This window comes from Oncorhynchus nerka, linkage group LG4, assembly GCF_034236695.1.
Source record: "Oncorhynchus nerka isolate Pitt River linkage group LG4, Oner_Uvic_2.0, whole genome shotgun sequence".
Taxonomy (NCBI): domain Eukaryota; kingdom Metazoa; phylum Chordata; class Actinopteri; order Salmoniformes; family Salmonidae; genus Oncorhynchus; species Oncorhynchus nerka.
Genome location: NC_088399.1, coordinates 63,191,674 through 63,263,762, shown reverse-complemented (window position 1 = coordinate 63,263,762; position 72,089 = coordinate 63,191,674). Strand labels below are relative to the sequence as shown.

General features: G+C 47.9%; 1 protein-coding gene across 1 annotated transcript; it reads left to right on the top strand.

Annotated features, from left to right (window-relative positions):
- Positions 1–34,307: 34,307 nt before the first annotated feature.
- LOC115124944 (sodium/potassium-transporting ATPase subunit alpha-3-like) lies at positions 34,308–65,853 on the top strand. Its single transcript, XM_065017735.1, has 22 exons — positions 34,308–34,465; positions 34,771–34,854; positions 47,897–48,043; positions 48,748–48,807; positions 48,951–49,154; positions 50,047–50,160; positions 51,196–51,330; positions 51,664–51,781; positions 53,253–53,521; positions 54,965–55,163; positions 55,591–55,835; positions 56,189–56,381; positions 56,641–56,953; positions 59,883–60,033; positions 60,394–60,562; positions 61,056–61,210; positions 62,909–63,032; positions 63,166–63,311; positions 63,615–63,745; positions 63,921–64,022; positions 64,257–64,348; positions 64,794–65,853. Exons 2-22 carry the CDS (start codon positions 34,849–34,851, stop codon positions 64,820–64,822), a joined length of 3,102 nt encoding a protein of 1,033 aa, XP_064873807.1. The 5' UTR covers positions 34,308–34,465; positions 34,771–34,848; the 3' UTR covers positions 64,823–65,853.
- The last annotated feature ends 6,236 nt before the right edge of the window (positions 65,854–72,089 follow it).

The following is a 72,089-nucleotide window of genomic DNA, read 5'->3' as shown; positions in this document are numbered from 1 at the left end:
TTTCAGATCTTTATTTTTAATACATTTGCAAAAATGTATAAAAACCTGGTTTTGGTTTTGTCATTAAGGGATATTGTATGTAGATTGATAAGGGGAAAAAACGATTTAATCCATTTTAGAATAAGGATGTAACGTAACAAAATGTGGAAAAAGTCCAGGGGTCTGAATATTTTACAAATGCATTGTAGATGGGGGAAACTGTTGAAAACATGCCTGACTTCTTCTATCTTGGAAGCAACATCAGCACTGACGAGGGACTGACAAGGATGTCGAGCTACAGTACACCTCATCGACGCTCGACATGCCTTCAGGAAGCTCCGCCCCAAATGTGGGTCTCATCACAGATCTCCATAAACACCAAGAACCACATCTGCAACACAAACGTAAAATCTGTTCTTCTCTATGGCTGTAAAACATGGAAAACCACACAATCCCTTATCAATAAAGTAGTCTTTATCGAAAACTCCCCGCAATACACTGTGAGGATATGGTGGCCAAACAAAATATACAACCACAACCTGTAGAAGAAGAAATACATCAACAGGAGGCCATCCGCAATGTAATCAGGAGAAGGAAATGGACTGGACATACACATCAAACATACGACTACAACCCATATGGAAAAAGAAAGCAGGGATGGCCAAAACCAACTGGAGATGATCCACTCTTCAAGAACTGAATAAAGTAGGGATCTCCTGGCAAGAGGCAAAAAGCCCTTGCTCAGGTAAGAGTGAGGTTGAGGGTCATGGTGGACGTCCTATGCTCCCAACGGTGCCAAGAGGTTTATGTCAAGTCAGTCAGTCGATCCAATCCGTCAGCTTGCATGGAGTCAACCCGGCATTGCACTCAGTCCCAACGACCTGATTGGCTCGTGCAACGGGTGTGGGGTGCGGGATTACGTGGTGCACACACACACACACACACACACACACACACACGTTCATGTGAATTATTGAACTAATACAGAAACTCTTCCCAAAAGTGATTCACAGTACTTCTCATGCTCCGCCAGAACCAGTGTGTCATGGCTAGATGGCTGGTTGGGTGCGGGTGAGCGAGCGAGCGAGAGCAAGTCAACCTGAAGAAAGTGGAAGAGCGAGGGTGGAGAGGAGAGTAGAGAGTGATGGGGAAAGAGAGTAGCAATGAGAGATTGAGAGTTTAGGGAGGGTGATGGAGAGAGAGAGATGTGGAGAAAGAGAGAGTAGAGAGAGAGAGATTATTGGTGAAAGAGGGGGAAAGAAAGAGAAAGAGAGAATGGAATCACACCATATTGTGGTCACCACTGCTGGCAGCTCAATCCATTATGTATGAGATCTCCCTATTGGTAGTGATGGGCCACTCCAGTATGGATTGCGTGACCTCTTTAAAGGCACAGTGAAACACTATCCGTTCCCTCCCCCCACACACAAAGCTACAAACAAAGTACAACTACAGGGGTTAAATGTGGAAGACACAATTGAATGCGTTCAGTTGTGCAACTGACTAGCTATCCCCGTTCACTTTCCCTAAAAGCAATATAATATACTTAATATATAGTACATGTACTGCTTAATATATTAGCCCAGGGCCAGGTTTCTACTTATCTTATGACAAAGCAAGGAAAGAATGCGGTGTTGTTAAATGCGGAAGTCTGGCACCCTAGTGGCTGAATTAGATGACATCATCGAGATAGAACGTCGATGATGTCATATTTTGATCTAGAGCTCAAAGACCCAGGTTATGAATGATATCCGTTTTTGGGGTATCCTCTGTCATTTGCGTAGAAAGATTCCTGCTAATTGTGTGCTCCCCAAAATGCCATGTGTCAACGCCTGATGGCCACATATACCCCTAAAATGACTGTGTAAAATGATTAGTGCTGAGCAGACAGCAGCAGGAAGAGAGAGAGAGAGGGGGGGGGGGGGTTCAAAGGAGGGGAGGGGGTGGGAGACAGAAAAATAGCTGGGAGGCAGATTAAGCACAATAACAGAGAGGGGGTGGAGAGAGAGAGAGCTGTAGCAGTAGTAGTAGTAGTAGTAGTAGTAGTAATGGTGTTGATCCTAACAGTAGTAGTATGACGCTGGTAGTGTTCAAGTGCTCAGCAATAATAGCAGTAGTTTCTGTGCTAAGCTGTGGCACTTGTCTCGAAAACTTAGCATCATTCTACCGCACTGTCGGTCTAATGTGATATCACAGCAATTACACAATCGCTGTTAGTGATCTTGCGAGAAACACACTGCACAGGTCTGGAGGGGATATCGATCTATCTTCCTCGTCCTCTTGTCCTCGGTCTGATCCTCCCATACTCATCAGCCACCCTGAAGAGTATCATAAGGGGCCCTTGTTCTCGCATCTCAAGGAGCTTATGCAACAGCACAGTGTGTGTGTGCGTGTGTGTGTGTGTTCTCCCCTGCCTTCCCTGGAGGAAGTTACTAGGGCTCTTTCATGCTCTGTGGACGAACAATAATGATATTCAGAGGATGCATGACATCTCCCTTAATCCTAACCCTTAACCTTTAACCTTACCCTAACCTTAACCCCAAACCATAATTGCAACCCTAACTCTCATTATAACCTAACCCCTAAGCCTAAAATAGCCTTTTCCTTGTGGGGACCGGCGAGATGTCCTCCTGATCCCCACAAGTAGAGTAAAACCAAACACACACACCTGATCCTCAGTCAGACTCCTGCCATTGACTGCAAAAATAAATGCATTTCCCTTTTTCCAAGTCCCTCCCTACTCTCTTCTCCTCCCTCACTCCTATCACCTTCTGTCACAGTTCCTCACACTCAGTCCACTCCTCCCCTTCTCATCATTGCCTCTTTTCATTTTTCTTCCTAGCTCTCTGTTCTCAGAGTCATCCTTAATGTTGCTTTCACGCTCCATTCACACCCTGGTCCATCTGCTGTTGCTAGCTCTAATTCTGACTTGTGCTCTGATATGTTTCACTGATTTCTGCTCTCGTAAAAGCTTGGGTTTTCTGCACGTTAACACCAGAAGCTTATTACCTCAAATTGATCAATTGAAAGTGTGGGTTCACAGCTCCAATCCAGATGTTTTGGTCATTACTGAGACTTGGTTAAGGAAGTGTTTTGAACACTGATGTTAATCTTTCTGGTTAGAACCTTTTTCGGAAAGACAGATCTTCCAAAGGTGGTGTTCAGTTGTCTCCACTAAGTCTGTCTCCAAACAATTTGATTTGCTGGTTTTAAACATTCAACTTTCAAATAGCTCTTTGTTGACTGTTGCTCTGTGTTATCGTCCACCATCATTACCGGCCAATACCCTACCTGCCCTAAGCTTTCTCCTGGCCCCTTACACTAAGTCTACATTTGTCCTGCTAGGTGACCTAAACTGGGACATGTTTAAACCACCTGATCAAGTCCTAAAGCAATGGGACTCCATAAATCTTTCTCAAAAATATTATTATTATTTTATTTTTGTATGACTCTAAACACCCCCAAAAAAGGATACTCTCCTTGATGTTATCCTCACAAATAATCCTGATAGGTATCAGTCTTAGTGATCATTGTTTTACAGCCTGTGTTCGTAATGTCTGCTCAGTGAAACGATCTGTCCTGGTGTGTCATAGACGCTTGCTAAAAAACTTGAATGTGCAAGCCTTCGGTCATATAAATTGGCAGAGAATCCCCTCTGTCGAAGATGCTTGGACCTTCTTTATCTATATTTTCAGTGGTATTGTTTACAAACACGCCCCCATATAGAAAAAACAGGTTCAGCCCCTGGTTTGACCGGGATCTGGCAGAATTACTCCATTTGGCGTAACGCTCAGCACAAGCATACTCAAGCTGACTGGCTCTTGTTCAGGCAAATGAGAAATAAGTGCACTCAGGCTATCCGGAAGGCTAAAGTTAGTTACTTTAAGGAGCAGTTCTCTCTGTGAGTCTAACCCCAAAAAGTTCTGGAAAACGGCTAAAGAGCTGGAGAATAAACCCTCCTCCTCACAGCTGCCCATGTCCCTTCATGTTGATGATGTGGTTGTTACTGACAAGGAGCACATGACTGAGCTCTTTAATCACCACTTACTTAAGTCAGGATTCCTATTTGACTCAGCGATGCCTCATTGCCCACCTGACATTTCCTCGTCTCCCACCCCTTCTGATGCGAATAGCCCCGATGCTCCGCCCTCTTTTCCCCCTGCCCCTCTATAAAGTTTCTCCCTGCAGGCGGTCACTGAGTCTGAGGTGCTAAAGGAGCTCCTTAAACTTGACCCCAAAAAAACATCTGGGTCAGATGGTTTAGGTCCTGTCTTCTTTAAGGTTGCAGCCCCTATTGTCGCAGAGCCTCTCTGACCTTTTTAACACCTCACCTGTCTGGTGAGATTCCAATTACTTGGAAAGCAGCCACGGTGCATCCTTTATTTAAAGGGGGAGAACACGCTAATCCTAACTGTTATAGGCCTATTTCTGTTTTGCTCTGGTTATCGAACGTGTTGGAAAAACTTGCCAATAATCAACTCTTTCTTGTTTGCAATCTGGTTTCCGCTCAGGTTATGGATGTGTCTCTCCAACCTTAAAGGTCCTACATTATGTCACCATTGCCCTTGATTCTAAGCAATGTTGTGCTACTATTTTTATTGACTTGGCCAAAGCTTTTGATACGGTAGACCATTCCATTCTTGTGGGCCGGCTAAGGAGCATTGGTGTCTCTGAGGGGCCTTTGGCCTGGTTTGATAACTACCTCTCTCAAAGAGTGCAGTGTATAAAGTCAGAACATCTGCTGTCTCAGCCACTGCCTGTCTCCAAGGGAGTACCCCAAGGCTCGATCCTAGGCCCCACGCTCTTCTCACTTTACATCTACAACATAGCTCAGGCAGCAGGAAGCTCTCTCATCCATTTATGTGCAGATTATACAGTCTTTTACTCAGCTGGCCCCTCACAGATTTTGTGTTAAAAGCTCTGCCACAAATCTTTCTTAGTGTCCAGCAAGCTTTCTCTGCCCTTAACCTTGTTCTTAACACCTTCAAAACAAAGGTCATGTAGTTTGGTAAGAAGAATACCCCTCTCACCACCGGTGTGATTACTACCACTGAGGGTTTAGAGATTGAGGTAGTCACCTCATACAAGTACTTGGGAGTATGGCTACACAGTACACTGTCCTTCTCTCAGCACTTATCAAAGCTGCACGCTAAGGTTAAATCTAGACTTGGTTTCCTCTTTCGTAAACGCTCCTCTTTCACCCCAGCTGCCGAACTAACCCTGATTCAAATGACCATCCTACCCATGCTAGATTACAGAGACGTAATCTCGAGTGGCTAGATGTTCTTTACCATTCACCCATCAGATTTGCCACCAATGCTCCTTATAGGACACTTCACTGCACTCTATACTCCTCTGTAAACTGGTAATCTCTGAATACCCGTCACAAGACCCACTGGTTGATGCTTAATTATAAAACCCTCTTAGGCCTATCTGAGATACCTACTGCAGCCCTCATCCTCCATGTACAACACCCGTTCTACCAGTCACATTTTGTTAAAGGTCCCCAAAGCACACACATCCATGGGTAGCTCCTCTTTTCAGTTCGCAGCAGCTAACAACTGGAGCAAGCTGCAAAAACACTCACACCGAACAGTTTCATCTCCATCTCTTCATTCAAAGACACTCTTACTGACAGTTGTGGCTGCTTTGCGTGATTGTATTGTTGTCTCGACCTTCTTGCTTTTGTGCTGTTGTCTGTGCCCAGTAATGTTTGTACCATGTTTTGTGCTGCTACCATGTTGTGTTGCTACCATGTTGTTGTCATGTGGTGTTGCTCCCACGCTGTGTTTATGTGTTGCTGCCATGCTGTGTTGCTGCCTTGCTATGTTGTCGTCTTGGGTCTCTCTATATGTGGTGTCTCTCTTGTCGTGATGTGTGTGTTGTCCTATATTTTTATTTTTAATACCAGTCCCTGTCCCCGCAGGATGCCTTTTGGTAGGCCGTTATTGTAAATAAGAATTTGTTCTTAACTTCTTAACTGACTTGCCTAGTAAAATAAAATCCCTTCTCCATTCACAGCCTCCCTAAAACCTTAGAAATGATTGCATGTTGCCTTAAACATGTTGTGCAGTGTACATTCTTGTGGTATATACAGTACATCGTATGGCTGTCGACCATCCTGTATATGAACGGTAAGGATTGGGGTTAGGATTGAACTAGGATGTAGACATGAAACTAGGGTTAGGGTTGAACTAGGATGTAGACATGAAACTAGGGTTAGGGTTGAGCTAGGATGTAGACATGAAACTAGGGTTAAAGTTGAACTAGGATGTAGACCTGAAACTAGGGTTAGGGTTGAACTAGGATGTAGACATGAAACTAGGGTTAGGGTTGAACTAGGATGTAGACTTGAAACTAGGGTTGGAGTTGAACTAGGATGTAGACATGAAACTAGGGTTAGGGTTGAACTAGGATGTAGATAGGAAACTAGGGTTAGGGTTGAACTAGGATGTAGACATGCAACTAGGGTTAAGGTTGAACTAGGATGTAGACATGAAACTAGGGTTGAACTAAGATGTAGACATGAAACTAGGGTTAGGGTTGAACTAGGGTGTAGACATGAAACTAGGGTTAAGGTTGAACTCGGATGTAGATAGGAAACTAGGGTTATGGTTGAACTAGGATTTAGACATGAAACTAGGGTTAGGGTTGAACTAGGATGTAGACATGAAACTAGGGTTACGGTTGAACTAGGATGTAGACATGAAGCTAGGGTTGGGTTAGGGTTGTGGTTGAGTCTAGGGTTAGGGTTGAACCAGGATGTGGACATGAAGCTAGGGTTAAGTTAGGGTTAGGGTTGAACCGGGATGTTGATAGGAAACTAGGGTTAGGGTTGTGTTTGAGTCTAGGGTTAGGGTTGAACCGGGATTTAGACATGAAACTAGGGTTAGGGTTGAACCAGGATGTGGACATGAAGCTAGGGTTAGGGTTGTGCTTGGAGCTAAAGTTAGGGTTGTTGTTGAGACTAGGGTTAGGGTTGAACCAGGATGTGGACATGAAGCTAGGGTTAAGTTAGGGTTGTGGTTGAGGCTAGGGTCAGTGTTGATCCAGGATGTGGACATGAAGCTTGGGTTAGGGTTGTGGTTGAGACTAGGGTTAGGTTTGAACCAGGATGTGGACATGAAGCTAGGGTTATGTTAGGGTTAGGGTTGTGGTTGTTGTTGTTGTTGAGACTAGGATTAAGCTTGAACCTGGATGTGGATATGAAAGCTAGGGTTAGGTTAGGGTTGTGGTTGACTCTAGGGTTGTGGACTCTAGAATGTGGACATGAAGCTAGGGTTAGGGTTATGGTTGAGTCTAGGGTTAGGGTTGAACCAGGATGTGGATATGAAGCTAGGGTTAGGTTAGGGTTGTGGTTGAGACCAGGATTAGGGTTGAACCAGGATGTCGATATGAAGCTAGGGTTAGGTTAGGGTTGTGGTTGAGACCAGGATTAGGGTTGAACCAGGATGTGGATATGAAGCTAGGGTTAGGTTAGGGTTTAGGTTGAGACTAGGATTAGGATTTAACCCGGATGTGGACATGAAGCTCAGGTTGGGGTTAGGGTTGTGGTTGAGACTTGGATCTGGGTTGAACCAGGATGTGGACATGAAGCTGGGTTTGGGTTAGGCTTGAGGCTAGTGTTATGGTTAAACCAGGATGTGGATAGGGTTAGGTTAGGGTTGTGGTTGAACCAGGATGTGGACATGAAGCTAGTGTTAAATTAGGGTTGTTGAGGCTAGGGTTAGGGTTGAACCAGGTTGTGGACATGAAGCTAGGGTTAAGTTAGGGTTGTTGAGGCTAGGGTTAGGTTGAACCAGGATGTGGACATAAAGCTAGGGTTAAGTTAGGGTTGTTGAGGCTAGGGTTAGGTTGAACCAGGATGTGGACATAAAGCTAGGGTTAGGTTGTGGTTGTTGTTGAGACTTGGATTAGGGTTGAACATGAAGGTGGACATGAAGCTAGGGTTAGGTTAGGGTTGTGGTTGTTGAGACTTGGATTAGGGTTGAACATGAAGGTGGACATGAAGCTAGGGTTAGGTTAGGGTTGTGGTTGTTGTTGAGACTTGGATTAGGGTTGAACATGAAGGTGGACATGAAGCTAGGGTTAGGTTAGGGTTGTGGTTGTTGTTGAGACTTGGATTAGGGTTGAACATGAAGGTGGACATGAAGCTAGGGTTAGGTTAGGGTTGTGGTTGTTGAGACTTGGATTAGGGTTGAACATGAAGGTGGACATGAAGCTAGGGTTAGGTTAGGGTTGTGGTTGTTGAGACTTGGATTAGGGTTGAACATGAAGGTGGACATGAAGCTAGGGTTAGGTTAGGGTTGTGGTTGTTGAGACTTGGATTAGGGTTGAACATGAAGGTGGACATAAAGATAGGCTTAGGTTAGGGTTGTGGTTGTTGAGACTTGGATTATGGTTGAACATGAAGGTGGACATGAAGCTAGGGTTAGGTTGTGGTTGTGGTTGTTGTTGAGACTTGGATTAGGGTTGAACATGAAGGTGGACATAAAGCTAGGGTTAGGTTAGGGTTGTGGTTGTTGTTGAGACTTGGATTAGGGTTGAACATGAAGGTGGACATAAAGCTAGGGTTAGGTTAGGGTTGTGGTTGTTGTTGAGACTTGGATTAGGGTTGAACATGAAGGTGGACATAAAGCTAGGGTTAGGTTAGGGTTGTGGTTGTTGAGACTTGGATTAGGGTTGAACATGAAGGTGGACTTTAGCTTCATGTAGATCCTTTAAGATAGGGATCATGACTGAGCATGTTTGAGTTCTATTAATATTCTATTAACATCTTCCTATGGGGACTGATTAGGAAACATCACCTTGTGGATGGAGGGTTAATTGCCTTTGTTCCATAAAGATCAAACTTTAAATAAACAGTGCAGTTGAGGATAGGAGATAATTACTCCACCAATTCATTCTGTCTAATTCTCTCCCCCCCACACCTTTCCTTTACCTCCCTTTATCCCTCTTTTCTACTGTCTCATTTTACCAATTTCTTTTAATTTAGTCTGCACTCTGATTAGGAGGCGAGGTTACCTGACAGTCGGTGCCATAGCGACCAGGTTAAATTGAAGGTTAGGGTTGAACCTGGATGTGGATATGAAGCTAGGGTTGGGGTTAGGTTAGGGTTGAGGTTGAGACTAGGATTAGGGTTGAACGAGGATGTGGATATGAAACTAGGGTTATGGTTAGGGTTGTGGTTGAGACCAAGATAAGGGTTGAACCAGGATGTGGATATGAAACTAGGGTTAGGTTTGGGTTTTGGTTGAGACTTGGATTAGGATTTAACCAGGATGTGGACATGAAGCTCAGGTTGGTGGTAGGTTAGGTTAGGGTTGTGGTTGAGACCAGGATTAGGGTTGAACCAGGATGTGGACATGAAGCTAGGGTTAGGTTAGGGTTAGGGTTGTAGTTGAGACTAGGATTGAATCAGGATGTGGACATGAAGCTAGGGTTATATTAGGGTTGTGGTCGAGGCTAGGGTTAGGGTTGAACCAGGATGTGGACATGAAGCTAGGGTTGGGGTTAGGGTTTTGGTTGAGTCTAGGGTTAGGGTTGAACCAGGATGTGGACATGAAGCTAGGGTTAAATTAGGGTTGTTGAGGCTAGGGTTAGGGTTGAACCAGGATGTGGACATGAAGCTAGGGTTAAGTTAGTTTTGTTGAGACTAGGATTAGGGTTGAACCAGGATGTGGACATGAAGCTTGGGTTAGGGCTGAGGGTTAAGGTTGAACCAGGATGTGGACATTAAGATAGGTTTGGGGTTAGGGTTGTGGTTGAGACTAGGATTAGGAAAGAAACCAGGATGTGGATAGGGATTCTGTAGTAGATAGGGATCATGACTGAGCATGTTTTTCCAACAGATGAGTTCTATTAATATTTCCCTATCTTCCTATGGGGACTGATTAGGAAACATCACCTTGTGGATGGAGGGTTAATTGCCTTTGTTCCATAAAGATCAAACTTTAAATAAACAGTGCAGCGGAGGCTAGGAGATAATTACTCCACCAATTCACTTTCACTCTTTTGCTCACTCACTCTGTTTGTCTAATTCTCTCCCTCCCAGACCTCTTCTGAATCTCCCCGTATCCTTCTCTTTCTACTGTCTAGTTTCCCCCGTTACGTTTCATTTAGTCAGCAGCCTGATTAGGAGGCAAGGTTACCTGACAGCCGTTGCCATAGCGACCAGGTTAAGTTCTCTCTCTCTCTCTCTCTCTCTCTCTCTCTCTCTCTCTCTCTCTCTCTCTCTCTCTCTCTCTCTCTCTCTCTCTCTCTCTCTCTCTCTCTCTCTCCTCTCATACTTTCACCATAGGCCAAGTCAAAGAAAGAGATGAAGAGAGATGACGAGGAACAATAATATGACTCCAGCATGGTATTTCCCTCGTGGAAATTCCACACATGCTAAAAGTACGATTTCTACCAGAAACATGGAAATGTCAATAAATGAAAGAGACCAGGGGGTTTGTGTGTTGTGGAGGATGGCAGTTATAGCACTCCTCCATCGCTGTGTGTGTGTGCTATCTTTTAATACAGTACTTAAATGGGTTATTGCTCTGTGGTTCCCGTAGTGTCTTTGAGGGGTCAGGAGAATGCAAGGCCAATTAATCGGAGGTCGTTGAGCCTCTCACACTGTGTTACAATGAAAGACGTCTCATTCTAGGCCTACAGCCTGAGGATTTCACTCTAATCTTGAGAATTGGCAGACGACCAGCAAATCCTATCAAAATCAATCCAAAAGCTTAGCCAACAGTGTATGCCCATTATAAGACATTAGTTCATGTTAGTTCTCCACACGTATCATTCTTATATTTTCACCATAAAACCAATAACTGCCCAGTCTGATCTATACCTTCCTCTCTGTTATAAAGTAGAGTGAATTTGTATTTGATTTTGAATAGCCAGGTAATAGGGAATTGTTTACATTTTCATAATTAATTGAGTGACATTTACCTTCAGCTACACAGAATATCTCACCACCGTGCGTTTCCATCTCCTCTCTCCCTTAATTCCTTTCTCGAGCGTGCAGACGGGCTTGTCAACAGTTTAGTGAAAATACGTTTCGTTGCGAAAAACATGTTACCACAAACAGATTTCACCTGCAGGAACAAGGTTTGAGAGTCCATGGCATACAGAGTTAAAGTGGAATATCACCTGCTGGGCAGAGAGAGCATGGTCCTCAAAGAGTGGTTGATGCATGCAGTGAAATAAGTGTTATTATATTTGTTTCTGAGCACATGCTCTGCTGTAAAACTGAAGTAGCCGAGCGGACCAGCGGGAAAGCCCACAGACTCCATCTTTATTTGAGTGCATATACATGGCATGTATTTTCCCTCCTGTCCATGTGATAATGGGCCATTCTAAATCTAAACAAATTTGACATATTTAAGTAAAGACGAGATTAAATTGAGAAGAGATTGATGGGTGAAAATGTGATCGCTTTTTTACTCATACATTTTGACTAATACTGTGTGACTTTATTCTAAAGCGGTATCTGTAGTCGTTAGATGCCGTGATCACAATATAGTGGCTACATCCAGGAAAGCCAAGGTTCCAAATGCTAGGCTTAAAATAGTGTATAAGAGATCACGCAAAAATATTTTGCCGTTGGCCTCTTATGTGGATGATAAAACCATTTGTTGGTCTGATGTGATTAATAAGGAGCATCTAGACACGGCACTTGAGGAATTTAAGAAATTGCTTCTTCCAATTGATAAACAAGCACCTGTTAAAAAACCTGACTGTTAGAACTGTCAAGGCTCCATGGATTGATGAGGAATTGAACAACTGTATGTTTGAAAGAGACGGGGTAAAAGGAGTGGCTAATGAGTCTGGCTGCACATCTGATTTACTGCAAATTAAGAAATGATGTGACTGAACTAAAATTATGGGCAGAAACACACATTCAACTCTCTTTCATCGAATCAGATGGTTTATCTATCACAAAACCATTTGATGGTGCCAATTATTTGAATGATTATGTCAGTTTAGTGTGAACCCCTTTAACTTCACCCAACACAGGATTCAATGTTTTCCAGCACACAACCCCAGCACAGAAGACCAGAACACAACCCCAGCACAGAAGACCAGAACACAACCCCAGCACACAACCCCAGCACACAACCCCAGCACACAACCCCAGCACACAACCCCAGCACACAACCCCAGCACAGAAGACCAGAACACAACCCCAGCACAGAAGACCAGAACACAACCCCAGCACACAACCCCAGCACAGAAGACCAGAACACAACCCCAGCACAGAAGACCAGAACACAACCCCAGCACAGAAGAAGACCCCCAGCACACAGCAACCAGAACACAACCCCAGCACACAACCCCAGCACACAACCCCCCAGCACAGAAGACCAGAACACAACCCCAGCACACAACCCCAGCACACAACCCCAGCACAGAAGACCAGAACACAACCCCAGCACACAACCCCAGCACAGAAGACCAGACCACAACCCCAGCCCCAGCACACAACCCCAGCACAGAAGACCAGAACACAACCCCAGCACACAAGACCAGAACACAACCCCAGCACACAACCCCAGCACACAACCCCAGCCAGAACACAACACAACCCCAGCACACAACCCCAGCACAGAAGACCAGACCAACCCCAGAACACAACCCCAGCACACAACCCCAGCACACAACCCCAGCACAGAAGACCAGAACACAACCCCAGCACAACCCCAGCACAACCCCCCAGCACAACCCCAGCACACAACCCCAGCACAGACAGAAGACCAGAACACAACCCCAGCACACAGACCCCACACAACCCCAGCACAGAAGACCAGAACACAACCCCAGCACAGAAGACCAGCACACAACCCCAGCACACAACCCCAGCACAGAAGACCAGAACACAACCCAGCACACAACCCCAGCACACAACCCCAGCACAGAAGACAACCCCCAGCACACAACCCCAGCACAGAAGACCAGAACACAACCCCAGCACACAACCCCAGCACACAACCCCAGCACACAACCCAGAAGACACAACCCCAGCACACAACCCCAGACCAGAGCACACAACCCCAGCACAGAAGACCAGAACACAACCCCAGCACAGAACCCCAGCACACAACCCCAGCACAGAAGACACACCCCAGCACAACCCCAGCAACCCCAGAACACAACCCCAGCACAGAAGACCAGAACACAACCCCAGCACAGAGCACAGAAGACCAGAACAACCCCAGCACCAACCCCAGCACAGAAGACCAGAACACAACCCCAGCACACAACCCCAGCACAGAAGACCAGAACAACAACCAGAACACAGCACACAACCCCAGCACACAACCCCAGCACACAACCCCAGCACAGAAGACCAGAACACAACCCCAGCACACAACCCCAGCACAAACCCCAGCACACAACCCCAGCACAGAAGACCAGAACACAACCCCAGCACAGAACCCCAGACACAACAACCCCAGCACAGAACCCCAGAGCACACAACCCCAGCACACAACCCCAGCACACAACCCCAGCACACAACCCCAGCACACAACCCCAGCACACAACCCCAGCACACAACCCCAGCACAGAAGACCAGAACACAACCCCAGCACACAACCCCAGCACAGAAGACACAAACCCCAGCACAGCACAGACCAGAACACAACCCAACAGCACACAACCCCAGCACACAACCCCAGCACACAAGACCCAGCACAAGACCAGCAACACAACCCCAGAAGACCAGCACAACCCCAGCACACAACCCCAGCACAGAAGACCAGAACACAACCCCAGCACACAACCCCAGCACACAACCCCAGCACACAAACCCCAGCACACAACCCCAGCACACAACCCCAGCACACAACCCCAGCACAGAAGACACACAACCCCACAACAACCCCAGCACACAACCCCAGCACAGAACCCCAGAACACAACCCCAACCCCCCAGCACAGAAGACCAGAACACACAACCCCAGCACAGAAGACCAGAACACAACCCCAGCACACAACCCCAGCACAGAAGACCCCCAGCACAGAAGACCAACACAACCCCAGCACAGAACCCCACACAACCCCAGCACACAACCCCAGCACAGAAGACCAGAACAACCCCAGCACCCCCCCAGCACACAACCCCAGCACAGCACAGAAGACCAGAACACAACCCCAGCACACAACCCCAGCACACAACCCCAGCACACAACAGCACAGAAGACCAGAACAACCCCAGCACAACCCCCCCCAGCACACAACCCCAGCACAGAAGACCAGAACACAACCCCAGCACACAACCCCACACAACCCCAGCACACAACCCCAGCACACAACCCCAGCACAGAAGACCAGAACACAACCCCAGCACAACCCCAGCACACCCCCAGCACACAACCCCAGCACAGAAGACCAGAACACAACCCCAGCACACAACCCCAGCACACAACCCCAGCACACAACCCCAGCACAGCACAGAAGACCAGAACACAACCCCAGCACACAACCCCAGCACACAACCCCCCCAGCACACAACCCCAGCACACAAGACCAGAACACAACCCCAGCACACAACCCCAGCACACAACCCCAGCACACAACCCCAGCACACAACCCCAGCACACAACCCCAGCACACAACCCAGAACACCCCAACCCCAGCACACAACCCCAGCACACAACCCCAGCACACAACCCCAGCACAGAAGACCAGAACACAACCCCAACACAACCCCAGCACACAACCCCAGCACACAGCACACCCAGAGCACAACCCCAGCACAGAAGACCAGAACACAACCCCAGCACACAACCCCAGCACACAACCCCAGCACAGAACCCAGAACACAACCCCAGCACCAGCACAGAAGACCAGCACACAACCCCAGCACACAACCCCAGCACACAACCCCAGCACAGAAGACCAGCACACAACCCCAGCACACAACCCCAGCACACAACCCCAGCACACAACCCCAGCACACAACCCCAGCACACAACCCCAGCACAGAAGACCAGAACAACAACCCCAGCACAACCCCAGCACAGAAGACCAGAACAAACCCCAGCACACAACCCCAGCACACAACCCCAGCACACAACCCCAGCACAGAAGACCAGAACACAACCCCAGCACACAACCCCAGCACACAACCCCAGACCAGCACACCAGAACACAACCCCAGCACACAACCCCAGCACACAACCAACCCCAGCACACAACCAGCACAGCCAGAACACAACCCCAGCACACAACCCCCCAGCACAGAAGACCAACCCCAGCACACAACAACCCCCACACAGCACAGAAGACCAGAACACAACCCCAGCACACAACCCCAGCACACAACCCCAGCACAGAAGACCAGAACACAACCCCAGCACACAACCCCAGCACAGAAGACCAGACACAACCCCAGCACACAACCCCAGCAACACAACCCCAGCACACAACCCCAGCACACAACCCCAGCACACCAGACACAACCCCAGCACACAACCCCAGCACACAACCCCAGCACAGAAGACCAGAACACAACCCCAGCACACAACCCCAGCACACAACCCCAGCACAGAAGACCAGCACACAACCCCAGCACACAACCCCAGCACACAACCCCAGCACACAACCCCAGCAACCCCAGCACACAACCCCAGCACAACCCCAGCACACAACCCCAGCACAGAACCCCAGACACACAACCCCAGCACAGAAGACACAACCCCCCAGCACACAACCCCAGCACACAACCCCAGCACACACACCCCAGCACACAACCCCAGCACACAACCCCAGCACACAACCCCAGCACAGAAGACCAGAACACAACCCCAGCACAGAAGACCAGAACACAACCCCAGCACAGAAGACCAACCACAACCCCAGCACACAACCCCCCAGCACACAACCCCAGCACAGACAGACCCCCCAGCACACAACCCCAGCCCCAGCACACAACCCCAGAACCCCAGCACACCCAGCACACAACCCCAGCAGAACACAACCCCAGCACACAACCCCAGCACAGAAGACCCCAGCACACAACCCCAGCACACAACCCCAGCACAACCCCAGCACACAACCCCAGCACACAACCCCAGCACACAACCCCAGCACAGAAGACCAGAACACAACCCAGAAGACCAGCACACAACCCCAGCACACAACCCCAGCACACAGAACCCCAGCACACAACCCCAGCACAGAAGACCAGCACACAACCCCAGAACACAACCCCAGCACACAACCCCAGCACACAACCCCAGCACAGAACACCCCCAGCACAGCACCCCAGCACACAACCCCAGCACAGAAGACCAGAACCAACCCCAGCACACAACCCCAGCACACAACCCCAGAACACAACCCCAGCACACAACCCCAGCACAGAAGACCAGCACAGAAGACCCAGCACACAACCCCAGCACAGCAAGAAGACCAGAACACAACCCCAGCACACAACCCCAGCACACAACCCCAGCACAGAAGACCAGCACACAACCCCAGCACACAACCCCAGCACACAACCCCAGCACACAACCCCAGCACACAACCCCAGCACACAACCCCAGCACACAACCCCAGCACAGAAGAACACCCCCAGCACAGAAGAGAAGAACACAACCCCAGCACAAACCCCAGCACACAACCCCAGCACAGAAGACCAGAACACAACCCCAGCACACAACCCCAGCACAGAAGACCAGCACACAACCCCAGCACACAACCCCAGCACACCCCCAGCACACAGACACAACCCCAGCACAGAAGACCAGAACACAGCACACAACCCCAGCACACAACCCCAGCACAGAAGACCAGCACAGAAGACCAGAACACAACCCCAGCAGCACACAACCCCAGCACACAAGACCAGCACAGAAGACCAGAACACAACCCCAGCACACAACCCCAGCACAGCAAGCACACCCCCAGCACACAACCCCAGCACACCAGAACACACAACCCCACACAACCCCAGCACACAACCCCAGCACACAACCCCAGCACAGAAGACCAGAACACAACCCCAGCACACAACCCCAGCACACAACCCCAGCACACAACCCCAGCACAGAAGACCAGAACACAACCCCAGCACACAACCCCAGCACACAACCCCAGCACACAACCCCAGCACACAACCCCAGAACACAACCCCAGCACACAACCCCAGCACACAACCCCAGAACAGCACAACCCCAGACACAACCCCAGCACAGAACACAACCCCAGCACACAACCCCAGCACACAACCCCAGCACACAACCCCAGCACAACCCCAACCCCCCAGCACACAACCCCAGCACACAACCCCAGCACACAACCCCAGCACACAACCCCAGCACACAACCCCAGCACACAACCCCAGCACACAACCCCAGCACACAACCCCAGCACACAACCCCAGCACAGAACCCCAGCACAGAACCCCAGAACACAACCCCAGCACACAACCCCAGCACACAACCCCAGCAGAACACAACCCCAGCACACAACCCCAGCACAACCCCAGCAACCCCAGCACAGAAGACAACCCCAGCACACAACCCCAGCACACAACCCCAGCACACAACCCCAGCACAGAAGACCAGAACACAACCCCAGCACACAACCCCAGCACAGAACACAACCCCAGCACACAACCCCAGCACACAACCCCAGCACACAACCCCAGCACACAACCCCAGCACACAACCCCAGACAACAGCACACAACCCCAGCACCCCAGCACACAACCCCAGAAACCCCAGCACAGCACAACCCCAGCACACAACCCCAGCACACAACCCCAGCACAGAACCAGAACCAGCACACAACCCCAGCACAACCCCAAACCCCAGCACACAACCCCAGCACAGAACCCCAGCACACAACCCCAGCACAGAACCCCAGCACACAACCCCAGCACAACCCCAGAAGACCAGAACACAACCCCAGCACAGCACAAACCCCAGCACCCAGAACACAACCCCAGCACAGAAGACCACACAACCCCAGCACACAAGACCAGCACACAACCCCAGCACACAACCCCCCAGCACACAACCCCAGCACAGAAGACCAGAACACAACCCCAGCACACAACCCCAGCACAGAAGACCAGAACACAACCCCAGCACACAACCCCAGCACACAACCCCAGCACACAACCCCAGCACAGAACCCCAGACACAACCCCAGCACACAACCCCAGCACACAACCCCAGCACACAACCCCAGCACACAACCCCAGCACAGAACCCCAGAACACAACCCCAGCACACAACCCCAGCACAGAAGACCAGAACACAACCCCAGCACAAACCCCAGCACACAACCCCAGCACACAACCCCAGCACACAACCCCAGCACAGAACCCCAGAACACACACCCCAGCACAGAACCCCCCAGCACACAACCCCAGCACACAACCCCAGCACACAACCCCAGCACACAACCCAGCACACAACCCCAGCACACAACCCCAGCACAACCCCAGCACAGACCAGAACACACCCCAGCACACAACCCCAGCACAGAAGACCAGAACACAACCCCAGCACACAACCCCAGCACACAACCCCAGCACAGAAGACCAGAACACAACCCCAGCACAGACAACCCCAGCACACAGACCCCAGCACACAACCCCAGCACACAACCCCAGCACAGAAGACCAGAACACAACCCCAGCACACACAACCCCAGCACAGAACCCCAGAACACAACCCCAGCACACAACCCCAGAAGAACCCCAGAACACAACCCCAGCACACAACCCCAGACCAGAACACAACCCCAGCACACAACCCCAGCACACAACCCCAGCACACAACCCCAGCACAGAAGACCCCAGCACACAACCCCAGCACACAACCCCAGCACAGAAGACCCCCAGCACACAACCCCAGCACACAACCCCAGCACACAACCCCAGCACAGACAGACCCAGAACACAAGCACAGCACAACCCCAGCACACAACCCCAGAACAACCCCAGACACAACCCCAGAACAGAACACAACCCCAGCACACAACCCCAGCACACAACCCCAGCACAGAAGACCAGCACACAACCCCAGCACACAACCCCAGCACACAACCCCAGACACAACCCCAGCACAAGAACACAACCCCAGCACACAACCCCAGCACAGAACCCCAGAACACAACCCCAGCACACAACCCCAGCACAGAAGACCAGAACACAACCAACCCCAGCACACCCCAGCACACAACCCCAGCACAGAAGACCAGAACAAACCCCAGCACACAACCCCAGCACAGAAGACCAGAAGCACAACCCCAGCACACAACCCCAGCACACAACACACAACCCCAGCACAGAAGACCAGAACACCAGAACACAACCCCAGCACACAACCCCAGCACAGAACACAACCCCAGCACACAACCCCAGCACACAACCCCAGCACACAACCCCAGCAAACACAACCCCAGCACACAACCCCAGCACAGAAGACCAGAACACAACCCCAGCACACAACCCCAGCACAGAAGACCAGAACACAACCCCAGCACACAAGACCAGCACAGAAGACAACAACCCCAGCACAGAAGACCAGAACACAACCCCAGCACACAACCCCAGCACAGAAGACCAGAACACAACCCCAGCACAGAAGACCAGAACACAACCCCAGCACACAAACCCCAGCACAGAAGACCAGAACACAACCCCAGCACACAACCCCAGCACACAACCCCAGCACACAACCCCCCAGCACACAACCCAGCACAGAAGACCAGCACACAACCCCAGCACACAACCCCAGCACACAACCCCAGCACACAACCCCAGCACAGAAGACCAGAACACAACCCCAGACACAACCCCAGCACACACCCCAACCCCAGCACAGAAGACCAGAACAACAACCCCAGCACAGAAGACAGAACAAACCCCAGCACACAACCCCAGCACAGAAGACCAGCACACAACCCCAGCACCCAGAACACAACCCCAGCACACAACCCCAGCACACAACCCCAGCACAGAACCCAGAACACAACCCCAGCACACACAACCCCAGCACACAACCCCAGCACACAACCCCAGCACACAACCCCAGCACAGAAGACCAGAACACAACCCCAGCACACAGAAGACAACCCCAGCACAGCACAGAAGACCAGAACACAACCCCAGCACACAACCCCAGCACAGAACACAACCCCAGCACAGAAGACCAGAACACAACCCCAGCACACAACCCCAGCACACAACCCCAGCACACAACCCAGAACACAGAACCCCCCAGCACACAACCCCAGAACACAACCCCAGCACACAACCCCAGCACACAACCCCAGCACACAACCCCAGCACACAAGACCAGCACACAACCCCAGCACACAACCCCAGCACACAACCCCAGCACACAACCCCAGCACACAACCCCAGCAGACCAGAACACAACCCCAGCACACAACCCCAGCACACAACCCCAGCACAACCCCAGCACACAACCCCAGCACACAACCCCCCAGCACACAAGACCAGCACACAACCCCAGCACACAACCCCAGCACACAACCCCAGCACACAACCCCAGCACAGAAGACCAGAACACAACCCCAGCAGCAGCACAAACCCCAGCACAGCACAACCCCAGCACACAACACAACCCCAGCACAGAACCAGAACACAACCCCACACAAACCCCAGCACACAACCCCAGCACACAACCCCAGCACACAACCCCAGCACACAACCCCAGCACACAACCCCAGCACACAACCCCAGAACAGACAGAAGACCAGAACACAACCCCAGCACCAGCACACAACCCCAGCACAGAAGACCAGAACACAACCCCAGCACACAACCCCAGCACACAACCCCAGCACACAACCCCAGCACAGAAGACCAGAACACAACCCCAGCACACAACCCCAGAACACACAACCCCAGCACAGAAGACAGAACCCCCCAGCACACAACCCCAGAACAACAGCAACCCCCCCAGCACACAACCCCAGAACACAACCCCAGCACAGAAGACCAGAACACAACCCCAGCACAGAAGACCAGCACACAACCCCAGCACACAACCCCCCCAGACACACAACCCCAGCACACAACCCCAGCACACAACCCCAGAAGACCCCAGAACACAACCCCAGCACACAACCCCAGCACACAACCCCAGCACACAACCCCAGCACAGAAGACCAGAACACAACCCCAGCACAGAAGACCAGAACACAACCCCAGCACAGAAGACCAGAACACAACCCCAGCACACAACCCCAGCACAGAAACCCCAGCACAACCCCAGAACACAACCCCAGCACACAACCCCAGCACACAACCCCAGCACACAACCCCAGCACACAACCCCAGACAGAAGACCAGAACACAACCCCAGCACACAACCCCAGCACACAACACAACCCCAGCACACAACAGAAGACCAGAACAGCCCCACACAACCCAGCACACAGACCAACCCCAGCACACAACCCCAGCACACAACCCCAGCACAGAAGACCAGAACACAACCCCAGCACACAACCCCAGGACACAACCCCAGCACACAACCCCAGCACAGAAGACCAGCACACAACCCCAGCACACAACCCCAGCACACAACCCCAGCACAGAAGACCAGAAGACCAGAAACCCCAGCACACAACACAACCCCAGCACCAGCACACAACCCCAGCACAGAAGACAGCACAGAACCACACAACCCCAGCACACAACCCCAGCACACAACCCCAGCACACAAGACCAACCCCAGCACACAACCCCAGCACAGAAGACAGAACCAACCCCAGCACACAACCCCAGCACACAACCCCAGCACACAACCCCAGCACAGAAGACCAGAACACAACCCCAGCACACAACCCCAGCACACAACCCCAGCACACAACCCCAGCACAGAGCACACAACCCCAGAACACAACCCCAGCACACAACCCCAGCACAACCCCAGCACCCAGAACACAACCCCAGCACACAACCCCAGCACAGAAGACACAACCCCAGCACACAACCCCAGCACAGAACAACCCCAGCACACAACCCCAGCACACAGACCCCAGCACAGAAGACCAGAACACAACCCCAGCACAGAAGACCAGAACACAACCCCAGCACAGACAGACCAACACAACCCCAGAACACAGCACACAACCCCAGCACAGAAGACCAGAACACAACCCCAGCACACAACCCAGCACACAACCCCAGCACAGAAGACCAGAACACAACCCCAACCCCCCAGCACAGAAGACCAGAACACAACAGCACACAACCCCAGCACCAACCAGAACACAACCCCAGCACACCAGACACAACCCCAGACCAGAGCACACAACCCCAGCACACAACCCCAGACACAGAACACAACCCCAGCACACAACCCCAGCACACAACCCCAGCACAGAAGACAACCCCAGCACAGAAGACCAGAACACAACCCCAGCACACAACCCCCAGAACACAACCCCAGCACACAACCCCAGCACACAACCCCAGCACAGAAGACCAGCACACACACAACCCCAGCACACAACCCCAGCACACAACCCCAGCACAGAAGACCAGAACACAACAGCACACAACCCCAGCACACACAACCCCAGCACACAACCCCAGCACACAACCCCAGCACACAACCCCAGCACAACCCCAGCACACAACAGCACACCCCAGCACACAACCCCAGCACACAAGACCAGCACACAACCCCAGCACACAACCCCAGCACACAGCACACAACCCCAGCACAGAAGACCAGACACAACCCCAGCACACAACCCCAGCAACACAACCCCAGCACACAACCCCAGCACACAACCCCAGCACACAACCCCAGCACACAACCCCAGCACAGAAGACCAGAACACAACCCCAGCACACAACCCCAGCACACAACCCCAGCACACAACCCCAGCACACAACAGAAGACCAGAACACAACCCCAGCACCAACCCCAGCACACAACCAACCCCAGCACCAGCAAGAAGACCAGAACACAACCCCAGCACACAACAAACCCAGCACACAACCCCAGCACACAACCCCAGCACAGAAGACCAGAACCCCACAACCCCAGCACACAACCCCAGCACACAACCCCCCAGCACACAACCCCAGAACACAACCCCAGCACAGAACCCCAGCACACAACCCCAGCACACAACCCCAGCACACAACCCCCAGCACAGAAGACCAGAACACAACCCCAGCACACAACCCCAGCACACAACCCCAGCACAGAAGACCAGAACACAACCCCAGCACACACAACCCCAGCACAGAAGACCAGAACACAACCCCAGCACACAAGACAGAACAAACCCCAGCACACAACCCCAGCACACAACCCCAGCACACAACCCCAGCACACAACCCCAGCACACAAGACCAGAACACAACCCCAGCACAGCCAGAACACAACCCCAGCACACAACAACACAACCAGCACACACAGACCAGAGAAGACCAGCACACAACCCCAGCACACAACCCCAGCACAGAAGACCAGAACACAACCCCAGCACACAACCCCAGCACAGAACACCCCCCCAGCACACAACCCCAGCACACAACCCCAGCACACAACCCCAGCACACCCCAGCACACAACCCCAGCACAGAAGACCAGAACACAACCCCCAGCACACAACCCCAGCACACAACCCCAGCACACACAACCCCAGCACAGAACAACCCCAGACACACAACCCCAGCACACAACCCCCCAGCACACAACCCCAGCACACCACAACCCCAGCACACCAGAACACAACCCCAGCACACAACCCCAGCACACAACCCCAGCACAGAACCCAGAACACAACCCCAGCACAGAAGACCAGAACACAACCCCAGCACAGAAGAAGCACAACCCCAACCCCAGCACAGAACCCCAGAACACAACCCCAGCACACAACCCCAGCACACAACCCCAGCACACAACCCCAGCACACAACCCCAGAAGACCAGAACACAACCCCAGCACACAACCCCAGCACACAACCCCAGCACAGAAGACCAGAACACAACCCCAGCACAACCCCAGCACACAACCCCAGCACACAACCCCAGCACACAACCCCAGCACACAACCCCAGCACACAACCCCAGCACAGAAGACCAGAACACAACCCCAGCACACAACCCCAGCACAGAAGACCAGAACACAACCCCAGCACACAACCCCAGCACACAACCCCAGCACACAACCCCAGCACACAACCCCAGCACACAACCCCAGCACACAACCCCAGCACAGAAGACCAGAACACAACCCCAGCACACAACCCCAGCACAGAAGACCAGAACACAACCCCAGCACACAACCCCAGGACACAACCCCAGCACACAACCCCAGCACACAACCCCAGCACAGAAGACCAGCACACAACCCCAGCACAACCCCAGCACCCCAGCACAGAACACCCCAGCACACAACCCCAGCACACAACCCCAGCACACAACCCCAGAACACAACCCCAGCACAGAAGACCAGAACACAACCCCAGCACACAACCCCAGCACACAACCCCAGCACAGAAGACCAGAACACAACCCCAGCACACAACCCCAGCACACAACCCCAGCACACAACCCCAGCACACAACCCCAGAACACAACCCCAGCACAGAAGACCAGAACACAACCCCAGCACAGAAGACCAGAACACAACCCCAGCACAGAAGACCAGAACACAACCCCAGCACAGAAGACCAGAACACAACCCCAGCACAGAAACCCCAGCACAGACCAGAACACAACCCCAGCACACAACCCCAGCACAGAAGACCAGAACACAACCCCAGCACACAACCCCAGCACAGAAGACCAGAACACAACCCCAGCACACAACCCCAGCACACAACCCCAGCACAGAAGACCAGAACACAACCCCAGCACACAAGACCAGCAACCCCAGAAGAAGACCAGAACACAACCCCAGCACACAACCCCAGCACACAACCCCAGCACAGAAGACCAGAACACAACCCCAGACACAACCCCAGAACACAACCCCAGCACACAACCCCAGCACACAACCCCAGCACACAACCCCAGCACACAACCCCAGCACAGAAGACCAGAACACAACCCCAGCACACAACCCCAGCACACAACTCCAGCACACAACCCCAGCACACAACCCCAGCACAGAAGACCAGAACACAACCCCAGCACACAACCCCAGCACAGAAGACCAGAACACAACCCCAGAACACAACCCCAGCACACAACCCCAGCACACAACCCCAGCACACAACCCCAGCACAGAAGACCAGAACACAACCCCAGCACACAACCCCAGCACACAACCCCAGCACACAACCCCAGCACACAACCCCAGCACAGAAGACCAGAACACAACCCCAGCACACAACCCCAGCACAGAAGACCAGCACACAGACCCCAGCACACAACCCCCCCAGCACACAACCCCAGCACACAACCCCAGCACACAACCCCAGAAGACCAGAACACAACCCCAGAAGACCAGAACACAACCCCAGCACACAACCCCAGCACAGAAGACCAGAACACAACCCCAGCACACAACCCCAGCACACAGCACACAACCCCAGCACAGAAGACCAGAACACAACCCCAGCACACAACCCCAGCACAGCACAGAAGACCAGAACACAACCCCAGCACACAACCCCAGCACCCAGCACACAACCCCAGCACAGAAGACCAGCACACACAACCCCAGCACACAACCCCAGCACACAACCCCAGCACACAACCCCAGCACAGAAGACCAGAAGCACACAACCCCAGCACACAACCCCAGCACACAAGACCAGAACACAACCCCAGCACACAACCCCAGCACACAACCCCAGCACACAACCCCAGCACACAACCCCAGCACACAACCCCAGAACACAACCCCAGCACACAACCCCAGCACAGAAGACCAGAACACAACCCCAGCACAGAACCCACACAACCCCAGCACACAACCCCAGCACACAACCCCAGCACAGAAGACCAGAACACAACCCCAGCACAGAAGACCAGAACACAACCCCAGCACACAACCCCAGCACACACACAACCCCAGCACAGAAGACCAGAACACAACCCCAGCACAGAAGACCAGAACACAACCCCAGCACAGAAGACCAGAACACAACCCCAGCACAGAAGACCAGAACACAACCCCAGCACACAACCCCAGCACAGAAGACCAGAACACAACCCCAGCACACAACCCCAGCACAGAAGACCAGAACACAACCCCAGCACACAACCCCAGCACAGAAGACCAGCACACAACCCCAGCACACAACCCCAGCACACAACCCCAGCACAGAAGACCAGAACAGAAGACCAGCACACAACCCCAGCACACAACCCCAGCACACAACCCCAGCACACAACCCCAGCACAGAAGACCAGAACACAACCCCAGCACAGAAGACCAGAACACAACCCCAGCACAGAAGACCAGAACACAACCCCAGCACACAACCCCAGCACACAACCCCAGCACACAACCCCAGCACACAACCCCAGCACACAACTCCAGCACACAACCCCAGCACACAACCCCAGCACAGAAGACCAGAACACAACCCCAGCACACAACCCCAGCACACAACCCCAGCACACAACCCCAGCACACAACCCCAGCACACAACCCCAGCACAGAAGACCAGAACACAACCCCAGCACACAACCCCAGCACAGAAGACCAGAACACAACCCCAGAACACAACCCCAACCCCAGCACAGAAGACACACAACCCCAGCACACAACCCCAGCACACAACCCCAGCACAGAAGACCAGAACACAACCCCAGCACAACCCCAGCACACAACCCCAGCACACAACCCCAGCACACAACCCCAGCACAGAAGACCAGAACACAACCCCAGCACACAACCCCAGCACAGAAGACCAGAACACAACCCCAGCACACAACCCCAGCACACAACCCCAGCACACAACCCCAGCACAGAAGACCAGAACACAACCCCAGCACACAACCCCAGCACACAACCCCAGCACACAACCCCAGCACAGAAGACCAGAACACAACCCCAGCACAGAAGACCAGAACACAACCCCAGCACACAACCCCAGCACACAACCCCAGCACACAACCCCAGCACACAACCCCAGCACAGAAGACCAGAACACAACCCCAGCACACAACCCCAGAACACAGAAGACCAGAACACAACCCCAGCCCATAAGACCAGAACACAACCCCAGCACACAACCCCAGCACACAACCCCAGCACACAACCCCAGCACAGAAGACCAGAACACAACCCCAGCACACAACCCCAGCACAGAAGACCAGAACACAACCCCAGCACACAACCCCAGCACAGAAGACCAGAACACAACCCCAGCACAGAACCCCAGCACACCACCCCAGCACACAACCCCAGCACAGAAGACCAGAACAGGTAAGTATGCTCAAGGTCAATTTGAATTGAAATTCATGGGTTAACATGGATCAGGCCCCGTTTCCCCACAGCAGACTGTGTCGACACAGTAGAGCCTCCCCTCAGGTAGGTTACCTTCCCCCTTACTACCTCAGGTAGGTTACCTTCCCCCTTACTACCTCAGGTAGGTTACCTTCCCCCTTACTACCTCAGGTAGGTTACCTTCCCCCTTACTACCTCAGGTAGGTTACCTTCCCCCTTACTACCTCAGGTAGGTTACCTTCCCCCTTACTACCTCAGGTAGGTTACCTTCCCCTTACTACCTCAGGTAGGTTACCTTCCCCCTTACTACCTCAGGTAAGTATATAATACGCTCGACCTCATCTTTACTAGATGCTGTTCTTCCACTAACCTCACTGCAACTCCCCTCCAAGTCTCCGACCACTACCTTGTATCCTTTTCCCTCTTGCTCTCATCCAACACTTCCCACACTGCCCCTACTCGGATGGTATCGCGCCGTCCCAATCTTCGCTCTCTCTCCCCTGCTACTCTCTCCTCTTCCATCCTATCATCTCTTCCCTCTGCTCAAACCTTCTCCAACCTATCTCCTGATTCTGCCTCCTCAACCCTCCTCTCCTCCCTTTCTGCATCCCTTGATTCTCTATGTCCCTATCCTCCAGGCCGGCTCGGTCCTCCCTCCTGCTCCGTGGCTCGACGACTCATTGCGAGCTCACAGAACAGGGCTCCGGGCAGCCGAGCGGAAATGGAGGAAAACTCGCCTCCCTGCGGACCTGGCATCCTTTCACTCCCTCCTCTCTACATTTTCCTCTTCTGTCTCTGCTGCTAAAGCCACTTTCTACCACTCTAAAGTCCAAGCATCTGCCTCTAACCCTAGGAAGCTCTTTGCCACCTTCTCCTCCCTCCTGAATCCTCCTCCCCCCCCCCTCCTCCCTCTCTGCAGATGACTTCGTCAACCATTTTGAAAAGAAAGTCGACGACATCCGATCCTCGTTTGCTAAGTCAAACGACACCGCTGGTTCTGCTCACACTGCCCTACCCTGTGCTCTGACCTCTTTCTCCCCTCTCTCTCCAGATGAAATCTCGCGTCTTGTGACGGCCGGCCGCCCAACAACCTGCCCGCTTGACCCTATTCCCTCCTCTCTTCTCCAGACCATTTCCGGAGACCTTCTCCTTACCTCACCTCGCTCATCAACTCATCCCTGACCGCTGGCTACGTCCCTTCTGTCTTCAAGAGAGCGAGAGTTGCACCCCTTCTGAAAAAACCTACACTCGATCCCTCCGATGTCAACAACTACAGACCAGTATCCCTTCTTTCTTTTCTCTCCAAAACTCTTGAACGTGCCGTCCTTGGCCAGCTCTCCCGCTATCTCTCTCAGAATGACCTTCTTGATCCAAATCAGTCAGGTTTCAAGACTAGTCATTCAACTGAGACTGCTCTTCTCTGTATCACGGAGGCCCTCCGCACTGCTAAAGCTAACTCTCTCTCTCTGCTCTCATCCTTCTAGACCTATCGGCTGCCTTCGATACTGTGAACCATCAGATCCTCCTCTCCACCCTCTCCGAGTTGGGCATCTCCGGCGCGGCCCACGCTTGGATTGCGTCCTACCTGACAGGTCGCTCCTACCAGGTGGCGTGGCGAGAATCTGTCTCCTCACCACGCGCTCTCACCACTGGCGTCCCCCAGGGCTCTGTTCTAGGCCCTCTCCTATTCTCGCTATACACCAAGTCACTTGGCTCTGTCATAACCTCACATGGTCTCTCCTATCATTGCTATGCAGACGACACACAATTAATCTTCTCCTTTCCCCTTCTGATGACCAGGTGGCGAATCGCATCTCTGCATGTCTGGCAGACATATCAGTGTGGATGACGGATCACCACCTCAAGCTGAACCTCGGCAAGACGGAGCTGCTCTTCCTCCCGGGAAGGACTGCCCGTTCCATGATCTCGCCATCACGGTTGACAACTCCATTGTGTCCTCCTCCCAGAGTGCTAAGAACCTTGGCGTGATCCTGGACAACACCCCTGTCGTTCTCAACTAACATCAAGGCGGTGGCCCGTTCTTGTAGGTTCATGCTCTACAACATCCGCAGAGTACGACCCTGCCTCACACAGGAAGCAGCGCAGGTCCTAATCCAGGCACTTGTCATCTCCCGTCTGGATTACTGCAACTCGCTGTTGGCTGGGCTCCCTGCCTGTGCCATTAAACCCCTACAACTCATCCAGAACGCCGCAGCCCGTCTGGTGTTCAACCTTCCCAAGTTCTCTCACGTCACCCGCTCCTCCGCTCTCTCCACTGGCTTCCAGTTGAAGCTCGCATCCGCTACAAGACCATGGTGCTTGCCTACGGAGCTGTGAGGAACGGCACCTCAGTACCTCCAGGCTCTGATCAGGCCCTACACCCAAACAAGGGCACTGCGTTCATCCACCTCTGGCCTGCTCGCCTCCCTACCACTGAGGAAGTACAGTTCCCGCGCAGCCCAGTCAAAACTGTTCGCTGCTCTGGCCCCCCAATGGTGGAACAAACTCCCTCACGACGCCAGGACAGCGGAGTCAATCACCACCTTCCGGAGACACCTGAAACCCCACCTCTTTCAGGAATACCTAGGATAGGATAAAGTAATCCTTCTCACCCCCCTTAAAATATTTAGATGCACTATTGTAAAGTGGCTGTTCCACTGGATGTCTTAAGGTGAACGCACCAATTTGTAAGTCGCTCTGGATAAGAGCGTCTGCTAAATGACTTAAATGTAAATGTAAGTATCAGCCATGCGGAAGTGACACGCCGCATTATTCTGAAATGGCACTGCAACAATATAGTTATACTAAGGGAAGGCACTGCAACAATATAGTTATACTAAGGGAAGGCACTGCAACAATATAGTTATACTAAGGGAAGGCACTGCAACAATATAGTTATACTAAGGGAAGGCACTGCAACAATATAGTTATACTAAGGGAAGGCACTGCAACAATATAGTTATACTAAGGGAAGGCACTGCAACAATATAGTTATACGAAGGGAAGGCACTGCAACAATATAGTTATACTAAGGGAAGGCACTGCAACAATATAGTTATACTAAGGGAAGGCACTGCAACAATATAGTTATACTAAGGGAAGGCACTGCAACAATATAGTTATACTAAGGAAGGCACTGCAACAATATAGTTATACTAAGGGAAGGCACTGCAACAATATAGTTATACTAAGGGAAGGCACTGCAACAATATAGTTATACTAAGGGAAGGCACTGCAACAATATAGTTATACTAAGGGAAGGCACTGCAACAATATAGTTATACTAAGGGAAGGCACTGCAACAATATAGTTATACTAAGGGAAGGCACTGCAACAATATGGTGAAAGGCACTACAATCTAACCCTGGTGCTGAACAGAGTATGGGGCCCTTCGTTGGCCCTGCACTACTATGCCAACCCCTCTAAAGAACTCTCCTGCTATAGGACAAAATAGGGAGGGCGAAAGACAGACATGACAACATAGAAAATAAAATGAACATCTCTGTATGGCGATATCCAGATCCGCACAGCTGCCTGTCCTGGAACGCACCCGGTCTGAGAATTTGCTTGGCGAAGTCATTTCTGGCCCTGCCTCCACTTTCAGTGGTGTGGCAAAATGGCCCAGAGAGAGAAAGAGTAGTGTTAGGGGAACCCAGGAAGAATGGCGTCCCTTATTTGGCAGAGCTAAAGCTCCTAGATGTGCGTTGTACCAATGCCTATCTCGGTCCTCTGCTCTCAGATCACCACTCAGCTCCAGAGCCCCAGTTCGTTTGGAAACTGTCATGGTCAAAACATATTGCTTCAATGGTTGTAAATAAAAAATGGGGAGGTCTATCAGTGATAAAAAGATGATCTGCTTTTTTGACACCACACTCCACAAAGAAAGCGGCACGTTTTGCTCTCGTAATTAGAGGGCTAATATTAACAATGTGCATGCCAAACTCTCACGGCTTAGAGTTGAAGAAAGACTGCATTGCTTCTCGTTTTTACAATGTTAGTTTCTAATTCTCAGAGTGAAAAAGACAACGGACACTATAGAAGCTTAACCAAGTTTATTCTTCCCAGAAGATCAAATACAGCTGCATTCGACAAATACATTTTCACACAAGCACGGATATTTAACCCTTCCTCCTAGGCTGAGTCTCCTCCTACACATCTGTACAAACATTGTTCTTTACTGCTAGGCAGAAACGGGCCATAAACTTTTATTTCTCCCTTAACGTGACCTGACCTGATCTCGACCCCCCCCCCCCCATCACTAATCCATGGCTCTCTCCCCTTATCAATGCCTGCCACATGTTATCGCTTCGCTACACTCAATATTTCAATAGGATGCCTGACACAATGTAAACGTTATACATTACCCTCTCTCCCTCAGTGACATGAATAAGTATATTTCATATTCTCAGAACCCAACAATAAGAAACATTCATGTTGGAAATTCCAAATTGCTGTGTGTCATCATACACACAGCACTGGCAGACACACACTTACTCCAACAAACATGCCAACAGGGGACTTTTCACAGTCCCCAAGTCCCCAAGTAAAGGTACAGTATTATACAGAGCCATGATTGCATGGAACTCCCATCCATCTCATATAACGCAAGTGAACAGCAAACCTTGTTTCAAAGAACAAATGAGGCAACACCTTACGGCACCTCTCCCCCATGTGACCTAGTTTTTGTGTGTATGTACTGACATGTATGTGTAACTGATAGATACACACACACACACACACACACACACGTTAATGTTTTTAAATGCATGTAAATTGTAAAGTATTTTGTCTGTAATGTATCTTTCATGATGTATCAGACCCCAGTAAGACTAGCTATCGCCATGGGTGTCAGTTATTGCAGATCCTAATAAAATAAAATAAAAATCATACACACACACACACACACACACAAATAATCATAAAACACAAATTCCTTTTTTCTTTCCAGTGTCAAGGCACTCCAGGTACTCACCCAGTTGGATACAAAAATAATCTTGTAAAGCTAGAGCCTTACGCTTTCAAGTGTGTTACAATGGTATCAGATTAATGAGTGTGTGTTCTCTCTGGACTGTTCTCATTGCATTTACATGCATGCCACCACAGCTGACTTTGGCGTGGAGAGATGAGAGAAGCATAGAGACCACAGCTGACTTTGGTGTGGAGAGATAAGAGACGCATAGAGACCACAGCTGACTTTGGTGTGGAGAGATAAGAGATGCATGGAGACCACAGCTGACTTTGGTGTGGAGAGATAAGAGAGGCATAGAGACCACAGATGACTTTGGTGTGGAGAGATAAGAGACGCATAGAGACCACAGATGACTTTGGTGTGGAGAGAGAGATAAGAGACGCATAGAGGCCACAGCTAACTTTGGTGTGGAGAGATAAGAGACGCATAGAGACCACAGCTAACTTTGGTGTGGAGAGATAAGAGATGCATGAAGACCACAGATGACTTTGGTGAGGAGGGATAAGAGATGCATGAAGACCACAGATGACTTTGGTGAGGAGGGATAAGAGACGCATAGAGACCACAGATAACTTTGGTGTGGAGAGAGAGATAAGAGACGCATAGAGACCACAGCTAACTTTGGTGTGGAGAGATAAGAGACGCATAGAGACCACAGCTGACTTTGGTGTGTTGAGATGAGAGACGCATAGAGACCACAGCTGACTTTGGTGTGGAGAGATAAGAGATGCATGGAGACCACAGCTGACTTTGGTGTGGAGAGATAAGAGAGGCATAGAGACCACAGCTAACTTTGGTGTGGAGAGATAAGAGACGCATAGAGACAACAGCTAACTTTGGTGTGGAGAGATAAGAGACGCATAGAGACCACAGCTGACTTTGGTGTGGAGAGATAAGAGACTCATAGAGACCACAGCTGACTTTGGTGTGGAGAGAGAGATAAGAGACGCATAGAGGCCACCGCTAACTTTGGTGTGGAGAGATAAGAGACGCATAGAGACCACAGCTAACTTTGGTGTGGAGAGATAAGAGATGCATGAAGACCACAGCTAACTTTGGTGAGGAGGGATAAGAGATGCATGAAGACCACAGATGACTTTGGTGAGGAGGGATAAGAGATGCATGAAGACCACAGATGACTTTGGTGTGGAGAGATAAGAGACACATAGAGACCACAGCTAACTTTGGTGTGGAGTGATAAGAGATGCATGGAGACCACAGCTGACTGGTGTGGAGAGAAAGAGACGCATAGAGACCACAGCTGACTGGTGTGGAGAGATAAGAGACGCATAGAGACCACAGCTGACTGGTGTGGAGAGATAAGAGACGCATAGAGACCACAGCTGACTTTGGTGTGGAGAGATAAGAGATGCATGGAGACCACAGCTGATTTTGGTGTGGAGAGATAAGAGATGCATGGAGACCACAGCTGACTTTGGTGTGGAGAGATAAGAGATGCATGGAGACCACAGCTGACAGTGGGGACTTAGACGGAGGTAATTGAGAGGAACACTACAGTGTAGTAACAGCTTGATCATTGGGGAGGGACAGTGCCAGTCTATTCATTTGTTCTCGAAATAGGGAGGACATTCTTGAGCATAGCCTTTGTATTTATAGCTGCAGGAGAGACTCCATAACGTCATTGACGTGTTGTGAAGACCATCTCTCAAGAGATAGGAATTTCACGTGTGAGGTAGGCTAACTGTCAAGCAAACTGCTAAGTATGAAAGTATAAACGTTTTCATAGTTGTTAGACAGTTGATCTGTCAAGCCTTCTCTCACTTCAATTATTGACAAATGTTTGACCATCCTGACGCAAAATTGGACTGGTGATCTGTCAATTGTCTTTTTGTAATGCGACCTATTGTGGCGCAGAATGGTCTGTGGTTGGATTATAGTTGCGAGTGCCACTGATTACATAGCGCACTTGCAATAGGTCTGTCCTGCTTTGCGTGTCTATGGGAGTGCCAGTGCATCTCACACACCCACTGGCATTTCTTTCACACGCGGAGTGGTGTGGAAAGGGAGAGGGACGGCAGCTGGGCATAGCAGTGGAGGGAGACAGAATCCGAATATCGCTAACCAAGACGCTCGGCTCTTCAATTTGACCTGGTATCATTTTCACGTCATACAAAGCAACGCTTATTGCTAGGATGCTTGTAATTGTATATTACACATAAAACGGACCCTTTAATTCGTTTTAGTTTTTTGTGTGTGTGTGTGTGGGGGGGGGGCGAATACAACTTGGCATAGGTATTCAATGAAACCTTGCCTTCTCACGTATTCCTATGCCGTTCCTTTTTTAAATGAGATCTGATCATTTATTATTAGAGCAAAAGCCAATTGTGTCAGGAAGAAGAGCGTTTGTTCCTCAAATTTGTCGAGTTACAGTTTCCTCTTCTGTTTTCATACTACAGCCTACTATCAGCTATTCTGCTTTGAAACCAGCCTAAAACAGTTCCATCTGCTGAGGATACCCGACTGACTGAGCCGAGATGGGGGTAAGAGCTATTTCCATTCTAATTGGTGTGCGTAACAATGAGTTTATGAATGGGTAGCTGTAACCTATGGGAAATGTGTAACGCGCGTTAATGATAATAAATATCATATTAGAATGGCATAGTCCACTATAGTATTTCGATGGCTTGTGAAACCATGGCAAATTGGTGTGACTTTACATGCATGACTGTTAAAACGTGTGCAGTGTAGCTATTTATGTCTATGTTGATTCAATGCAATTGCACGAATTACAGTCCCAATACCTTTAATTACTGTCTATTCTTTCGTTACATTATATTTTCTTGCTACGTCTGTGTTAAATATCAACATTACTGACTTTGTTATAATCTGATATCTGCCCTGTTTTCCGAATTGCACCCGAACCGATCCGCGACACACTTCCACTCTTCTCTCCAGACGCCAGTCGGTGCGTCATAATGGAGTTACCGGGAGAGGGGAATCTGTTGTTTCATTCCTGCTCCAAAATGGACTTTAATAACGCTAAACATCTGTAGGCTATCGATGGATGGACCTCGTGCCAAATTGAAAACAAGCTGTTCTCTAAACCCAAATCCCAAATTAGCCGGAAGTTTTTGTTTGGCCATTCACTATTTGGATACTATATTCCATTGAATTTGAATGGCACATATAGATCTTGCCAATAAGAATTACACTATTTAGGCTAGGCTACCGAAGAAAGGCAATGGTCATGCAGTAAGGATGGCGGACAACTTTATCAATCCTCGACATCTCATTAAATCTAAATAGGTCTAATTGCATTACATTATGAGTCTGGTTGTCATCATTTTTTCACGTTTTGACCCCTTGCTTTTATTGCACACTGATGGCCTCCGTGATTGTAATTTGGAATTGATGGAGAGGCGACGGGGACATATTCAGAGGGTGGGTGTGGGATACTAAATGCCGATAGATAATATTTGAATTGTCGACCACTTGTTTTATATCCATCCTACAGAGTAATATTTTAAGTCACGGAAGCTGTTCTAGTCGTTGCTTATGGATATACTGAAAGGGAATTAGTGGAGAGGTTTGGTTGGGGTACCAATCGGCGCAGACAGCTGCGTCAAAATGGATGCCCAATTCCCCATTTCGATGTGGGTTAGGGAGGTTGTCGTAGCCTAATAATCAAACAAGCCAGTGCATGATTCTAACAGAAAACCTTGCACATTTCCAGTAGCGATTTTGGCATATAAATCTTGGTGGGGCAAAACAAAATTATGTGGGATGCATGCCAGCAAAGCCACAACACAACACTAAACAATACATTAATTGCACTATACCACTGCTACACCTGGCTATCAGCGGAGCCTTGTATGGCAACGAAACAGTTCATTCAGCCTCATTTACTGCCTTTTAAAAATCCATAACTGATATGGCTGACTTGCTTAAACAAATGTGGTTTCTACTGACAATTGAGATGTACACGCTATGTCATAAGGGGAAGACAAGCAGATGAGAGGAAATCTGTAATTTTGATTAAGACATTCATTTTGAAATGTACATTGACATAATTCAGAACATGGGCCATTCTTACAGTGTTCTCCCTATACACCAAGTCAGAACCGTATGATAAATAAAGGGGGCATTTAAGCAGACAATGAAAGCTCTTACAATATTCAATGATTACATTTCTCAAAAACAGGTTATAGGCTTCATGTGCACCACCAAGTCAGAACAGTAGGCGAAATTAAAAGGTGAAAATAGAGCAATTTATTAGGGTGAGGCTACTAACAACTTACTACACAACATACACTTAGTATTACTTTCTTAGCTACAGTATACATACAGTTGAAGTCGGAAGTTTACATACACTTAGGTTGGAGTCATTAAAACCCGTTTTTTAACCACTCCACAAATTTCTTGTTAATTAACAAACTATAGTTTTGGCAAGTTGGTTAGGACATCTACTTTGTGCATGACACAAGTAATTTTTCCAACAATTGTTTACAGACAGATTATTTCACTTGTAATTCACAATTCCAGTGGGTCAGAAGTTTACATGGCATGTTACATCATTTATGCAGCAGCATACAATACATTTTTGGACTCACCTTGTGATGAAGCCACATGGTCCTTCGTGGGCAAATTTTATCTTCAAACTTTGCCATCAAAGTCTGACATTTCTCTGGATTTAAGGTGCTTTCAAGACAACTGGGAACTCGAAGAAAAAAAAGTTGAATCATCATGACGTCAGTGATCTTCAGGTAATAGCTCTTAGAAAGAGGGCCGAGTTCCCAATTTACAATTCTGAGTTGGATGAAAGTTCAAAACGTATTTTCCCAGCTTGTTTTTCCAGAGTTCCCAGTTGTTTTGAACTCACTAAAGTCTGATTTTGCTGTTCCAAGTTAACAGGGGTTTTGAGCGCGGCATAAATCATGCTTCATTTACAGCATGGCCAATGTTGATGTTTATAATTTATAACTAGGAAAAGAGACCCTTAATCTTAGACTTGGGACCACATATTCACTCCACTGATTCTTTCCAAACCACTCATTGTTGAAGTTGCAATTTCCAACTGTGATGTTTATGTCCAATGGCCGATGAGCACCGATACGTTTTATCTGTAATTTATCTTCCTTATTTCTCTTCATATGACGAGGATTAAAAAGGATTTGCCAGTAGATTGTCGACTTGATTCATGATGATGACTGCTAGCTAAGATTTTGAAAGTATGATGCCAGTCCAAAGCTTCTGTAGATATAACGTGATTTGACATAATTTAATCTGTGGTCAATGAAATTGAGCCTTCTTGGATGGGCATTTTTAATGTAACTCTATGGCAGCACCCAAGGGGCTTGAATTTTCGAGCTCTACCCTTAGACTTGGCGGTGACGTAGTGTCCCCTTGAGTGACAGAACACTGAGGCAATCACGGCGCCACGCTCCGTATTTTCTGCTGCCTTGCCCCACCACCACACTAGGAGCATGGTCGCACTGAGCTAGGCTGAAACACCTGCATTTTGGAGCTGCCTTACTCAAGAAAACATCAAATAAACCATGTTTGTATGCGGTTTTATTAACTCAATGATATATATATATATATTTTTTTTTACATTATTTGCAAACAAATATGTGATATGTATTAATGTCAAAATAACATGAAATACAGGCAAGCCCCCAAAAATTCCCTGCCCCAATGACGGGTCGCCACTGCTCATTTCATTTTTATCTGACACAGACTGCCAAAATCCTATTGATTAGTCATGGCAAAAATACAAAATGTTCCAATCCATCGTGGTATATCCTGCCTTAAACCAATGATTTCATGGTTTGTGATGAAATATTTTCCATGCCATCCAGGATCCTTTGGATGTCCCTACCCCATTGACATTTGAAATGGTTAAGGTTAGGGTTAAGATTATGGTTAGGGTAAGGGTTAAAGTTAGGGTTAGGGTTTACGCTAGGCATATCCAAAGGATCCTGAATAGCACTGGCCAATGAAATACACAGGCCCTTACTCCTTTAGTTGGACCTAATTTGGGGCTACAGTTTATCTCACGGGACGAGTATTAAGGCTATCATCAGTCTACTTGAAATGGTGTCACGCTGTCATGGTCGTAATTCCCGTCGGATAGCCTGGAGAGGGGGACCACGTACAACTCAATCATTTTCACACTTCAAACAGGGAGTCTGGCCAGAGCGAGCGGACTAAGGCTAGGATTCGTTGACATACCGCCATGGGGGGATAAAAACGGGGTGGTCAGGTTTATAAATTGTTATAGTTGACAAGACACCAAGGCCATCCAAATCAATCAATCGAGGCTGCCCAGGGACAAAATATGGGAGTAGGTCAACCATTGAATTAGGCCTTGTGGTGGAGTGGTTCCTGCCGGAGACACTGATTTGAGACGATACCCCATAGAATGATGGAGGGTACTGACGGAGATGGAGAATGTGGGAGGGAGGAAAGATAGCAGGGAAGTCTCTGTGGTGAGCAGTGGTGGGGAAAGTATCCCAATTGTCATACTTGTGTCAAAGTAAAGATTCCTTAAAATAAAATGACTTGAGTTAAAGTATCCCAGGAAAATACTACTTGAGTAAAAGTCCAAAAGTATTTGGTTTTAAATATACTTAAGTACCAAAATTAAATGTAATTGCTAAAATATACTAAAGTATCAAAAGTAAATGTAAAAAGCATTATCACGTTTCAGGTAAGAACCAAATGCAGACTGTGTCGAAGTAACAATGTTTATTACAGCAACGGGGGCAGGCAAACGACAGGTCAAGGCAGGCAGGGGTCGATAATCCAGAGTAGTGGGGTAAAGGTACAGGACGGCAGGATCAGGGCAGGCAGAAAAGGGAAAAACAGGGAAAAACGGAAAATCAAGAGACAGGAACAGAGGGAAAGACACTGGTAGACTTGACGAAGCAAAATGAACTGGCAACAGACAAACAGAGAACACAGGTATAAATACATAGGGGAAAATGGGCGACACCTGGAGGGGGTGGAGACAAGCACAAAAACAGGTGAAACCGATCAGCCGTGACAAGCATTTAAAATTCTTTATATTAAGCAAACCAGACAGTACCATTTTTTATGTATGTATAGCCAGGGGCACACTCCAACCCTCATCATTTACAAATGAAGCATGTGTGTTTAGTGAGTCCGCCAGAATCACCAGGGATGTTCTTTTGATAGCTGTATGAAATTGGACCATTTTCGTGTCCTGCCAAGCATTCAAAATGTAACGAGTACTTTTGGGTGTCATGGAAAATTTTGGGAATATTGCAGTGCTAGCTAGAGATTCTTTGTTCATGTCCAGGCTCTGTCACAGCCGGCCGTGACCAGGAGACTCATGGGACGGTGCACAGTTGGGCCAGCATCGTCCGGGTTAGGGGAGGGTTTGGCCGGCAGGGATGTCATTGTCCCATCGCGCACTAGCGACTCCTGAGGCGGGCCGGGCGCAGTGCACGCTGACACGGTCGACAGGTGTACGGTGTATCGTCCGACACATTGGTGCGGCTGGTTTCTGGGTTAAGTGGGCATTGTGTCAAGAAGAAGTGCTGCTTGGTTGGGTTGTGTTTCGGGTGACGGACGGCTCTCAACGTTCGCCTATCCCAAGTCCGCGCACGGGAGTTGCAGCCATGAGACAAGACTGTAACTACCAATTGGATACCATGAAACTGGGGTGAAAAAGGTGTAAAAAATATATGTATAATAATAAAAAAGATTGATGAGGGAAAAAACTATTGAATCCATTTTAGAATTAGGCTGTAATGTAGAAGGGTCTTGGTCAGCCATTGTTATGATTGATGGCTGAGAAGAAGAGTGACGGCTAGATTATGTCTTCTGTTTTATTTCCTCCATGGCTGCCATTAATGTCCTTGGTGTTGGCTGTGGATGAATAACCAATCCCAGGGCTTCATTGGGAGACTGCTGTGGATGATGAAATGTGTTTGTGTTTAAGTGCATGTACAGTATGTATATATGTATGTATGTATGTATGTATGTATGTATGTATGTATGTATGTATGTATGTATGTATGTATGTATGTATGTATGTACTGCATGTATGTGTGAGACAAAAGATGTACATTGAGGGGGGCAGTTCTGCTATATGTATACAGTAATCTGCCGTGACTACTGCATATAGCCTGCCCTATACAGAGCATTCAGAAAGTATTCAGACCCCTTGACTCTACCAAATTTTCTTACGTTTCAGCCTTATTCTAAAATAGATTAAATCACTTTTTTCCCTCATCAATCTACACACAATACCCCATAATAACAAAGCAAAAACTGTTTTTAAGATTTGTTTTTCAAATTGATTAAAAAAATTAACTCAAATATCACATGTACATAAGTATTCAGACTCTTTATTCAGTACTTTGTTGAAGCAGCTTTGGCAGTGATTACAGCCTCGGGTCCTCTTGGGTATGACGCGACAAGCTTGGCACACCTGTATTTGGGGAGTTTCTCCCATTCTTCTCTGCAGATCCTCTCAAGCTCTGTCAGGTTCGAAGGGGAGTGTCTCTGCACGGCTATTTTCAGGACTCCAAGCGGGCTGTTATGTGCATTTTACTGAGGAGTGGCTTTCGTCTGGCCACTACCATAAGGTCTGATTGGTGGAGTGCTGCAGAGATGGTTATCCTTCTGGAAGGTTCTCCCATCTCCACAGAGGAACTCTGGAGCTCTTTCAGAGTTACCATCTGGTTCTTGGTCACGTCCCTGGCCAAGGCCCTTCTACCCTGATTGCTCAGTTTGGCAAGGCGGCCAGCTTTAGGAAGAGTCTTGGTGGTTCCAAACTTCTTCCATTTAAGAATAATGGAGGCCACTGTGTTCTTGGGGACCTTCAATGCTGCAGAAATGTTTTTGTACCCTTCCCCAGATCTGTGCATCCACATAATCCTGTCTCGGAGCTCTACAGACAATTCCTTCAACCTCATGGCTTGGTTTTTGCTCTGACATGGACTGTCAACTGTGGGACCTTATATAGACAGGCGTGTGAACTTCCAAATCATGTCCAATCAATTGTATTTACCAGAGGTGGACTCCAATGATGAATGGAAACAGGATGTTCCTGAGCTCACGTTTGAGTCTCATGGCAAAGGGTTTGGATAGTTATGTAAATAAGGTATTTCTGTTTTTACATTTTTGATACATTTGCAAATGTCATAATGTATTGTGTGTAGATTGATGTGAAAATGTATTTATTTAATCCATTTTAGAATAAGGCTGTAAGGTAACAAAATGTGGAAAAAGTCAAGGGGTCTGAATACTTTCTGAATGCGCTGTATGTAATGTGTAACGTTTCTTGACAGCATCTGCTAAGTTATAGGGCCTGTATTGGCTTGTCTCCTCTCTATCAATGTCTGATTTATTGAACTAGTCTGGAATCTGAATAACCTGAGGACAGCCGATAAGCCACATGGTCTCCACTTTGATGAGTACAGCAAGTGTCGTAGTGTGCCCATGATATAGCTCTCATTTGCATTCTCCTCCCCGCCCCTCCTCTGTTGTGATTGGTTGAGCAACACCCTTGCCCCAATTGTCAATCCAATAAATCAGTTTCAGTTGTACAACCATTATGCATCAGGTGAATCTATGTTGGTTAAACGTTAGCATGTACTAGAGTCCAACATTTACGTTTTATGGACATCAAAGTAACACTTTCTGTGTAACCGCCCAAAAATCTCAATACAGAATTGTAAGTCATTCTACAGTTAGATTCTGAGAAGTTTTTCAGATTGAGGCATGGTTTTGATGAAGATTTAGACCATGTCTAAAATTCTAACATTGCTGCAAGTATCTTATCCTCATGACCAATACACCTCCCCCCCCCCCCCCCCCAAAAAAATAAAGTGATGACATTGGATTCAAAGTTGCTTTCAAATGCAGCGTTGTGTCAAGGCGTTGGTGACAGGGGGGACTCCTTGTATGTATGAGTCACCAGTGCCAGTGAAGAGGGTGATTATGGGCCGTTGAATAATGCAGTCCTGACATCTCATCTGCGTTGATGGGACCTCTTGTTTCCTGCATGTCTGGTTTCCAACAGCTGTGTGTGTGTGTGTGTGTGTGATCCATAATGCTCTAATGTACGTCAGGGATCAATAAATCCAATAAACCATGTCCTAGTAGTGAAAGGCCGTCATTGATTTCCAAGTATGGCGAACATGACATCACTTCCTGTCAGAGGTGTGAAGACGGGCTTTTACTGGTTTTCCATCAGGGTAAATAGAACAGCTCGGTGATGCATGAGTTAAATGGTGGTCAGTTAGATTAATATTTCTTAACAGTCCAGGGATTGGCTGTTGCCAGGAAACCTGGCTCATTTGTGGCCGGGTCTGTCAAGCTCATTCAGTCAATAGTAGCCATTTTGGTCAAACAGTGTGTTTGACCAGTGGGCTTTAGAGATATGAGGTGTCTTTAGGGATCAGTAGGATTAAAGCATGAGGAGAGATAAGTAGGATTTCTAGAAGTGAATGAGTGAAGTGAAATGCCATTCAACCCATATGCAGCACCGTCTTAAAGCACAGTCAAACAGCGAGGACGCTCAAACGTCATGCGTCAAACGCTTAATGCAATCACATGCCGAACACGATCAAGTAAACGATGTACTTATATCAATGTATCTCATTTGACGGAAGCCCCCACCCCCCCACACTGGATGAACCGATCACAGGAGAAAAGACAGAAGACAGATGGGTGGGCTTCTGGGGAGGGGGATGGGAGGATGGATGGATGATGGAGGGGTGGGGGGGGATGGGAGGGGGAGGATGGCTGGATGATGGAGGGGGTGGGGGGGTCTCCGGTCAGTGTGCGTCAGTGATTTCTAGGTCGATCCACTGATCGGCGTGTAGTGATGATCTGCTTCTCTGTGGAAGAGAGGTCTGTGGTCTACAGGATCTAGTCTGTGGCAAAGCACTCTGAAATATTCTAGAGCAGGTCTGCACTGGTACGGAAACTGTACTTCCTCTTTCTTGGGTATCAACACTTGGTTAAACACAGCTTCTGCAACATCGTGGCCCATTTTCTAGCCTGTGGCATAAATTCTGAAATTCAATTTGACTAAAGGTAAAGTTAACTATATTTCCATGGTTCTTGGATATTACCATTTGTTGTGTAGGAAAGTAAAGATTCAACAGCTTTAATCTGCGAACCTGTCGGCTACAAGTACTATAGGCTACTGCTGGTGCATTGGGATAAGGCATTATGCTCAGCCCAAAATCATAGTGTCTGAGACAAGGAGTTCAGATCTAGAATCAGGTCCCCCCTTTCAATGTAATCTCATTCATCATGATCTAAAACTGATCCTATATCAGCACTCATACTCTGAGAATTTCTTCTTAGAAATTCCTCAAGTCGAGCCTGTATCAAAGTGCAGGCAGTGGTTAGTGCTGAGCAGGGGTCCTTCTAATGAACAAGTCGGGCTAGTGTGTGCCTGAGTGGAAAGACTCTTGGGCATCAGCTTTGACTGTGAATGGATGTGTAGGCTACACGTGTGTGTGTGTGTGTGTGTGTGTAGTGGGCTGGGAGCAGAGAGGGAATAGTTCATGGAATTGAGCGAGGAACAGTCAATATCATGAGTGGATGGTTGTATAATCAATTGTCTGTATTGGTGCGTATGTTATGACCTCACAGAATGACTGGGTAAAAATGGATGTGTGTGAATGGGTGAGTAAATGACTCAGTGACTGGGCTTGTAGTGCTGGATATAGGTTCCAGTCTGAAACGGTATGTGGCTTTGAGATGAATCCCAACATGAGAAAGGTTTACACAGCTCAAAGTTTCCCTTGAATCATGCACTCCTTTCAGAACCATTCAGCTCTCTGTGAGCAAGGGAATGAGTGAATACGTGCCAGTGATAGAAGATAGGGGAGAGAAAAAATAGAGTCGAAGGTGAACGCGATTAAGAGAGAGAGTGGTAGAACACCAGAATGATAGAAGACGAGAGAGAGGGAGGGAGAGGGGGAATAAAAGAGAGTAAGGATTACTATATTGTTCAGTGGGTTTCTCCTATACTGTAGTAAACAGTGGTAATCCCACCTCCTGCTCCAGATTTTCACACTATCCCTCCTTTATGACAGATGGCTTATAATCACATCACATCACTCACTCACACACGCAAACACACACGGGGACATGCTCACACATAGAGCTTCACACTGACCCAACATCATACTGAATCACATACACTGTATACTTTATATACAAATAAGTAAAGGTACACATGCACACACACTGTATACTTTATATACAAATACAGGGGCAAAAAAAGTATTTAGTCAGCCACCAATTGTGCAAGTTCTCCCACTTAAAAAGATGAGAGAGGCCTGTAATTTTCATCATAGGTACATTTCAACTATGACAGACTAAATGAGAAAAAAAATCCAGAAAATCACATTGTAGGATTTTTAATGAATTTATTTGCAAATTATGGTGGAAAATAAGTAAAGGTACACACACACACTGTATACTTTATATACAAATAAGTAAAGGTAGACATACACACACACACACTGTATACTTTATATACAAATAAGTAAAGGTAGACATACACACACACACTGTATACTTCATATACAAATAAGTAAAGGTACACATACACACACTCTTACACCTACCATTACAATAACAGCCATACTTCACAACACCTCACACACAATATGGTCTAGTATCTCGGTCGCTATATCATCTTAATGATTATCAGTCATGGCAAGTGGATTCTAATAGAAACAAGAGCGCAGAATAACAGGATGTTGGTGGTTTAACAGCAAACCACCAGATATGCTAGTTTACCAAAATAGAAAACAAACACAAACCGTTGCCATAGCAGACAAAAGTCTGGATTAAACCTACAGATAAGACCCCTCCCAAATGTATGTATTAGGACCTCCTCACCCCCTCCCCTCTGCCTTTTCAAAACTAATTTGAGAGCAACGGTATTTAAGTGGATTATCAGCATAGTCAGTCAGTGGTAGGCTAGGCAACTGAGGGGTTTAGTGGATGACATTTTGGCTCTACTGTGGAGGACTCCTGGGGTACTTCCTGTTTTTTTGTGTGTTAGATTCTGGGAAACAGAAGCAGATGTAGTAGGAAGATGAACCACCAAAGGCTCCTGTGATGCATATCTTGTAAAATGTCAAGCTGCGGGATTTAGCTCTGATACAATGATTTGGAGTTGTCTCATAGGACAGGTTATATATCCATATCTGCAAGCTTTTGAATCTCTCCCCTGAGTGGCAATGTCTAGTCTTTGATCAAGCGATGCAGACTGTAATTCAGCCATGAAACGTGGTTACCTTGTGGACTGCACAAGATGGATACAATGTGAATGTATCAGGGACGAAACCCAAAGCCCCGCTCATAGTGTGTTTTACTGTCTTACTGCGATTGAATAGAGACCCTAAAGTTGAGACGATACATTGCCACTTGTATGTATTAGGACCATATGACACTGATAGGCACAGATAGGCACATACAGTGCATTTGGAAAGCCATGATGTGGTCCAACTCCCCAACCGGCTCGGGAGGTGAAGGTCGAGTCATGACCCGCCAAACCGCGCTTCCTATAACACCCACCCGCTTAACCTGGAAGCCAGTTGCACCGATGTGTCGGAGGAAACACCGTTCAACTGACGACCGAGGTCAGCCTGTTAGGCGCCCGGCCCGCCACAAGGAGTCGCTAGAGTGAGATGAGTCAAGTAAAGACCCCGGCCAAACCATCCCCTAACCCGGACAACGCTGGGCCAATTGTGCGCCGCCCTGTGAGACTCCCAATCACGGCCGGTTGTGATACAGCCTGGGTCTGTAGTGACGCCTCTAGCACTGCGATGCAGTGCCTTAGAAATCTGTTCAACTCGGGAGGCCCACCATTTATAAAATATTTAATACATTTGCAAAAAAATAATAATAATAATAATTTTGCTTTGTCAGTCTGGGGTATTGTGTGTAGATTGATGAGGGAATAAAACAATTTAATCAATTTTAGAATAAGGCTGTAACGTAACAAAATGTGGGAAAAGTCAAGGGGTCTGAATACTTTCCAAATACACTGTACAAAGACATAATGTATGTGTGTTTCTTTGAAGAGTGTAACTGCTTGTTTAAATCATTTTGTATGGTATTATTCCATGTTCTATCTGTCTTGGGTGTCATTGTACACTGTGACATTTTCAAACCCATCCATAACAACAACTTTTGGTCAAGTAGTGTACAAGAGGCATGTAAACACATACACGCACATAGTTTAGTAGGTCTATCATTGACCAAATCTCCTCTCAGGACGTTCTCAGGATTTGCTGTGGTCCGTAGTCTCCCTGATCACCATGGCCCCCTGGAGCCACTGTCATGCGCTTTCCATAGAAACGACCATGTGAGGTCCCGCTCACTGCTGCCACTGTGGCACTGTACTCTCACAAGGCTCGCATTGTCCACGGAGGAGAGAAAGAGGAAGGGATGTGAAGAGAGTTTGGGAGAGAGAGAGAGAGAGATGAAAGGAGAGAAAGACACAGTAAAATAGAGGGTGGGTGTGGAGGGAGTAATTGAGGGAGGGAATGGTAGAGGAAGAAAGCATGTTTGGGGGCCTTTTCATTAGGTAGGAAATCATTAACTCATCACTTACTGTTAAATAGGGAGCTTGAGGCAGTCTTAAGGGAAACGAAGCCGCAGGGGCAGGTGGGTCGAGGTGGTTAGATTCATTGACAAAATGGCGCCAATGTTCCAAAGTGACGTCGCTCACTGTACGCATTTACAAAGTTCCCACTTCAGACTTCAATATTTAAAAGAAAAAGCCTTCAATCAGGTTAACAAAAAAAAGATTTACCGCGAAAGACAACGGGTGGGGTCTACCTGGCAGGAATGCAGCCTTTCCCGTTGAGATACCAAGACCGATCTGACAAGAAAATCCCAGAAATGGGTGTTTACCGGGAATACACTTGGTCACTCCTTGGCCCATACCTTGTCTAAACGACAGGAATTCATTTTAATGTTGGGAAACATAAACATTTTCAACTGGGAAATGAAACGCTCCCAAAGGGTGGGAATTTGGATAGTTTCACTACATACAGGAGACGCCTAGTAAAGTCGCCGAGTTTTAAACCATAACCAATTGGTCCCGATTAGACAAAACCTTCCATTCTGGACCATGTTATACACACATCCTCCTGGCTGTTATACTTTGATCCTTTTCATGTGAAATATACAAAGTTAGAGTGGAGAATATTTAGAGAGCTTTGCCCAATCGTATAATTACGGCAGCCTTGCACTTCAATCTCTGTTTGATTGTTTGATTGTGGCCTACACTCAAGTAGCTAACAGTGATATTGTGGGTTATCTGAGTGCATGAATTCCTATGTAATTGTGGCTTTGGCTTGTGGTGCACGTAGGATAACAGCTGGCACCAGGAAGCCCACTTCACTGCCAAACTCAAAGTTACTACGGCAGCATTGAGGCATTCACAGCCTAACATGGTGCTTTTGGGATTAGCTGACCCACACCGTGTATTAGCCCAACCTTTTTCTATGTAAAATATGGACGAGTCAGGGATCTGTGTTCTGAGGACTCTCTTTGTTTGTCTTGCAGTACGGACGGTCAGACAGCTACCGTGTGGCCACCACGACGGAGAAGGATGAGAAGGAGTCCCCCAAGAAGGCGGACTCCAAGAAGGCGGACTCCAAGGCAGACAAGAAGACCAAGGACATGGAGGAATTGAAGAAGGAAGTTCCCTTGGTATGTGGTGCATCATTCCTACTTCCTGTTTTCCTGTCAGTTTTCCTGTCAGGCCTAGAGCAGTGTGTCCTGCGACCGGCACTGGTCCCTGGGATGTTGCTAACTGGTCCCTCAGATGGCTTGCTGAACCCTATTTAGATTCATCTAGGGTGCTAGTTTTAGCCGAAGGAGAAAGGACCATAGCTTGCCGGACACTGGTATAATGACAGTTTGAGAAACACTATCCTAAAGAGCACCCACTGGGCACAGACGTCAATTCAACGTCTATTCCTCGTTGGTTCAACGTCATTTCATTGAAATGACGTGGAAACTACGTTGATTCACCCAGTGTGTTCCCAGTGGGCAGTCTTTATGTATTCTGTTTGGGACAGCGACAAAGTTGTTAATCAATTACTTCTCAGATGTTTGGACAATGGATTTTGACAGCCTGTATTCCTGAAAATCTATTTTATTGTTGGCAGTAAATTCATCTCATGGGTGTCAAGCAAAGGAAATGTTTTTTTTGTTGTTGGTACGAATAGTAGTCTCTGGCGAGAGGCACTTCCAATATAAACTAATCCTGTTTGAAGAAGATTTACTCTGTTATGAGGTGTAACAGTATAGCTTCCGTCCCTCTCCTCGCCCCAACCTGTTTCCAGCATGTATTTGCAAGAATGTAGTTAAAACTAGAGATTTATTCATTGTTTTCAACTTTTGTATTTTAGACGGAACACAAGATGTCCATCGAGGAGGTTTGCCAGAAGTACTCTACCGACATAGTCCAGGTAAGTTCATCACCTCAAGACTTTTCTCAAAAACCTGTGTTGGGGCTTTTAAAACGAAACATGTTAGAACATTAATGGTAATATCAGTTGTCGCACAAAAATATCAGCCAATCCCTTTCCCTCCTCTCTCACCCCCTCTTCAGGGTCTGACCAATGCCAAGGCCGCTGAGTACCTCGCTCGAGACGGCCCCAACGCCCTCACGCCTCCCCCCACCACCCCCGAGTGGGTCAAGTTCTGTCGCCAGCTGTTCGGTGGCTTCTCCATCCTGCTGTGGACCGGCGCCATCCTCTGTTTCCTGGCCTACGCCATCCAGGCCGCCACCGAGGACGAGCCCGCAGGAGACAATGTGAGTGACAGACCCCCCCACACAAAAGGGCCACCATTATCACTTGGCAGGGGACAAATGGATGCAAGGTTATAGATGGCCTTTTGGGTTCAGCTTAATGTAGTGTTTCCAAAACGTAGCATTAGGATTCAACTTGGGAGGTTGTGGCTGATTCTTACTTGGCACTAAAATATTTTGGAAACTCTATGACTTGGTGAACAAGGAAGTGTCTAGTGTCTAGTGTTGAGATGAGTCAGAGTCCCATGTGTTCCTTAGATCCAGCTATATGGTTCAACCAACCCTAAATGAATGTGAAGTATAGGCACCATCTAAAATGATAAATGGTTAAACAATATTTCTCTCTCTCCTTGCTCTCTGTCTCCAGTTGTACCCGGGTAATACTAAATGAGGCATAAGGCAATGACTTATTTCCTATCCTATGTATGTTCCATTAATTCAAAGTCAAATTCAAATTATTCTGCATCCTGTGTACTATTTCAATTAAAATTCAAGAACTGAATTGGAATTGATCAGCCATTCTCAATTCAATTCTGAATTGACCCCAACCCTGCATGGCATGTGGCATTTTAGATCCAGCCATAGAGTTCAACCAAACCTAAACGAATTAAAAAGCTCGCCACCATATTAACATGATCAAACAATGAAGTTATATTTTACCCCAGCAAACAGTGAACGTTCCAGCAACCTTAGGCAACGTTCCAACGGAGTCCCAGTTTGGTTTTCAGATCACTTTAGCATGACAACATCCCACGAATGCTTTTAAAATGTCCTGGGAAAATGTTATCTGATAAACATTAGTAGAAGGACATAATAGTTGTAAAGAACGTTTGTATCAAATGTTCCAATACTGTTTAGTTTTTTAAACATTGTTTGCTGCGTTCTCTCTCCCTAGTTGTACCTGGGTATCGTTCTCTCGGCTGTCGTCATCATCACCGGCTGTTTCTCCTACTTCCAGGAGGCAAAGAGCTCCAAAATCATGGAGTCCTTCAAGAACATGGTGCCCCAGGTAAACAAACCTCTTCTTAGACCTTTACCACCCTATCCTATTGTCTCCCTACATTCCCAACCGGTTAGAGCAGGGTTCCTCAACTGGCGGCCAGCAAGCTGAATTTGGCCAGCAGTTGATTTTATTTGCCCCCCCCCCCCCAAGTTTTCTGACCCCCCAAATATATATTTGTTTAACAAAATCGCGACATAAAAGACTGTAAAACAAATCAACTCCAAGTGATTTTAATTCTGGAAATGTGTTCCAAAGTATTCCCACACATAGTGTAGAGATATGTGTGATCCTATACAAATGTAGGCAAGGTTTGAGATGATCATGTATTAGTCAAATGTTACAACTGTTTGGGCGCCTTGCATTCAATTTGCAGTGTAACAAATGATTTATAATCATGTTCCCGGCCCCCAGACCATCCTCTCGAGAAAAAAACCCGGCCCTGAATCTAGTTGATGATCCCTGACCATAGGACTCGGTGTCTGTAAATACTCATTCCAATCCTATTAGTCTCGATCATATGTGTTTTACAAATGAATAATCCAAACTTGTTTTTCTAGATGACAATGGGTGGGGTAGTTGTGGCAGTGACTCAAAATAACCTTTGACCCTTATCCATATGTTCCCCCTCAAAACACACTTAGCCGACATGGTTTTGGCCATTGTAACCAGTGGTTAGTCTATTCTACGTCTTTGTAAGTGAACATGATGCATATGGTCATTCAGTGGTGAGTTAATAGCTACTCAGACATCGGCTCAAATGTTCAGTCTCTATGTAGTCCATACGTACAGTCCATAGGTACACATTTTCTATCCACTATGGTCAGTGTCAATGGTTAGTTGGTTACTTTACAGTCTACTATTTATCTGCCTATCTCTATGCAATTATATAGTTATAACATAAAAACCATTACTAGTTAGTTTATGGTCAGTGATAGTGTGTAGTGGGTTTTACTGTTACCCCAGTGTTACACCTGTATGCATAGTCACTTAATGGTTGGTTTATGGTTCCTACTTCACCATTGGGGTTTCCTCTGTCCACAGCAAGCGCTGGTGATCCGCGAGGGCGAGAAGATGCAGATCAACGCTGAGGAGGTGGTGGCTGGAGACCTGGTGGAGGTGAAGGGAGGAGATAGGATCCCCGCCGACCTCAGGATCGTCTCTGCTCACGGCTGCAAGGTAAACCTACACACACAGACACACACACACAGACACAGCATATGTTTAACTATCCTTGTGGGGACCAAAAAATTGATTTCCATAAAAAAATCCTATTTAAAAAACCTAACCCTAATTCTAACCCTACCCCTAATTGTAAACCTAACCCCTAAGCTTAAAATAACCTTTGGAGAATGTTCCTTGTTTTACTATCCTTGTGGGGACTTTTGAGGATTTCCTGTACCCATGAGGATAGTAATACAAACTGAGACACACACACACACACTACACATTTTACATACAAGCTTTTTAAAATTGTAATCAAGTTCCCTGGATTTTGTCCTTCTCCTATAGGTGGATAACTCCTCCCTGACTGGTGAATCAGAACCCCAGAGCAGGTCACCCGACTGTACCCATGACAACCCCCTGGAGACCCGCAATGTCGCTTTCTTCTCCACCAACTGTGTTGAAGGTACGGTCGCCTTGGCAACTGCATCGTCCCCATCCCCCTCTTCCTCTTGGCCCATTTCCTTCTTCTCATCGCCATCATCATCATCATCATCATTGTTGTCGTCTTAACCATCATCGCCCCGTCACTCTACATGTCGTCTTAACCATCATCGCCCCGTCACTCTACATGTCGTCTTAACCATCATTGCCCCGTCACTCTACATGTCATCTTTCCATTGCTGTGTTTTCTTCCTGTTTTCTCTTTCTTCTTCTCTTTATCCACCTCTGAGCGGGTTTTAAGGTGGAAAATGCTGGCTGCCATGGCAACAAGGCACCCACCATTTTAACAAGCACCCAACCCAGCGCCCACGCACACTCTGTCTCGCTCTCCTTCTTTCTTTCACCTCTCCCTTCCTCCCTTCTTCTTTGAATTCCCCGGCTGCCCCCTTTTCCCTTCCCATCTGCCCACAGCGCTTCGTCTTTGAGAACACTCCATCTGGTGTCAATATTAGCTTAGCGTCCACTTATGGCTCAGTGGTCTAATGGAAGTGTCAATAGAGGAGGAATGGCGAAGATTCAGCCAGTTCAGCTTTGACCTGCGGTAAGCGACAACTGCGTAGCCTATATTTGTTTTTGTTTTAAGGCGACGTCGGAGGCGTAACTGCGTTGGAGCGGTCGAATCCACGATCGGCCTGTGTGTTAATACCTGCCGCGGACATTGACCGTTGGATGCATTAGTGAAACATCCCATGCGGCCATGTTGCAACGTAATCCACACCTCGTTTCGGCTCGTATAAATACTTATTTGTTTTGTTGACAGATTTTTTCTCAATTTGAGTGTCATTATTTTTTATAGAGCCGACACTTTCTCTTTGGAAACTTCTAAAAGCGAGTGGGATGGCTGTGGCTTCGTGACGATGACCGCGAGAGCAGCTGCTCACCGATTTGACAGCTCCAACGCAGTTACACCTCCAACATTACCTAAACAAAAAAAAACGATGATATGGAATGCAATTGTCGGTTACGGCAGGTTAACGCTGATCTGATTGACTCTAGGCCTTAGTTGTCTGATGAAGCTAAGGCCAGGCACTGGTTACCTGTAGGCCCCAAATATACTAAAGAACTAGGATTTACTTCATAGAATGGTATATGCTGCCCCCATGTGGTCAGAACAGTATATGGCACCTGCATTGGTGGCGATAAGAAATACTTTTGTGGCATTTCAGTAAAGAACACTTCAGCAGTTCAGTATTATAATTTTTTGAATGATTACTTTCGGGACATTTACTATAAGGGAGTGATACAAAAAAATGATTATTAAAAACATTTGATTTGCTCTTTGAGTTTTTCCTCAAAGTGCTTTTCGCTGTATGGGGGTAACTCATCATTTTAGACATGGCACCACAAGTGGTATTCCAAATCTTTGACAATACACCAATATAACATGCAAGTAAAGTCATCTAACGTCCGTCTCTTCTCCCCGCCATCACCAGGCACGGCGCGTGGCATCGTGGTGTGCACCGGCGACCGTACCGTCATGGGCCGCATCGCCACCCTCACCTCCGGCCTGGAGTCGGGCAAGACCCCCATCGCCAAGGAGATCGAGCACTTCATCCACCTGATCACAGGCGTGGCCGTGTTCCTGGGCATCACCTTCTTCATCCTGGCCGTCTGCCTGGGCTACACCTGGCTGGAGGCCGTCATCTTCCTCATCGGCATCATCGTGGCCAACGTGCCCGAGGGCCTGCTGGCTACTGTCACTGTGAGGGGATATTTTGGTGGATTTTAGTGTGGTGTGGTGTGGTGGACGGGGTTGCGAGGGGAAGTTGGGGGGGTAGTGAAGAGTGGATTGTGTGTTTGTCTGTGTTCTTCTTTTTCCTCTGTGTCGGTGTCTTGTGCTGTACCTCTGTGTCTGTCTGTCTGTCTCTTACTCTGTGTGTTATATCTCTGCGCTAATACTTCCATGTGTTCCAGTATCGCTGCGTGGTTATCCGTCTGTCTGTAATAATAACGGCGCTTGTGTCTTCTTTGATGGTTGTGGTGGTGTATCTCTCTCTCTCTCTCTCTCTTCTCGCTCTTCTCTCCTCTCTTCTCTCTCTTCTCTCTCCTCTCTCCTCTCTTCTCTCTTTTCTCCTCTCTTCTCTCTTCTCTCTTTTCTCATCTCTTCTCTCTTTTCTCATCTCTTTTCTCTCTTCTCTCTTCTCTCTCTCTTCTCTCTCCACAGCCCATTGATTTCTGTGTACCTGTATCTCTCTCTCTTCTTCTCTCTTCTTCCCTCTTTGTGTCTGTGTCTCTTTTTCAGGCTCTCTCTACACCTGCGTCATTCAGTGTCAGTGACTCCCCCCGGTCAGTTGTCTTCTATGACAACTGTTAAGAGAGACTGATAAATGCTAGGCTCATGTTCATGTAAATGCTGGGCTGTTGCCACTCTCGCTGCTTGGCTAGTAGCCTGTATGGCCCATGATACGTTTTGCCATATTGAAAGTCGCATGAAACACTCTGCGCCTGCCTTTCACTGCTTTTTACTCTGTGCTTGGCTTTCCTTCTCTTTCTTTCTATCCTTCTGCATTTCCCTTCTGGGCTGTGAAATATACTGTAGTATTTGTTTGGCTCTAGTGCATTTTACTGTAATGGGGAGCGGGGTGTGTGGAATGACGGGGGTTTGTACAACTCCAGGTGTGTAGTTATCTTGTATTGGTTGGTCATGGGGTTCTTCTCTGCAGATGCAAGTAAGTCGTTGATTGGTTTGAGGGTCTAGGGCGTCTGCACCTGGAGTTGTGCATCCCATGTTTTCACTTTCATGATTCGGTACTAATCTTTTCTCTCATGTTCTCCCATTCTCTATTTGTTACTTTCTTCCAACCCTGTCTTCTTTTCGCAATCTCTGTTGCTTTCTCTGTCTCTCTTTTCTCTCTCCTTTCTCTCTCTCTTTTCTCTCTCTCTTTTCTCTCTCTTTTCTCTCTCATTTCTCTCTCTCTCTTGTCTCTCTTTTCTCTCTCTCTCTTTTCTCTCTCCTTTCTCTGTCTCTCTCTTTTCTCTCTCATTTCTGTCTCTCTCTTTTCTCTCTCCTTTCTCTGTCTCTCTCTTTTCTCTCTCCTTTCTGTCTCTCTCTTTTCTCTCTCATTTCTCTCTCTTCTCTCTCCTTTCTCTGTCTCTCTCTTTTCTCTGTCTCTCTTCTTCTTCTTCTTCTTCTTCTCTCTCTCAGGTGTGTCTGACCCTGACCGCTAAGCGTATGGCTCGTAAGAACTGCCTGGTGAAGAACCTTGAGGCTGTGGAGACCCTGGGCTCCACCTCCACCATCTGCTCTGATAAGACTGGCACCCTGACCCAGAACAGGATGACCGTGGCCCACATGTGGTTCGACAACCAGATCCACGAGGCCGACACCACTGAGGACCAGTCTGGTAGGAGAGATGGGTTTAAGTTCACTGAACTCGTTGTTTATGTTCTTTACTATATAACATCAAAGTCAATACATCTTATTGTGATCACAGTTATTCATATGGTGGCACCAGTTTAGGTGATTTAGATAGTCTTCTTGTAGTCACTGGAATTAGATACAATTTTGCAAACCAGCCAAATGTGGTTTTCAGGCCTGATGTGGCACCCGAGTCAGAAGGTTCAGACCACTGTGTTAGGGAATAACTAGGCCATCAAAGATTGGCCTGATGTTGTTTGTAACATCTTGTATCAAAGGATTTGATATTTCTTTGATGGTAGTACGTGTATTCATGCAGGCCTTGATGAAGGCTTCAGGGCTGCCTGTGAGCACAGGAATGCAACAACCATGTGTCTGCCACTAACAACTCTTCCTCCCTCTCTTCTCCCCAGGCGCCTCTTTCGACAAGAGCTCGGAGACGTGGTTGGCGCTGGCGCGCGTGGCGGCCCTGTGTAACCGGGCGCAGTTCAAAGCGGCTCAGGACCAGCTGCCCATCCTGAAGAGGGACGTGGCGGGCGACGCCTCCGAGTCCGCGCTGCTGAAATGTATCGAGCTGTCCTGCGGCAGCGTCAGGCAGATGAGGGAGAAGAACAAGAAGGTGGCCGAGATCCCCTTCAACTCCACCAACAAGTACCAGGTGAGGGACCAATATGGAGAGCAAGTGCGCACCCTGGATCCCTGGGGCTGCATGTATCAAATTGTCTCAGAGTAGGAGTGCTGATCTAGGATCAGGTTACACCTATCCGTGTGATCTCATTCGCTGTGTTATAAAAGGCAAAAGGCGACCCTGAATCGGCTGGATACACACGGCTCTAGGTCTAGATGTGGGTCAGACCCTGGTCGTACCTGGGTCCGGGTTAGGGTTGAAGCTCGGGTCAGGGAAAACAAGGTTTTTTAAAATCCTTATATTAACAGTTTGTGTAAGGACTTTGTATAAGAGGCTGAACAACAAGTGTGTGATTGTGCTCCACCCCTTGCCCCTCCCCCCAGCTCTCTGTGCATGAGACGGAGGACGAGAACGACAACCGCTACCTGCTGGTGATGAAGGGAGCGCCAGAGAGGATCCTGGACCGCTGCTCCTCCATCTTGATCCAGGGCAAGGAGCAGCCCATGGACGAGGAGATGAAGGAGGCCTTCCAGAACGCCTACATGGAGCTGGGAGGACTGGGGGAGAGAGTACTCGGTGAGACAGGAGGGAGAGAGGACAGAGGAGGGATGAGGCAGGGAGTCCTGAGTCAACAAGAGGGTGGGAGAGAGGTATAGGAAGTCCCAGGGCGCTTGCACGGAGCCGGGAGGACTAGGAGGGAGAGTACTCGGGTAAGCGAGGGGGAGGGAGGGATGATAAGAGGGAAGAAGGTAAGAAATGGGAGCCTAAAGAGGCCTTTCAGAATGCATACACGAATACTGACAATAATACCAATTCTAATACTGTCCCTCCCCAGGCTTCTGCCACCTGCTAATGCCCGAGGACCAGTACCCCAAGGGCTTTGCCTTCGACTGTGACGACGTCAACTTCACCACAGAGAGCCTGTGCTTCGTGGGCCTCATGTCCATGATTGACCCTCCCCGTGCCGCCGTGCCCGACGCCGTGGGAAAATGTCGCTCCGCTGGCATCAAAGTCATCATGGTGACCGGCGATCATCCAATCACAGCCAAGGCTATCGCCAAGGGCGTGGGCATCATCTCCGAGGGCAACGAGACCGTGGAGGACATCGCCTCTCGCCTCAATATCCCTGTCAGCCAGGTCAATCCCAGGTAAGGAGAGAATTCGAATTGCATCGGTGTCTTCTAACTCTCAACGGTAAGCTGAGATCCCGATTTGAGTTCCTAAAATATATTTTTGGAAGTGTGTATGAGCATACTTTATCTATCTTGCTTTCACACATATATACAGTGAGTGGACACAACATTAGGAACACCTGCTCTTTCCATGACATGCACTAACAGGTGAATCCAGGTGAAAGCTGTGCTCCCATATTGATGCTACTTGTTAAATCCACTTCAATCAGTGTAGATGAAGGGGAGGAGACAGGTTAAAGAAGGATTTTTAAGCCCTGTGACCATTGAGACATGGATTGTGCACTTGTGCTGTTTCACGGGCAAGACAGAAGACTTCCGTGACTGTTAACGGGGTATGGTAGTCGGTGCCAGGCACTCCGGTTTGTGTCAAGAACTGCAACGCTGCTGGGTTCTTCACACTCAACACTTTCCCGTGTGTATCAAGAATGGCCCACCACCCAAAGGACATCCAGACAACTTGACACAACTGTGGGAAGCGTTGCAGTCAACATTGGCCATCATCCCTGTGGAACGCTTTCGACACCTTGTCCAGATAAATTGAGGCTGTTCTGAGGGCAAAAGGGGGTGCAACTCAATATTAAGAAGGTGTTCCTAATGTTTTGTACGCTCGGTGTACTTTACCAAGCACTCAGTCAGTCAGATAGTCAGCCAGTCGCACCCAATTACTGGCATAAGCTTATGAACTACAAACCTTCTGCAGTTCTGTGTGTGTCTGTCTCAGTGATACCAACCGTACTCTCACTCAAATCAAATGTATTTGTCACATACACATGGTTAGCAGATGTTAATGCGAGTGTAGCGAAATGCTTGTGCTTCTAGTTCTGACAATGTAGTAATAACCAACGAGTAATCTAACCTAACAATTCCACAACTACCTTATACACACACAAGTGTAAAGGGATAAAGAATATGTACATAAAGATATATGAATGAGTGATGGTACAGAACGGCATAGGCAAGATGCAGTAGATGGCATCGAGTACAGTATATACGTATGAGATGAGTAATGTAGGGTATGTAAACAAAGTGGCATAGTTTAAAGTGGGTAGTGATACATGTATTACATAAAGATGCAGTAGATGATATAGAGTACAGTATATACATATACATATGAGATGAGTAATGTAGGGTATGTAAACATGATATTAAGTAGCATTGTTTGAAGTGGCTAGTGATATATTTTACATCAATTTCAATCAATTCCCATTATTAAAGTGGCTGGAGTTGAGTCAGTGTGTTGGCAGCAGCCACTCAATGTTAGTGGTGGCTGTTTAACAGTCTGATGGCCTTGAGATAGAAGCTGTTTTTCAGTCTCTCGGTCCCTGCTTTGATGCACCTGTACTGACCTCGCCTTCTGGATGATAGCGGGGTGAACAGGCAGTGGCTCGGGTGGTTGTTGTCCTTTGATCTTTTTGGCCTTCCTGTGACATCGGGTGGTGTAGGTGTCCTGGAGGGCAGGTAATTTGCCCCCGGTGATGCGTTGTGCAGACCTCACTACCCTCTGGAGAGCCTTACGGTTGTGGGGGGAGCAGTTGCCGTACCAGGCGGTGATACAGCCCGACAGGATGCTCTCGATTGTGCATCTGTAGAAGTTTGTGAATGCTTTTTGGTGACAAGCCGAATTTCTTCAGCCTCCTGAGGTTGAAGAGGCGCTGCTGCACCTTCTTCACGGTGCTGTCTGTGTGGGTGGACCAATTCAGTTTGTCTGTGATGTGTACGCCGAGGAACTTCAAACTTACTACCCTCTCCACTACTGTCCCATCGATGTGGATAGGGGGTGCTCCCTCTGCTGTTTCCTGAAGTCCACAATCATCTCCTTAGTTTTGTTGACGTTGAGTGTGAGGTTATTTTCCTGACACCACACTCCGAGGGCCCCCACCTCCTCCCTGTAGGCCGTCTCGTCGTTGTTGGTAATCAAGCCTACCACTGTAGTGTCGTCCACAAACTTGATGATTGAGTTGGAGGCGTGCATGGCCACGCAGTTGTGGGTGAACAGGGAGTACAGGAGAGGGCTCAGAACGCACCCTTGTCGGGCCCCAGTGTTGAGGATCAGCGGGGTGGAGATGTTGTTACCTACCCTCACCACCTGGGGGCGGCCCGTCAGGAAGTCCAGTACCCAGTTGCACAGGGCGGGGTTGAGACCCAGGGTCTCGAGCTTGATGACGAGTTTGGAGGGTACTATGGTGTTAAATTATGAGCTGTAGTCGATGAACAGCATTCTCACATAGGTATTCCTCTTGTCCAGATGGGTTAGGGCAGTGTGCAGTGTGGTTGAGATTGCATCGTCTGTGGACCTATTTGGGCGGTAAGCAAATTGGAGTGGGTCTAGGGTGTCAGGTAGGGTGGAGGTGATATGGTCCTTGACTAGTCTCTCAAAGCACTTCATGATGACGGAAGTGAGTGCTACGGGCGGTAGTCGTTTAGCTCAGTTACCTTAGCTTTCTTGGGAACAGGAAACAGGAACAATGGTGGCCCTCTTGAAGCATGTGGGAACAGCAGACTGGGATAAGGCTTGATTGAATATGTCCGTAAACGCACCAGCCAGCTGGTCTGCGCATACTGAGCCGTTGAATTGCGACTCTACTTTATCTCTATACTGACGCTTAGCTTGTTTGATTGCCTTGCGGAGGGAATAGCTACACTGTTTGTATTCGGCCATGTTTCCGGTCACCTTGCCCTGGTTAAAAGCAGTGGTTCACGCTTTCAGTTTCACGTGAATGCTGCCATCAATCCACGGTTTCTGGTTTGGGAATGTTTTAATTGTTGCTATGGGAACGACATCTTCAATCCACTTTCTAATGAACTCGCTCACCGAATCAGCGTATTCGTCAATGTTGTTGTTGGACGCAGTGTCTTCCTGTGTGTGTGTGTGTGTGCGTTCCAGGGATGCCAAGGCGTGTGTGATCCACGGGACAGACTTGAAGGATCTGTCTCAGGACCAGATGGATGAGATCCTGAGGAACCACACTGAGATTGTGTTCGCCAGGACCTCCCCCCAGCAGAAACTCATCATCGTGGAGGGCTGCCAGAGACAGGTGAGGGGCGCACGCACGTACACACATACGCACGTACACACATACGCACGCGCACACACACACACACACACACGCGCACACGCACACACACACGCACACAGAGACAGTCACACAATGTGACAGTCATGCAATGTGCACACACACACACACACACACACACACACACAGAGAGACAGTCATGCAATGTGCACACACACATGCACACAACCAGACACGTCTGGCTTCCTTGACATTAAAGTTCTTTGAAGTGTAGAAATCTGAAGAAACAGATTCTCACGACAGATTCTCATACAGTAGTAGATAGAATTTGAAGGCTTTTTCTAGGAGGCTTTTAACAATTTTCACTAACCTGTCTTTCAGGGTGCCATCGTGGCTGTGACTGGTGATGGTGTGAACGACTCTCCCGCCCTGAAGAAGGCTGACATCGGCGTCGCCATGGGGATCTCCGGCTCAGACGTGTCCAAACAAGCCGCTGACATGATCCTGCTGGACGACAACTTTGCCTCCATCGTCACCGGAGTGGAAGAGGGTGAGGGACAGAGGGAGGGAGGGAAGGAGTGAGGGAAGGAGTAAGGAAAGAAGGGAAGGAGTGAGGAAAGAAGGGAAGGAGGGAGGGAAAATGAGGGAAAGAAGCAGGGAGGAGAAAGGTAGGAGGGAAAGAGGTATACAGATGCAGGATCTTAATTTGATCACACTGTTGCAGGAGAACTTTTCTGCAGCGCAAGAAATGAAAAATTGAAATTTATTATAGATTTGTTTTTTAAAGGCTTCTGAAGTTTGTAATTTCCACGTTGAAATGTCAGACTTTATTTTCCCGTACGAGAATGTACCAACCCCTACAAAAATGCCCATTAATTATAATCCACACAATAATTCACATTTCCTGTTGCTGCTGGATTATTTTCCTGCTGTAGCAAACTGGCTCAAATTAAAATCCTACATCTGTATGCAGGATGAAACTGAAGGAGAGAAAGGGGGTGGTGTGAATGACAGGTAAAGCTTTTTCTCTTGTGACCCTCCAGGACGTCTGATCTTTGACAACCTGAAGAAGTCCATTGCCTACACCCTGACCAGTAACATCCCTGAGATCACCCCCTTCCTCTTCTTCATCCTGGTCAACATCCCACTGCCCCTAGGGACCATCACCATCCTCTGCATCGACCTGGGAACCGACATGGTGACACACACACACACACACACATGCATGGCACATACATACACACACAGGCAAATTGTAGTTTGTTCAATTTATACAATTTCAAATCAAATCAAGTTGCATTCGTCACATGCCCCGAATACAACAGGTGTCAATGTGTCAATGTGGAGGCTATATACAGGAGGTACCAGTACATAGTCAATGTGGAGGCTATATACAGGAGGTACCGGTACAGAGTCAATGTGGAGGCTATATACAGGAGGTACCGGTACAGAGTCAATGTGGAGGCTATATACAGGAGGTACCAGTACAGAGTCAATGTGGAGGCTATATACAGGAGGTACCGGTACAGAGTCAATGTGGAGGCTATATACAGGAGGTACCACAGAGTCAATGTGGAGGCTATATACAGAGTCCCGTAAGAGTCAATGTGGAGGCTATATACAGGAGGGAGTCAATGTGGAGGCTATATACAGGAGGTACCGGTACAGAGTCAATGTGGAGGCTATATACAGGAGGTGTGGAGGCTTTATACAGGAGGTACCGTACAGAGTCAATGTGGAGGCTATATACAGGAGGTACCGGTACAGAGTCAATGTGGAGGCTATATGGAGGTGGAGAGTCAATGTGGAGGCTATATACAGGAGGTACCGTACAGAGTCAATGTATATACAGTGGAGGTCAATGTGGAGGCTATACAGGAGGTACCGGTACAGAGTCAATGTGGAGGCTATATACAGGTCAGGGAGGCTATATACAGGAGGTACCGGTACAGAGTCAATGTGGAGGCTATATACAGGAGGTACCGGTACAGAGTCAATGTGGAGGCTATATACAGGAGGTACCGGTACAGAGTCAATGTGGAGGCTATATACAGGAGGTACCGGTACAGAGTCAATGTGTGGAGACACCGGTGTCCAGGTAATTGAGGTAATATGTAGAGTTATTAAAGTGACTATGCATAGATAGTAACAGACAGTAGCAGCAGCGTAGAAGAGATGGGGGGGGGGGCAATGCAAATACAGGAGGCTACCCAGATGGTAGCCATTTGATTAGATGTTCAGGAGTCTTATGGCTGTGGGGTAAAAGCTGTTTAGAAGCCTCTTGGACCTAGACTTGGTGCTCCAGTACCGCTTGCCATTCGGTAGCAGAGAGGACAAACTATGACTGGGGTGGCTGGAGTCTTTGACCATTTTTAGGGTCCTTCCTCTGACACTGCCTGGTATTGAGGTCGTGGATGGCAGGAAGCTTGGCCCCGGTGATGTACTGGGCCGTACGCACTACCCTCTGTTGTGCCTTGCGGTTATTTAGGTCGTCTGGTAGTCTCGTGTCACTGGGCAGCTCTTGGCTGTGCTTCCCTTTGTGATCTGTAATAGTTTGCGAGCCCTGCCACATCCGACGTGCGTTGGAGCCGGTGTAGTATGATTCGATGTTCGTCCTGTATTGCCGCTTTGCCTGTTTGATGGTTCGTCTGAGGGCATAGCGGGATTTCCGGGTTAGAGTCCTGCTCCTTGAAAGCGGCAGCTCTACCCTTTAGCTCAGTGCGAATGTTGCCTGTAATCCATGGCTTCTGGTTGGGGTATGTACGTAATTTGAGGTCAGTTGTCTCATCCAAGTGTGTGCTTTGGTCTGTTGTCCTTTGCACCACAAAGAGAGTCAGTCTATTGTAATGTGTATTGACATCCACCGTCTTCTCCTAACCCTACTGTATGCCTACAGGTTCCAGCGATCTCCCTGGCCTACGAGGCAGCAGAGAGTGACATTATGAAGAGGCAGCCCAGGAACCCAGCCAGGGACAAACTGGTGAACGAGAGGCTGATCAGTATCGCCTACGGACAGATTGGTGGGTTTTTAAAAGTCTATCCCTGTGTTCCGTTCGTTAGTCTGCGGTGGATTGACTCCCGGCCTAATTCTAATTCTAGTTCTATAGGCAGGGTAAATAAAGCGAAGACATCTTCCTCTCTCTGCCTCTGTAGGGATGATCCAGGCTCTGGGAGGGTTCTTCTCCTACTTTGTGATCCTGGCAGAGAATGGTTTCCTTCCCTCTTTATTGGTGGGCATCAGGCTAAACTGGGACGACCGCTCCAACAACGACCTAGAGGACAGCTACGGACAGCAATGGGTACGCGACCCTCCTTTCTCTCTCTTTTTTAAATTTTTTATATATATTTTTTTAACTCTTTCTTTCTCTCGTCTTTACTCACTCTAACCTTTTTTTTACCCCTCTGTCATCTTATTTTCTTTCATCCACTTCTCATTAGTCTCATTAAATGAATTGCTCTCTGAGTCATCACCACAGCTTTCCGCTTAGTCATCACAACTTTCCACTTAGTCATCACCACAACGTTCCACTTAGTTACCTCTACTCCGCTTAGTTCGCTCTTTAACCCTCCCTCCTTGTGATTTCCTCTCCCTCGCACGCCAGACCTATGAACAGAGGAAGATAGTGGAGTACACCTGTCACACAGCCTTCTTCGTCAGTATTGTGGTGGTACAGTGGGCTGATGTCATCATCTGCAAGACCAGGCGCAACTCTGTCTTCCAGCAGGGCATGAGGTCAGAACCCTTTATCTTTGCACCTGTCCTCTAATGACACAGACGTTTGGCACGATTCAAAAGCAAACCTCTTCTTGTCTCTATTCAGATTTTGTAAGGTTATGGAAGCCCCTCTACTTTATGTCTCTCTCATAGCTAGGATAAATGTTGAGATTCATTATTTGTTTGTTTACAGGAATAAGATCCTGATCTTTGGGCTGTTTGAGGAGACAGCTCTGGCTGCTTTCCTGTCCTACACCCCAGGCATGGACGTGGCTCTCAGGATGTACCCCCTCAAGTGAGTACCCCAGCCTCTGTTCTCATTCACACAGAGCAACAGCACCCTCTACTGAGAGACTTTTATATGACAGTTACTTAACAGTAAAGGACCACTGTGTGGACTGGAGACTATTTCAATCCATTCTATGGGGAAATGATTTCCTCTTTTTAAGGAGAGCTATTCACTCAACTGAATGGCCCTCTGGCTTTTTCTTCCTTTTTCTCTCCATCTGTCTTTTTCTCTCTGTCTCAGGCCCAGCTGGTGGTTTTGTGCGTTCCCGTACAGTTTCCTCATCTTTGTTTACGATGAGATCCGAAAACTCATCCTGCGCCGAAACCCCGGAGGTACGAGTCTCTCACAAACACACTTACTGTACTCACTATAGACTTGTGGATGACGTACTACAGTACCCATAATAACATTTACTATGATAGAACTGGGTATCCTTCACAGAGCATTGTGGGTACTGTTGTACATCATGCTACAAAAAAATTATAAACAAGAAAATGCTGCTGTCAGGTTTGCTTAATATAAGGAATTTTAAATGATTAACCCTTTTATACTTCACTTTTGATACTTAAGTATATTTGAGCAATTATATTTACTTTTGGTATTTATGTAGATTTAAACACAAATACTTTTAGGGTAGTATTTTGAGAGACTTTCACTTTTAGTCATTTTCTATAATGGTATATTTACTTTTATTCAAGTATGAAAATGCTGTTTTGTTAATAATTTGTCTCTCTCTTTCTCTCTATTCCCTTCATTTTCTCCTTCCTTTCTCTTTAGGCTGGGTGGAAAAAGAGACATACTATTAAATTATCAAACCATTCTTTACTTCTCACCCCCTTACCTCCCCCTCTTTTTCCTCCTCCCTACCTCCACCCGTCCCTCTAATCACATACAAACCATACAAGAAACCGCATCTGAAAACTCATCCATTCCTCATCCCGTATTTTCATCCAACATCGCCTTGAGGACAAGAGGACCAACCACCGAGAAGGAGAGGAACAGGACGATCCCGCCAGATCCCTGCGCCCCTCTTCGTCTCTGCCTTTTTTTTCTGCCAAAAGACTACAGCATAGTCAACACTGCCAATACTCTTCGAATGTTTACTACACTGTTATGACACTGTTTCTAAATGTGCTAATACACTGTCATGTACAAAATACCGGTATCGCTCTCCTCTATCGACAACAAAATGGCAGCTGCATCTAGATTCCCCCGTCGAGCGGTGTGGCGTCGTTGTCACCTGTTCCACCCCGCCATCCTCTCGACACGCTCCCTCCCTCCACCAATCTTCTACTTAACATGCCTCTCAAGCCACTCCCACCACTCCCTGGCCCAATGGGTATAACAGAAAGATCCCACCGCTGACACCAGTAAACGTGGAATAATCTCCCACGGCCTCTACAGGGGTAAAAAAATCAAATCCCCCTCCTTCCTGCTCGTGTTCCCCTCCCTCCTCCTCCTGTTCCCCTCCCTCCTCCTCCTGTTCCCCTCTCTCCTCCTCCTGTTTTTCTGCCAATGTTGTTGTTGTTTTCTAAACAATTGTTGGTAACACTACGGTGTGTTTTTTAATGTTAGGAGTGGGTCTGGGAACTGGTCGTCTGTCCGTCCCTGTTTATCCGTCTGTTGGTGAGCACCGTGCGACTTCCCCCTGTCCTTGTAAACCCCCCCCCCCCAACTCACCCCTGCTAATAAAATACAACAATCTTTCTGTATCCTAAGAAAAAGAGATTTCTCTCCCATGTCATTATTTAAATAAGTGAGCAATGGAATAAGACACTGTACCTTACATGCGAAACAGCAGCAAGAAATGAAATAAAATATAAGGATCTCTCTTGTTTTTCCCAGTTTGGCCTCAGTTTTGTGTGGGGGTTTGGCAGAGAAAGACACTAGTGTAAATACATTTTTCACACTATCAACACTCCTGATCCCACTTTAAGGCAGACAGAATGTCTCGAGTTACATACTGGCGGGATTGAAGGGTTGTCTGCCATGAGGTGTGTTGGGAGCACCGATAGTGAGATGATCATCACTTCTTACTACACTTATTTTCACACCGCACACAATTATTCTGCTCTACCTACTTACTCATCATGGTTGGGAAAATAATAATACTTATTTTTTTATAGTTTTTTAGTCAAGGTAAAGTAACATTACATAGGTATTCAATTTCCCTATTTGGTTAGGTCAGGGTGTGATTTGGGGTGGGCATTCTATGTTATCTGTTTCTTTGTTTTGGGCCGAGTGTGGTTCCCTATCGTTGTCTCTGATTGGGAATCATACTTAGGCAGCCTTTTCCCCAGCTGTGTTTTGTGGGTAGTTATTTTCTGTTTAGTATCTGTTACCTGACAGAACTGTTCGCTTTCGTTTTGTTACTTTGTTTGAGTGTTTCTTTGATCAATAAAATCATGAACACTTTCCACGCTGCGCTTTGGTCCACTCACTCCGACGAGAGCCGTAACAGAACTACCCACCACAAAAGGACCAAACAGCGTGGCCAGGAGGAGAAGGGATCCTGGGCACGGGAGAGAAGGGAGTTTAGGACATCGTGGACATGGGAGGAGATCATGGCAGGCGACAAAAGCCTGGCATGGAAACAGGCGGAGGCTGATGAGAGGAGCGGAGAGATCAGGAGTTACGGCAAAGGCGAGAGCACGAGAGGCTGGGAGGGGGCACACGGGTTGGAGAGCGGAGTTGGTCACGGTTCCAGTGCCATGTTTTCCAGTTTTCCGCACCGTGTCTTCAGTGCACAGTCACAGCCTGGTGCGTGCAGTACATACTCTCCGTACCTGCCGCGTAAAGAGGGGTATCCAGTTAGGAAGGGTGGTGCCGGCTCAGCGCTCCTGGTCTCCAATGCGCCTCCTCGGACCAGGATATCCTGCGCCGGCTCTGTGCAAGGTGTCTCCAGTGCGTCCTGTGTCTGCGCCTCGAACGTGCCGGGCTAAAGTGGTGATTCAGCCAGCAGGGGTTGTGCTAGCTCTAAGCTCCAGACCTCCAGTGTGCTTTCACAGCCCAGTGCGTCCTGTGCTGGTGCCCCGCACTTGCTGGATTGAAGTGGGTATCCAGCCAGGACGGGTTGTGCCTGCTCCACGAACCAGGCCTCCAGTGTGTCTCTCCAGCCCGGTGAGTCCTGTGCCTGCTCCACGGGCCAGGCCTCCAGTGTGTCTCCCCAGCCCGGTGAGTCCTGTGCCTGCTCCACGGACCAGGCCTCCCTCCAGTGTGTCTGCCGGGCCCTCCGGCGACGATCCGCAGTCCGGGGCCTCCGGCGATGGTTCCCAGTTCAGAGCCTCCGGCGACGATTCACGGTCCGGTTCCACAGAAACGGAGGGATCAGCAGAGGGAGCGGGGGCTACGTCCCAAACCGGAGCCGCCACCGAGGGTAGATGCCCACCCGGACCCTCCCCTATAGGTTCAGGTTTGCGGCCGGGAGTCCGCACCTTTGGGTGGGGGGGTACTGTCACGCCCTGACCTTAGAGCGCCATTTTATTTCCCTATTTGGTTAGGTCAGGGTGTGATTTGGGGTGGGCATTCTATGTTATCTGTTTCTTTGTTTTGGGCCGAGTGTGGTTCCCTATCGTTGTCTCTGATTGGGAATCATACTTAGGCAGCCTTTTCCCCACCTGTGTTTTGTGGGTAGTTATTTTCTGTTTAGTATCTGTTACCTGACAGAACTGTTTGCTTTCGTTTTGTTACTTTGTTCGGGTGTTTCTTTGATCAATAAAATCATGAACACTTTCCACGCTGTGCTTTGGTCCACTCATTCCGACGAGAGCCGTAACAGACGCTCACATCCTCTCTGTACACCACCAGGCTCTCACATTGCTGTACATCCATTGTTTTCTTTTTCCTCCCATTTAGATCCTGCTGCACTGTAGCTAGTAATATGGAAGCCATATAAGTCCTAAAAAACTAACATATACACTGGTATTAAAAGTACCCAATTGTCATACTTGAGTAAAAGCAAAGATACCTTACAGTTTTTTTTTTGCGATTGCTCACACACTTGTTGTGGAATTTGGCTCATTGTGTCAACTCTACACACAAGCCAAATAAGACACAACCCTTGGAGATGAACATCTCACTTCTATGTCAGAACGAAACTCTGCAATCAAAACCTAACAATCCTTTTTCTAAATGGCATTTTTGCAACAAAATGATACGCACATGCACCATTTGAATGACTCTAAGCGGCAACAACACACTGATGTACTTTATACAAAACACTGTCTTTAGTACTTTGTATACCTTTTTGATGTTCTCATACAGGCTTCTGTGAAAGATGGTTCCAGTGCAGCACATCTACTCACATTTTAATGAACGCAAAAATAGAAATGCTTCAGAAAAAAAATATGCACCTTATGTTTTTGCCATTGCAGGTTTTTACAACAAAAAAACCCCACAGAAAAGTAGAATAACAGTAATCGATACAATATGTTACTGTAAACTCATGGAAACAAAAATAATTACAGCCAATCACAATGCCAAGCTCTATACACCAATTGGCAACACCCACTTATTTCAGATGAGATCAGGGCCACATTGGTTGACCATGTGCTCAACCATGGATTGAGTATGAGGGAGGCTGGGCAGAGTGTTCAGCCCAACCTGAGCCGCTACACGGTTGCATCTATCATCCATTCAGAAATGACAACCGGTAGTTACCTACCATCTACACTTATGTTCTTTATGTACAGTGGCAAGAAAAGGGATGTGAACCCTTTGGAAATACCTGGAATTCTGCATAAATTGGTCATAAAATTTGATCTGATCTTCATTGAGGTCACAATAGACAAACAGTCTGCCTAAACTAATAACACACAAACAATTATATATTTTCATGTCTTTATTGAACCACGCCATGTAAACATTCACAGTGCAGGATGGGAAAAGTTTGTGAACCCTTGGATTGAATAACTGGTTGACCCTCCTTTGGCAGCAAACCAAATGTTTTCTGTAGTTGTGGATCAGACCTGCACAACGGTCAGGAGGAATTTCGGACCATTCCTCTTCACAAAACTGTTTCAGTTCAGCAATATTATTAGGATGTCTGGTGTGAACTGCTCTCTTGAGGTCATGCCACAGCATCTCAATCGGGTTGAGGTCCTGACTCTGACTGGGCCATTCCAGAAGGTGTATTTTCTTCTGTTGAAGCCATTCTGTTGTTGATTAACTTCTGTGTTTTGGGTCGTTGTCCTGTTGCATTACCCAACTTCTATTAATCTTCAATTGGCAGACAGATTGCCTGACGTTGCTGTGCTGTGCCTTTTCCCCTCCACACATGGTGTTGTGTTTTCCTTCCAAACAACTCAACTGTAGTTTCATCTGTCCACAGGATATTTTGCCAGTAGCGCTGTGGAACATCCAGGTGCACTTTCGCAGACTTCAGACGTGCAGCAATGTTTATTTTGGACAGCAATGGCTTTTTCCGTGGTGTCCTCCCATGAACACCATTCTTGTTTAGAGTTGTACGTATAGTAGACCCGTCAACAGAGATGTTAGCATGTTTCAGAGTCTTTAACTGACACTCTAGGATTCTTCTTAACCTCATTGAGCATTCTGTGCTGAGGTCTCGCAGTCATCTTTGCAGGACAGCCACTCCTAGGGAGAGCAGCAACAGTGCTGAACTTTCTCCATTTATAGACAATTTGTCTTACTGTGGACTGATGAACATCAAGGCTTTTAGAGATACTTGTGTAACCCTTTTCAGCTTTATGCAAGTCAACCATTCTTAATCTTAGGTCTTCTGAGATCTCTTTTGTCCGAGGCATGGCTCACATCAGGCAATGCTTCTTGTGAATAGCAAACTCAAATTTTGTGAGTTTTTTTATAGGGCAGAGCAGCTCTAACTAACATCTCCAATCTCGTCTCATTGAGGGTTAGCTGACTCCTGACTCCAATTAGCTTTTGGAGAAGTCATTAGCCTAGGGGTTCACATACTTCTTCCAACCTACACTGTGAACGTTTAAATGATTTATTCAATATAGACGACAAAAATACAATAATTTGTGTGTTATTAGTTTAAGTACACTATGTTTGTCTATTGTTGTGACTTAGATGACGATCAGATCAAATTTGATGACCAATTTATGCAGAAATCCAGGTAATTCCAAAGGGTTCACATACTTTTTCTTGCCACTGTGTGTATATTGTAGAATACTGCAGTCCGACATATCAGTAGGCCTATGTTACTCTGTGATTGTTGGCCAATGTTACAGTAATATCATTTCATATTGATAGAAAATAGATTATTTTAGCTTACTGTAACCAATCATATCATATTTGTGGATCTTCTGCAGAACTGAGAGACGGCCAGGCCATGGTGGAAGACACCGGCTGTTCACACCAGAACAGGAGACCGCTATTGTGAACATGGTGGTGGCAAACAATACCATTAGACTATGAGAAATCCAGAACCACATAATTGCAGACAACACCATGTTCAATAACATTCACTAGGTGGGCTTGTCTACATTGGACCGTGTTTTTCGACGAAACTCAGAGAGGGTTAAAGAACAGCGCCATGAATATGTGCAAGTCAGTACTATACTGTGAATTTATTATCATATCAGCACTGTATATACACATTACAGCACTGTGATCCAGTGTATTGTGCCTCACCATATTGACTCTTCTAGGTCTGTCACATATTGTCTGTTTCAGAGAGTCTTGGAGCTGGAAGTGGCTGCAATTCAGCATGTTTATATTTACATTGATGTGGCTGGCTTCCATCTAACCAAAAGAAGAGGACGGGGACAGAACATTATTGGCCACCGTGCCATTGTGAATGTCCCTGGACATGTGCAGCCGTTAGCCAGCAAGGCGTCCTCCATCACCATGCCAACCTTGGTCCCTACATCACCGCCCTTCTCATCACAATCCTGGACACACTACATGGTATCCTCATTCCAGCCGAGCAGAGGGGTGGACCAGAGCAGACCACCTGGGACAACGTGAGTTTCCACCGGGCTGCTCTGGTCCGCAACTGGGTCATCAACCACCCACAATGTATTGTTCTATACCTCCCACCATATTCCCCATTCCTAAACCCTATTGAATAGTTTTTTTCAGCATGGCGATGGAAGGTGTATGACCGCCATCCCCTCACACACATGCTTCTTCTTCAGGCAATGGAGGACGCATGAGGTGAAGTTGATGTGGGGGCTTTCACCCGCTGGATCCGTCACTCCAGAAGATTGTTTCCCCGCTGTTTAGCCAGGAAGAACATCGCTTGTGATGTAGATGAGGTTCTGTGACCAGACCAAAATAGGAGGCTGGATGCAGCCTCGTGTCTTTCTTACATTTTGCATGTGTTTTTGTCTTTGTGTTTAGAGTTTTGAAAGAATGAGCCACTTTCATTTTTAAATTTTGTACAGAAAATCCTTTATCTTACTGAACGTTTGTCCTTTTGGGTACGGCAAGTGTTTAATACAAAACACAAGTGTTCAAAAATACAGATGCTGAAGGAAACAGGTACAAAAGTAAAACGAGTCCTATATCAACATAACCTGAAAGGCCGCTCAGCAAGGAAGAAGCCATCGCTCCAAAACCGCCATAAAAAAAACAGACTACGGTTTGCAACTGCACATGGGGACAAAGATCGTACTTTTTGGAGAAATGTCCTCTGGTCTGATGAAACAAAAATAGAACCTGTTTGGCCATAATGACCATCGTTGGAGGAAAAAGGGGGAGGCTTGCAAGCCGAGGAACACCAACCCAATCGTGACGCACGGGGGTGGCAGCATCATGTTGTGGGGATGCTTTGCTGCAGGAGGGACTGGTGCACTTCACAAAATGGATGGCATCATGAGGAGGGGAAATTATGTGGATATATTGAAGCAACATCTCCAGACATCAGTCAGTAAGTTAAAGCTTGGTTGCAAATGGGTCCTCCAAATGGACAATGACCCCAAGCATACTTCCAAAGTTGTGGCAAAATGGCTTAAGGACAACAAAATCAAGGTATTGGAGTGGCCATCACAGCCCTGACCTCAATCCTATAGAAAATATGTTGGCAGAACTGAAAAAGCATGGAGGCCTAAAAACCTGATTCAGTTACACCAACTCTGTCAGGAGGAA

Bases quoted from the DNA above. Each gene is read 5' to 3' on its own strand.
- LOC115124944 (XM_065017735.1), top strand. The intron at 60,563-61,055 runs GTGAGGGACAGA...GTGACCCTCCAG, and splicing joins CGTCACCGGAGTGGAAGAGG to GACGTCTGATCTTTGACAAC. The intron at 63,312-63,614 runs GTACGCGACCCT...CTCGCACGCCAG, and splicing joins ACAGCTACGGACAGCAATGG to ACCTATGAACAGAGGAAGAT.